The sequence below is a fragment of the Chenopodium album genome, chromosome 20 (assembly GCF_948465745.1).
Source record: "Chenopodium album chromosome 20, dcCheAlbu1.1, whole genome shotgun sequence".
Taxonomy (NCBI): Eukaryota; Viridiplantae; Streptophyta; class Magnoliopsida; order Caryophyllales; family Amaranthaceae; genus Chenopodium; species Chenopodium album.
In genome coordinates this window covers 10110916-10171863 of record NC_137853.1, presented here as the reverse complement: position 1 = coordinate 10171863, position 60948 = coordinate 10110916, and the positions used below count along the sequence as shown (strand labels likewise).

The 60948-nt window shown below is 35.6% G+C and overlaps 3 protein-coding genes, 1 non-coding gene and 2 pseudogenes across 4 annotated transcripts; 3 read left to right on the top strand and 3 right to left on the bottom strand.

Moving 5' to 3' along the window:
• The first annotated feature begins 1085 nt into the window (after window positions 1-1085).
• On the top strand, window positions 1086-5177 carry LOC145599283 (echinocystic acid 23-monooxygenase-like). The gene is made up of 5 exons (XM_081655680.1): window positions 1086-1383; window positions 2035-2255; window positions 2960-3204; window positions 3538-3955; window positions 4749-5177. Exons 1-5 carry the CDS (start codon window positions 1086-1088, stop codon window positions 5175-5177), a joined length of 1611 nt encoding a protein of 536 aa, XP_081511806.1.
• A 4751-nt stretch (window positions 5178-9928) lies between these two features.
• LOC145596773 (cyanidin 3-O-galactoside 2''-O-xylosyltransferase FGGT1 pseudogene) lies at window positions 9929-10502 on the bottom strand (annotated as a pseudogene).
• Window positions 10503-22695: 12193 nt separating this feature from the next.
• On the top strand, window positions 22696-36434 carry LOC145599275 (echinocystic acid 23-monooxygenase-like; annotated as a pseudogene).
• LOC145598785 (uncharacterized) lies at window positions 24274-27471 on the bottom strand. Its single transcript, XM_081655175.1, has 2 exons — window positions 27037-27471; window positions 24274-26443 (listed from the first exon to the last, which is right to left on the bottom strand). Exons 1-2 carry the CDS (start codon window positions 27065-27067, stop codon window positions 25965-25967), a joined length of 510 nt encoding a protein of 169 aa, XP_081511301.1. The 5' UTR covers window positions 27068-27471; the 3' UTR covers window positions 24274-25964.
• An 8322-nt stretch (window positions 36435-44756) lies between the features above and the next one.
• On the bottom strand, window positions 44757-44862 carry LOC145599909 (small nucleolar RNA R71). The gene has a single exon (XR_014104156.1). It is a non-coding gene; the product is annotated as a small nucleolar RNA R71 (small nucleolar RNA).
• Window positions 44863-45553: 691 nt separating this feature from the next.
• Window positions 45554-49980, top strand: LOC145596772 (uncharacterized). The gene is made up of 2 exons (XM_081652972.1): window positions 45554-46009; window positions 48994-49980. The coding sequence occupies exons 1-2, from the start codon at window positions 45554-45556 to the stop codon at window positions 49978-49980; spliced, it is 1443 nt and encodes a 480-aa protein (XP_081509098.1).
• The last annotated feature ends 10968 nt before the right edge of the window (window positions 49981-60948 follow it).

Below are 60948 nucleotides of genomic sequence, written 5' to 3'. Positions count from 1 at the left end.
CCTTATGGACATTTTTTACGGGAATTAATAAACACAAATAAGAATAGTTAAAGTATATTGAAAAAGTAAATTGACATTGGGCATGCAAAAAAAGTAGAGAGAGAAAGTAATAAAAGTACATGGAAAACCAAAATTTACATGGGAAATATAAATTTGCACAAGTATTGTTGCAAATTAGAGGGAATTTTGGTAAAAAATTAATATTTATGATTGTGAAAAAAGCAAATGGGGTGAAAATTTTGAGACTAAAATTTGCCCATAAGAGACTATCAAAAGGGGACGGAGGGAGTATAATTGATCCTTCAACGACTGATAGTAATCCAGATGCTATTCGTCAGCATTGGAATTTGAAAAGTCAAAACATTTTACAGTAATTCATATTTATTGTCCACCGAGTTGTTTGTATGTAGTGTGGACAGCCATGCATGGCTCATCTGCATGACATTAAACATGCTAAAATTTGATCATCTTGTCCAAAAAAAGCAAAATGACCATATATTTTATCAATTTTATACTAGTAGATACCTTATAATGGAAAATAATTTTTGTTTATAAACTAATTATATATTAAAAAAAAGGGTACATTACACAGAATTTATATATTAAAATGATTTTTAAGTCGATCGGTGAAACAACCTTATTATAAGATTCCATCTTAAATATTCCACACCCGTTGATGACTTTAATACATTAACAATCGACAAGAAATCAGCATCATGTCAGATAGAATAAATAAAAAAAATATAAAAAAAAAAAAAAAAAAAACAAAAAACAGAAATCTTTGCTTGACATTAAACACGAACTCTATTATAACCGATTTCATGGTAGCAATAATGTCAGCCATTTGCTTGACATTAAACACGAACTCTATTATAATAAGCTCCCGTGCATCTCGAGGGGTTGGCATCACAATGATTATATATGTAATACTACATCAGTTTTATATTATTTGCAACAATTAAACATTAAAAAAGGATAAATGTCATATCGTTGCAAATAATATAAAATGGAGGTAATATGTACATTATATAAGGCATGCATGCGCACAAATTCCATAGTCGAGACATGAAAATTAATAATCTAAGATGATGATTATTATTCCTGAGAGTCTAAGTGTAGTCGCGAATGCACTTAGTGTTTTGTTGTTCATGTTGATTTTGAAATGGTTATGGAAAATACTAAATATTGTTTGGTTTAAACCCAAGGGCTTAGAGAAATCGTTTCGAAAGCAAGGTCTAGTTGGAAACTCGTATCGATTTTTGATTGGAGACATGAAGGAGAGTTCACAATTGCGTGGTGAAGCGATGAAGAAACCTATGCCTTTTGTTCATGATTACTTCCATCGTCTCCAACCCTTACTCCATCGGCTTCTTAGCAATTCTGGTAATTTTAATTAATTTTAGTAGTAATATATATTAAACGTACACATTTCAAATCACTTGAGTTTGAGTAAGGTGAATTTTTCCATTTAAATTAAGGGACTAATCAAAATAGTATAACGAACGAAGGGATTACATTTTTATTGTTGTAATCCGTAACATCTATGATCAATTACAAGCATAAAAATTCCTTAGTTATCAAAGCTCCATGTAATACTACTAACCTTCACATTGTATATAGATGTCAATTTGGGTGTCCGGCGGATCAAGTTGAGTCTAATTTCAAACTTGATTCATGCTAAATTATCATTTTGATATGAGTCGAAATCTAAATCGGATATTACAAATTACAACTTAAACCAATTTTGATGATATATCTTTTGCTAATATTAAAAGTAAATGCTTTTAAGTTGATTGTTATAATATAAATAATATTAACATATTATAACTTGTTTAAGCTTAAGTCAAAAAAAAAAAAAAAAGAAAGACATATTACACCATAAGTTGTTTATTAAAATTACTTATACATGGTTACAGATAGTGATAATTGTAAATTTATATTGACAAACATATCTAGTTAAAATGATCAATATAACACATATTTGAAGTATAATAAATACTTGCTTATACGTACATGCAATTGTGTAAATGACAGCAGGATCAAATTGTTACACATGGATGGGTCCAGTGCCAACAATACTTATTACAAAGAGTGAGCAAATAAAAGAAGGGTTTAATAGGATGAACGAATTCCGTAAACCAAAATTGAACCCACTTACTCAAAAGTTTTCAACTGGTCTAGTAAACTATGAAGGACACAAATGGGCGAAACATAGGAAGATTCTTAATCCTGCTTTTCATCTCGACAAGCTCAAGGTATTACCATATATATGCATGCTCTAAACATAGTCTTATACTCTTATTGATTAAATGTTGTTTCTGAGTCGTTGTAGTTCGTTACATAAAAGCAATCGAGTTATTCAAGTCAACTTCGGGTCAGCTAACATTCTTGGCGGGTTGGGTCAAATCGGGCTATGGGTATGATTTGGGTTAGGTATTGGGTAGGGTTGATTTCGGGTCGGGTCAATTTAGGTTGGGTCAATTTCGGGTCGAGTATGTTCAGGTTGGGTCAAATTGGGTCAGGTCATGTTCGGGTTATATATTTATTAGTGTCGATATTATTAATCAAGCTTAATCAATGATTTTAATCAATTTGTGAGGTAAGTTACAGTTCAGGATGAAACACTTAGAGTCATTTATGGCAGACATTTTTTAATTCGGGTATTAGGTAATTTAAGTTTGGGACATTTCATTTTTCAAGTTTGTTTAAGTAAGTTATACGGATCAAGTTTGAGTCGGGTCATTTTGGGTGTAGGATCAACTTCGGTCAAATACAATCACATCCGGTCATTTCGAGTATCGGGTTCGGATCAATCTGGTCAGGTGGATTTTGGGGTTTTAGGTTAATTTTTGATCACAAGTCAGGTCAGAATTGCTAGGTCTAGTCCAAACCATACGAAGTATACATACATTAAAATTATTTTGATTTAAGTTCAATCTAATTCACACTACTTGTGCAGCTTATGATCCGATCATTTGAAATTAGTGTCATTGAAACACTAAGCAAGTGGGAGAGGATTATTTCTAAAACAGGTTCTTCAGAAATAGATGTGTGGCCACATTTTACTAAATTCAGTGCAGACGCTATTTCTCGAGCTGCGTTTGGTAGTAGCTTTGAGGACGGAAGAAAGATATTTGAACTCCTCACAGAAGAGAAGGAACTTATTTTTCGTCTTATAAAATATTCTTATATTCCAGGATGGAAGTAAGTTGCCAACACTCTTGATTTCGAAGCAAAAGCATTAGCTTTTTGTTAGAGCATTCTAACTACTTCCTCCACTAACTAGTAGTTTCAACAAAGGGGTATTATTTATGAGACATAAAATATTCTTTAGTTACAATTAACATATAACAAAGAAAGTAGTAAAACTTTAATTAAAATAATGATCTTGTCTACAACACTTTGATTGAAATAATTAACCTACTTAATAATAAACATAACTTGAAAATAAGTAGCATAGAAATCCATTTGGCATAGTTTTCATCATATACTATACATATTGGTTGATAATAATATTTGATTATATTAACTTATTAGGTATTTTCCAACAAAGGGCAAGAAAAGGATGGACGAAACAGATGTTGAAATAAAAACCGTATTGAAGACAATAATCAATAATAGAAAGAAGACAATGGAAGTCGGAGAGCTAGCCAAAGATGATTTGTTGGGGATACTCTTGGATTCGAATTCCAAAGAGGCTAGCGCTCTATTAACTTGTGAGAGTAAGAGTGGTGGTAAGAAGCGGCTTGATCTCACAATGAGTTTCTTAGAGGTGATCGACGAGTGCAAGTTGTTCTACATAGCTGGCCAAGAAACCACCTCAGTGTTGCTAACATGGACAATGGCTTTGTTAGGCAAGCACCAAGATTGGCAAACACGAGCTCGTGAAGAAGTTCTTGCAACCTTTGGCACGAACACCCCAGACTTTGATGGCTTAAACAACCGTTTAAAGACAGTAAGATCTATTAATATTAGTCAACTTGTTACAACTAAAATTAACATGCTGAAGAATATGATTTAATTTACTTATTTATTATGTTTTTTTTGAAAAATTTGTCAGAAAGGTCTTTTTAAATAAGTGGTCGACTTTGTGATGATAAAGGTCCTTATATAAAAAAAATAAAAAATAAATAAAAAAAAAGTGGAAAAAGGGTCCTTATATCTCATTTAGGTTGTAAGGAGGGATATTTGACCAAATTCGGCAATTGACTTTATTTTCCGGCCATTGACCATCATATGACTTTGAAAAAAACCCTTGTATGTTTTGTCTTTTTCTCCCTTTTCCCTCCAATTCTAACTTACCCCTTCATTCTTTCCCCCTTATTTCTCCGTCAACTTTCTAATTTGTTGATGTGAACAAGCTAATCCATGAAAACTAGGGTTTGCAAATTAGAGAGAGGAAGCAGAAATAAGGGAAAGAATTAGGGTCAGTTGGAATTGGAGGGAAAAAGGGAGAAAAAGTCAAAAAGGCTAGAAAATAAAAGTCAATCCCTAGGTCCGGTCAAACATCCCTCCTAACAACCTAAATGAGATATAAGGACCTTTTTGGCCATTATTTTTTACATATATATTAGAACCTTTCTTACAAAATTGATCATTTAAAAAGATCATTCAGACAGATTTTTCCTATATATTTCTTTCATACTAACAATAAATTTTCTACTCTTCCTTACTAATCAAATGAACACGTACTTGTATTAATTATAATATATAGTTTACTTAATTTATTTCAAAATTACTTATATTAGGTGACAATGATACTATATGAGGTGCTAAGGTTGTATCCGCCAATCGTGGCAACCTCGCGAAGGGTATACGACGGTGAAACAAAACTAGGAGATTTGGTGATTCCTCCCGGGGTGGCAGTTTCTTTTTCAATACTCCATGCACATTTGGATCCCGAAGTTTGGGGTGATGATGCTGAAGAATTTAAACCTGATAGATTTGTAGAAGGGATTGCGAAGGCGACTAAAGGGAGCAATTCATACTTCCCCTTTGGTTGGGGACCTCGAATTTGCATTGGCAAAAATTTTGCGTTGATTGAGGCTAAAATGGCTTTGTCTATGATTTTGCAACGCTTCACTTTTGAGATCGCACCATCATACACACATGCTCCGTCTTCTTTTATATCCCTTCAACCCCAACACGGTGTCCCTATCATCTTAGGTAAACTTTAATTAAGCATGTTTGACAATATGTTGTGCTTTTGCCGTTAAGTTGTTTAAATCTTTGTATTTTACCTTAAAGTTTGGTTAGATTTGGGTTTTTTTTAAAACCCTAATCATCATGAAATTTCACTTTCAAAATAAACTTGGATCTATTTTTACTATAGAATAGTTATTTCCTCGAGCAACGCTCAGTTATTCACAAAAAAAAAAAAAAAAAAGTGTCATAAATTTCAATAAGTTTGTACAAGTATTTGTTTATAAGTTTGTATATACATTTTAATATCTATTTATGCTATCAAATTATTATATATGAGACACATTAATATATAAAGAGTATATGTGTTTTTATAGTTTGTTGAGAAATTCTAATTATTACATTAGCTACCTAAAGTTTGGCCTATAGTTATTACATTAACTACCTCACCCTATATGTAGGTTCATAAACTTTCAAATTTAATTTTATTAATATCAACTCATTAGCTAGAGGTCCCCTAAAATTTTCTTTTATAAAATTTATTGCCACATGTGCACTAAGGTCCTTAAACTATTGTAACACCGTAGAAATTCCTTTCCTGTAAAAAACCTGTTTTGCCCATTTTAAAATACGAATTATGAAGATCTAAGACATTACCGCCACCGTGAAAACGGCTAAGGCAATTATCAAAGACCATTAGCGGAAGACTATCTTTAAAACCATTTAAAACAAGTCAACTTAAAAGTCAAACTAAACGAAAGTAAAGTCAAACAAAGTCAACCTACAACTTGGAACCATTGTAGGCCCTAATTAAAACTGAACAAATACTTGAAAACCTTCGCGTTAGTCTCATCACAAGAATAATCTAATATAATGAATAAAGCAATAATTAAATCACATCATAATCATATGGAATCTAAGCATGATTCGCTCTTCACTCATGCCCATCATGAATATGCTTCATCACTTGAAAAACTCATTTTTACTTGTCCCCACTACTCGCCATTATAAGTAGGTCGTCGTAGGGCTAAGATATAGACAAGGCCAACTGACACACAAACACACAATTAGCAATACTAAGTACATAAGGGTAAATAAAACACACTAACATGCTTTCATCTAATCATCACACAACTTGCCTTGTTGCACCTGTTTACAAACATACAACATACTCGATGACCAACTATCAAATAGCTAAGTTTTTTATTTAGCTTGATTATGCATCGAACGGGCTTCCCCCTAACCTGCCCTAATAAAGGGGTACTAACACGGGAGCTAACCGTGCCAGTATAAAAGAACCACTCGTAAGTGGCAGAATTCCTGCGCATAATAAAAAGGAATATACAGCGTTTTGTACACCTAGTAGAAGTTAAAGTCAAATATAAAGTCGCAAAAATACACCATATATATGGTCATATTGGAGGTATGTACGCTCCAAGAGTTTTGGTGCATAATTTCTTTCACTTTACGTTGTTTAAATATTTTTAGACTTGGTGATGACTCACAAACCATAATATAATCAATCATTATAATAATTCAAGCAATCAAACATACCAATTGTTTTGGGTAATTTTACCCATGCCACGTGGGCTAATCAGGAGGTGACACGTGTCACCCATGGATTACTCCAAAAACGGACCAATCCTAGCTTGACACGTGGCGTTCCAAAAAGAATGGGAGAAAAGGCGGCCTTTAGAGCCCAAATCCCGAGATAGCCGCAATGCGGCGCAACCCACCAGAGTTAGGTCAGATTGACCTAATTAAGGGCATGCTTTCCAATGACCCTATAAATAGGGAGATATTCCCCCATTTTGGGGACACATTCAATCATTTACTACAACCTTACCTTCTCTCACATAAGAGAGGACTTGATCTCGGAATCCGAGAAGAGCTTACCTAATTTTCTGCACCTTTTCATATTCTCCTAAGAGTACTAACTTGATCTTCGGAGGCGGAGCTCCATCCACCCAGAGTCTCCGTTGTTTTGCAGGTACAAGCGCCGGCGGACCAATCTTCGAGCTGTAACTCTCCCGAGGGACAAAAACACCCAAAACACCAATCAATTTAATTTTTGAATAATTAATGATGACCACATAATCTTAAAATATTGAACCCTTTTTAATCTACCCCAGTGTCAAGGACTCCTTAAATGTATAATGCGCCACAAATTCTATCCGTCGGTATTGGAAACACCTTAAGTGCACTTAGGCACCAAAATATAATATAATCCTCGTGTACATAGACACTTAAATAGCTACTTCCTAATGTTTATAACATCAATAAAAATTATATGAACCATAATAAAATTCTTTTTCAATATTATAAACCAAATTTAAACATTTAGTTTAATTAAACATATATGCTCTCAATCATGCCAATAATAAAAGTGTGGTTCATATTCAACATACCAACATAATTAATTACAATCATCAGTTGACCACAAATAATCCATATTTCACAAATCATTCACCAACATCAATCCATACAACCATTCCAATCAATACCTATCATGATGCTAATTTGTAATTAATTCATCAAAGTCTAGCATGCTTCTACATCCTCAAATAATTACCAAGTACGCGAACGTACCTTGAATATGATCTCAAAATCGTCACAACTAAATAAAGTCACTCACTTGGAAATCTCCTACAACCCAAAATTACAAAGAGACATTAATACCTATTCCATATATATACACTCTTTAAATCACTCATAAATCCTTTAAAACAAGCTGAAAATTAATTAAAAATCCTTAGTTTTATTCCCAATTAATGGGTAATTAAAATCCTTTCAAAAAATATAATTATAACTTATATACAAAAATTCCAACTTTCTTAAATCATTTAAAATTGTTTTAATTGAGTTTCAAAACACTTATTTCAATAATTTCAATCATCCATAAACAATTTCCATCAATATACACAAAATTAGAAACCCATGGTTCATAATTTAGGGCTTTTTAATTCAAAACCAAATCTTATATATATGATGCTTATAATCAAACATCATAAAAATCATCACAAAACCCAAAATCAACAATTAATTAAAGGCTAGATTAGGATTTAAAACAAAAGAGTAATTTTTTTTTTGAACACCGCATAGCACCACCACGATAAGGCTGCTGCCGCGCGCCTACCGGTCGGTACTGCTGCCAGCGCTCGCTCGTGGCTGCAGTGGTCGGCCAGTGGTGGCCGACCACCATGCGTGTGTGTGTAAAAAAAAAGAAGGCGAGGGGGAAAATTAAGGGTAGAGAAAATAAGAGGAGAGAGAGAGAGAGAGAGAGAGAGTTACCTTTGGGTATTCGCCACCTTGGGCAAAGTTCAATTTGCCCATGTGATGGGTATTTATAATCCCTCTCTGAAAACCCTCTTAAGCTCAAATTCCCTTCTTACCCTTAATGACCCCTCTCCTAGTATTTTGACTATATTTAAATACTATTGACTTTAAATTTCCTTTTTATAAAATTATTGCCCCAAGTTTTTAAACTATAAAATAAAGTATTCCAAAAATTATTAAATAAATAAATAGGGCCTTTAATAAAAACAGAACATCTTTAAATTAATAAAACACCATAAATAATTCATTTCAACTTATTTAAATACGTTTAAGAAATACTTATTTAAATTAAAATACGTATAAAAATAAGGGGTATTACAACTATGCTTAGTCAGTTAATGTATACCTAAAAAATGAGTCATTAGTGGTTGAGGGACCATTTTGCCTCATTTAAAAATCGAGGGACAAAAATGCTACAAATATCAAAGTATAAGGATTGTATTTTACCTCATTGATGTTACTTTTCATGATAAAAAGGAGACTTTTTAATAACAAGGTGAACGCAGTTGTATAAAATAAGAGGTAGCTCTATTATGAATCACAATTGGAGATAAGTTGATCAAATTTAGAATCCTGAATACATTTCAATTCCCTCATGCATGTAACGTGCTACATTAATCTTGAAAATGAGATCTTTAAGGTCTTAGTTGTGGACATTGAAGGCGTCAAAAACTGATCCAATCGACCGGATCTAATGACCTGAATATAATCCGACAATTTCTACTCGTATGGATACATTTATGAAATATGATTGAAATTTGAAATAAATCCGACCCCATGGATCTCCCCAAGCCCGACCCAAGTAACTAAATGGATACCTCTAAGCTAGTTGTGGTATTGTGCACCTATTTTATGCATTTATTAGCCCATTGTAGTCCAAATCGAACAAAAAATAAAATTAAGTAATTAATTTTTGGTTATTCAATATTTAGCTCGTCTTGTGTGCGACTGGCCATATTATGTGACCACCTTTTAAAATGAAAGTAATCCATCGATTAACCACTATATATAATACTGATCGAGTAACTCCTTTAACATCGATCGAGTAACCCAAAGTAGCCCCCTGTAACACTGACCAAGTAACCGCCATAACACTGATGAAGTAACCTTCATGGTGGTTGGCCACACCGTATGGCCAGCCACGCATAAAAATTTGTGTTCAATATTTTTTGTAACAAAAATTTCATTGAATTTGAAGCCTTTTCTTTACCACTAAACAACTTTTGGAAACAATTTTTTTTATTAATCATCATCCGCGAATAATGTCATGAATACATATACTAGCAAATGAGAAGTACTTAATAAAAACATGTAAACAAACTCCAAAAATCGCAACTACTATGAATGCGTCTTACATCAATATTTCTTGATACAACCGAACCTTTTCCAATGGGATCTAATGATAAAATCAAGCATTGTTTTATCAAGCAAAGGCTTGAAAATGTTGAACTCATTCATTTAGTTTTCGTAAGCTCTTAATGAAATTGTTGATGTAACAATCGTCGACGTCTTTTTGTAACAAGAATTCTCTCCATTTCGCATGATTAGCCCTTACCTCTTTCCCAACTTCACTATCTTCATCCATAACTATAGAAACCGCCTTTTGAATGGCTTCCTTAGTGAACAAGCGATCATTCTCTCGTATCTCAACCTCCACTCCTGCCTTCAAACTCGAACTCATCATCTTTGCTTTGATGAATTGATCATAGTCGTGAGGCATGAAAACCATTCGACATGTTCTTACCAAACCTTCCCATAGAGACCCTATGCCGCAATGAGTTATGAAACATCCAACTGAAGGATGTTGTAAGATTAGTTGTTGTTGCACCCAACCTTCATGAACGATTCCTCTTCCTTTGGTTCTATCAGCGAACCCTTTTGGCAAAGCTAACTCCATTGTTTTGCATGTCTTTGGCTTCTTTAAGGCAACAAAGAATGGCCTACCTACATATAAAGTTATGGTTAAGGCCTAAGATCGAATATGTGCTATACTCTAGAGATATGGATTAATACATACATTTCATTATCATAAGTTGGCAAAAACTTGATACATATATTTAAGAGAATCTCAGTCATTTAAAGTAAAATTTGATTATAAACCATTTATCTAATTTTTAAATTTTATTTATAAACCAATTAATAGCATATATATATAAAATTTGGGTTCGGTTCGGTTTGAAATCAGTTCGGTATTAAATCGGGTCGGTTTGAAATCGGTTTAAATGTTTCGCGCGTCGGTTTCAGTTCGGTTTAAATAGTTATCGGTTCGGTTTCAGTTTATTCTTGAACGGTTTTAATTATATTCGGTTCGGGTTGTAAACAGTTTGGGTAGTAGACGGTTCAGTGTAGACGGGTTGCGGTTTGTTAACGGTTCGGTGTAAACGGTTCTTATCCCGGTTCAAACAGTTTTGGGTTGGGAACGGTTTCGGGTTAGAAACAATTCGGTTCTTTTTCTGTTCATTTTATAACTAGTTCGATTCTTTTTCGGTTCAGTTTATAACTGGCTCGATTCTTTTTTGATTTAGTTTATAACTAGTAGGTTCTTTTTCGATTCACTTTATAACTAGTTCGGTTCTTTAATGCTTGATCGGTAGTAAACATGTTTGCATAATTAAATTTCATTTAAAATACCTTTTTACTTGATTTTAATATTCTCTTTATAGTAAGCACTTTGTAGCCGATTTGTTTATAAGCGATTTAGTTCATAAATGATTCCGTTTGCAAGTGGTTTGGTTTATAAACGGTTTGATTTATATACAGTTCGGTGCAAATGGGTTGCGGGCTGTTAATGGTTCGATGTAAACGGTTTTTATCTCGATTCAAACGATTTCGGGTTGGAAACAGTTCGGCTCTTTTTCGGTTCGGTTTGATTTCAGTTCGGTTTAGAACTGGTTCGGATCATCAACGGGTTCGGTTCTTATACGGTGTAACGTTATTCGGATTGGTTCGGTTTCGGGTTCATTCACATACGGTTCGGGTTGGTTTTCGGTTACAAAAAAAAAAGGTTTTTAATCGGTTCGGTTCTCATTTGGGTCAGTTCGTTTCGGGCAGTTAAACGATTTCGGTTTGAAATTTGACAGCACTAGGTCCAAGGCATATACTCGTATATATAGATCTTCAATTCCCTACGTTAGGTTGAACCTCCCGTTCAAAAAAGTGAACTCTCGTGAACCTCGAGGGTTTACTAGTTACACTTAAACATAACTTTGACGATCAAAGTTTATGATATTGACTAATATGACAATGATCATTTCATTACCATATAGTGTCCCAACTCCCAAGCTAACTAGCTAGAGACAACAATTTTCCTTCTCCTTATGCTTTTCAACCAATAAGCTGAACCCTTGATCGGAACCATTCATTTTCGTTGAAATGTCTAGTCTTTTCATTCTACTAAACGTCTAGTTCTTCCATTTTAAACTAGTGAAAACAAGGGCCCTTGTACTGGAGGATTTAATGTTTGATTCATCAATAATTTATATGGGCGGATGCTATCTTTTTTTGGATGTGGAATACGGGTTTAGCAGTAAAAATTGAATTGAAGTTGAGGATGTGTGCTCGTTGGTGATATTGTTAAGAGAAGTACTCTTAGAGGGTTGGTACTCGATAGGGGTCAATATGATGAGATTCCTATCTTGAGTCGTGTTAGGATAATTGTCTAATAATTAATTGTGCACTCAATATACGAGATGATGATGTGGAAGTTTATCACATCTTACTTTCTTTCCTCTAGTAGTTAACTCTCGTTTTGTTTATTATTAAGGGTGTATAGGCCAGGTGTGTTTCCTTTGTTTTGATTGCCTAATTTGTTATTAGGCTCATCTATGCACAGCTCTAGTTGATACAATTTAAGAGAATTGTGTAAGATATATCATATTTTGCACCCATAGTGATCAAACACTCAATCATATTTTGCACCTATAGTGATTAAAAACACTCAATGAACGTGGAAACTTATAAATATAATAGTAACAAGTGACACCAATTTCTTAGACGAATAAGAAATCTGGTTGAATTGGATATCTTCTCTCAACGGTTATTATGACATTTTTGATGAGCATACACCCTCTCAAATGATTAATGTTTGACTATCTCTATTACGTTATATACATTTTAGTACCCATAATGATACCAAAAGGGATTCATCATCATCAAACGACATACTATTCCCCACACTTAAAAGCGAGAAATTCATATTATTTGATTAAGAGTAGAACTCAAAGCAAGGGGAAAAAAATACCAATAATCACACCCATAAGCAAAAATACCAAACATGCATGATACAACAATATACACCTCTATTTCTATCTTAAGACTAGTAAAAGTTGATGATGAGGGGCAGGGTAAGGGAAAAGGGACAGCCGGGCAGGGACAGAAGCAGTAAAAAAGAAGGGATAAAAATGGGTGATGGGAAAGAGGGGTTGGGGTTAGAGTTGATGGTTAGGGGTCCCGATTTTGACATTACTTTCCACTAACTTATCACATACCCTTTTCATTTTACAATTTCATACCTACATAGGCTACATTCAATGTTGGAAAATTATCTAATTCCCAAATTACAGCTACTCTTTTTTTAATTCCCACCATACCGTCCACGTCACTGGTTCAGTGGGAATTTATTTAAAAACGGGTTGTTGACTCGAATGAACAATACAAGAGGGGGGGTGAATTGTATTGTGGAGGAACTGGGGTAATTTTTGCGGAATTCAAAAAGAAACTTAAACAAAAACTTTAAAGTGCAAGAGAGATTTTACGTGGAAAACTTCTTGGCCCTAATCAAGGAGAAAAACCACGACCACAAGAGATTTTAAACTCAATTCTTAATAATAATAGGGCAAACAACCTATTACAAATTAAGACTCTAAACTCAAGTTCCTCTACGAACTTAAGTTCCCCCTCAACTGATCCCTCAATCAGTTGAGCTCTCAAATCTCTCTCTTTCTCCTTGCTTCACTCAAAGCAATCTACACACTCTAGAGTTTACCCAAACTCTTCCCCAATACAACTCGAATTAAAACTCTAAGATGCTAAGTACAAAGACACTCAAGGACTTAAGTGGATTTTGACTCTTTTCGAAAAGCTTAGAAGATTGTAATGCTCAAGTGTGCTTTTCAAAATGGAAAACTAATTCTATTTATACTAGAGGAAATCGGTTGAAAACTCCCACGTCTGCCTTAACTCCCACTTCACCACAACTCCCATGAAACTAGGAAGTGCAGTTCGTGGAGGCTTGGGCAACAAGCTGAAGTATACTTAAGGAAGTAGTTTACTGCTTCCTTAAATTTCTCAACCTCCTTGACCAAGTAAAAGATCCGTTTAAAAAGAGTTTTCAAAGGAGATTTTACCAAGTCAGATTTTCCAAAATATTAGGATAGAATTAAAACAGAAAATCTTTAAGAAAATAGAATAGTTTAAAAGATAATTTTCCGAAAATAAAATAGAATCTTTTTAAACAAGGAAAATAAAATCTTTATAAACTGAAATTAAATCCACTTAAAATCCTATCAAAAATCAAAGTACTTAACATATATACAAGAAGCCTAAAATAAATAATAAAGTTACAATAGACTTCTTGGAACTCAGTGAAGCTTCAACTCTGGAGCTTTAGTTCCTCACTCAAGGAACTTGGCTTCTGATTGTCTTCTATGCTCATCCAAAGCTCTTCCTTTGACCTTGTTCCATGCTCCATTCTAACTCCAGAATATCGTTGCATATAAAACCTGTCAACACATCAAAGCTAATAGACAAATGTTAAAGCCCTTATGGGTTTGCTTAGGTTCCTTGAGTCATCATCAAAACTTAAGATCAACACGGGTTTATTAGAAAACCGCTACTTGAAGTAGCGGTGTGCTACTAAAAACCGCTACTTCAAGTAGCGGTTTACTTATTAGAAACCGCTACTTGAAGTAGCGGTTTATATTTAAACAAATTTTCATCAAAGTGGGGTTGTTGGTGTTTTAAGGAAAACCGCTACTTGAAGTAGCGGTTTATTCTCATAACACCGCTACTTGAAGTAGCGCTTTGTTGCTGGACCGAGAAAAAAAACGGTTTGTTTTCCTTAACTGACGTGGACGGTATGATGGGAATTAAAAAAAGAGTAGCTGTAATATGGGATTTAGATAATTTCCCAACATTATTTAGAGAAAGGGCTTGTATATTACCCAAAATAGAATTAATATAGAGCAATGTTATCATTTAATTTGTGCTATTTGTAGGAAAATTTATACAATGGGTTCCTCGCTCTCATTTGCTTTCTCTTTTGAACAATGACAAATTATGAAATTAACAACTCGTGAACCTCACGGGCTTAAGTGCAACAGTGACAGTACAACAGTGCAACAAATAAAGGCTTGCACCATTTCCATATTAAGTAAGACAAATTAATGCTTTCTCCAAACCTGATTATTGGGTAGGGTAGCCCAATGATAATAGATTGAGTATCGAGTTTAAAAGGCTCTTAACGAGTAGGATGTTGGTGTATTATTGCTTCAAAATAGTAGTAGTTATTATTTCCTATTCCTTAGCTTTTTTTTTGACACACTATTCCTTAGCTGGGATGCTGTCATTAGTGACTTAAGATTAGGAGCCAAGGGAGTTTGTTATTTAATTGATAATATTTGTCAGTAGTAGTGGTGGTTATGCAGATAGTGATGTTGTTAGTGGAAAGATTATTTAGACAATTAGTTAATCATGTGATCATTATTCCAAAATTATTGCTTTAGTTGTTTATATTACATTAGTTATTTAAGTAGTGGTATGTACATTTATTTTGTAAGTGCAATCTAATGAAAATAGTTGTTTTGTTTCCTTAATATTATTGTTATTACTCTTTATTAGAATTAGCTTCAACATGGTATTAGAGCTGATGGTTCAATCCTAGGCCTAATTAAAAAATATAAATAAAATAAAAAAAGGTCGTGAGTCGTGAGAAAAAGCAAAAAATTGTTGAGAGTAACTTGAGTACTAAACACAGTGAGTGTAACTATGTTAGTTAATGGAATGAATTCGTCGTCGCAACCCTTGATTCCAATATTCAAGGTTGAAAATTATCATTTGTGGAGTTTGAATATGAAAACAATGTTTAAGTACCAAGAGCTTTGGGATATGGTGGAGCAAGGCTACAAGGATCCGGCAGAGGAACCGGCTGAACCAAGTCAAGCACTCCGAGAAAGTCGAAAGAAGTCAAGCTTAGGTTGTATTGACATTCACAATCGATATATATATATATATATATATAGTATAATTATAATTAGGGATGGCAGTGGATCTGGACTCGACCCGGATCCGTGGATCCAGATCCGTTTTTCAAGGATTTGGGTCTTCAAATTTTGAACCCGACGGATTCGGGTCGGATCCGGGTCCCGCTGAAAAAAACGGATCTGGATCCGGGTCTGGCCCCTAGACCCGGATCCATATCCGTTTACCCGTTTTTTTTTATTTTTCTTATTAAAAAAAATTGTGTGTTTCTTTTTTTAAATTTGTTGATAATGTTAGTAGTGATAAAGATTAGCCCTTTCAAGAGATGAATTTTGGATGCTCATATCGAATACATCATCGTTGTTTTTTCACTAGCTCATTTGTAACATCATATTTTTTTCGCTGTTTATAATTTTGAACTTTGTTTGGAGGCCAAAACACAAAGAAAAAGGCAGGTTTTTTTTATTTGCCTGCTGACCTTTTCTAGGCCTCCTTCCCGCGGAACTGGATTGTCGATATCGACCGAATTTGTACTAACTGAAGAAGAAAAAAGATCTTTTTTCTGCAACACTGCCTCTGTTTGAGGCGCCCTATCATTGCGTTTCCTGCTGATCTTATTCAGACTCCGAGTGATTCCCTATTCCATTTTTTTCTTTTTTTTATATGAAAATGGCAGCTTACTAGACAACGCAGAAGGTTTATTCTTAGGAAAAATTAGAAAAAATAATCCCAACTTTCATCGATTTGGTAGAATAATCCCAACTTTGGATTATACTGGAATAATCCAAACTTTAGGGGGTCTTATTTTTCTTCAATCCCAATTACCGTTTACCTGTTAAAAAGGTTAATTTCTTTTTATTTTTTTAAATGCCATGTGTCAAGAGCTAATTAGCCAAAAAATAGTAATAAATAATACATAAAAACAAAAACACAAAATTAAAAAAAAAAACAAAAAAAAATAAAATCAGAAGCCCAGCTCCATTACCACCCGAAACCCCAACCACCACAATCCCACAACCCTCCTCTCGCCGTCCACAACCCACAACCCTCCTCCCGCCGTCCAGCCGCCTCTACTCTCGGGAAACCAGCCGTCCTTCTCCCTTGAACCACCACCCTCAAATTTCCCCTCAAACCTCGTAATCTCCTTTACCGTCAACCCACCATCACCATTCGAAAAAAAACCACCTCTTTAACTCTCGAAAACCCTTAAACCACCTCCCTCACCCCGAAAATCCCCAAAAATTCGTCCACCGTCATCGAAAACCTTAGCCGCTAGGGTTTCGAGGTGGAGGAGGAGATTTTGGGTTTTTTTGGGAGTGGGAAAGGGGTTATTTGTGGCGGACTGGTGGTTGGGAGGGGGGGTTGGAGGGTATTTCGGGGATGGGGAAAATGGCGTGGGAAATTGGTAGTCAACATGGGAATAACGGCGGTGGCGGTTGGCGGCGAACTGGGTTGTGGTGGTGGAGGGGAGGGGAGGTTGGGTGGGTGGGTTTTCTGATTTTTTTTTTTTTTTTTTTTTTTTTGTTTTTTGGTTTTTGTTTTTTTTAAAAATTTTTTTGGACCAATCAGGGCTTGACACGTGTCAAGTGACCTGATATAGTAGGTCATTGACTTTTGTTGACCGGTTAGGGATTGAAGAAAAAGAAGATTTCCCAAAGTTCGGATTATTCTAGAATAATCCAAAGTTGGGATTATTCTACCAAAATTGATGAAAGTTGGGATTATTATTTCTAATTTTTCCTAATTTTTATTTCAAAATATAAGTTTATAAATTGGTTACTTTGTGTTTTTAGATTAGTTGTATAACTTTAATATAGGTTGAACTTAATAACCCCCGACAAAAGTTTGTAATGCATTTTTTGACCAAAACATTACATTTATTGCAAAAATTAGCCAAAATATATTGGACCTGTTTTGGATCCGGATCCGTTGGACCCGTCAGATCTAGATCCAGATCGACGGATCCGGTCGGATCTGAATCCTAGATACGATGGACCCGAATCCAGATCCGACCCGTTTCCATCCCTAAGTATAATACAAGAAATCTAACATGCTTAAAACTCATATAAGATATACATATCAAATATAACAAATTACTCCGTACAATAATATTAACATAACCAACCGACTTCTAACATAATCTCTTTTTTTTAATTTTTTTTTTGATAAAAACCGGAAAAGGCATGCATGGTCATTGGCTTGTTGCAGATCATATAGTCCACCAAATTAAGTACACTTTGAGATAACGAATCTATATAATTATATAAATTAAGGGCCTGTTCTCATTGACTGAACTCAGCTGAACTGAACTGAACTAAACTGAATTGAAGTGTACTTAACTGAGCTAAGCTGAATTGAACTGAACTAAAATGAAATGAATATTTTATAAGAGAAGGAAACTAGGAGCTGAACTGAACTGAATTTCAACGTAAGAGAACATGCCCTAATTTATCATTACCCTTCGTATCCCACCTAGCAATAAATTGGACTATGGTATTCCCAATTTCCCACCCCGTTTTACATGAGAATAAATAAAAGTATCAAAACAACAAGACAAACGACATGTATCATCAATTCATCATATAAAAGAAAATTGGAGCACAGCCCTCCTGTGGTGAATCAGTGGCTGTCATGAAATTTAGGTGGCTGCCAGTGCCATGGGATAACCTTCCCTCCCTATATGTTACTTTTTCTATTTTTTTTTACTTGACCGATTTCTTTTATCACGCTTACCAATGCAAAATTTTACGGACCTATTTAATTCTCCATAAATAAAAATTATATATTTTGATAGTACTTATTAAAAGATCCCACATGAATATATATATATATATATTTTTCATTACATATTATTCACAAAATATTAGTTAAAGAAGGGGTAATGATAGTGTAAAAGTCAAAGCGGGTCAAGTAAAAAAGAAGGAAAAATTGAAAAGAATAATCCCACCTTTCGCCCATCTGCTCAAAATAATCCCACCTTTTCGAATTCCAGAAATAATCCCACCTTGTATCCCCATCTTCCCAAAATGAGCCTTGTACCTTTTAGTTAAATTGTTAACCGGTTTTGAAGGTATTTTGCCATGTGTTGTCTTCTAATCGGTTATGTTTATTTTTCGTTTTTAAAAATTAAAGGAATTTAAAAAAAATAAAAAAAAACCTTCTTCTTCCTTGCTTTGCTGCCCTGCCAGAGCCACCCCTCCCTCCTAAGATCAGCTGCCTGCCGGAACAGCCAAAAGCCGGCCAATCAGACCCTACCGCAACCGCCTTCCTTGATTCCATCCCACCTAATTCACCACCACCACCACATCCAGCCACCCACACACCGCAAAAAAAAAAACCAATAATTAACTTCCCTTCCCCGTCAATCACTCACTCCCCACCTGAACCATTCACCCAAATCAACAACAACAAAAGCGCAGCCAGCTAGCTACACTGCCATTGCCGCAACCAACACCTCCAGAAGCACTGCTTCCGCCGCGTATAACATCAAAAATCCGGTCAACAACAGCCGCAGTATACTTTTGGTTAGCCAATTTATCCCAATTTCAGATTAATTAAAGCCCCAATTCAGCCCAATTTCAGATTCATTGAAGCCCCAATTCTGCCATTGAAGGAGTGACGAAGATAGGAGGTTTGATGAGCTTCAAAGGAGGAAGAGAAAGAAAAAGAGGATTATGAGCGGTGGCTAAGCTCGTAGGATTGGGGGTCAGCGTTTAGTGGTGGTTGAGATCACAATTGATGTGCATTGGTAAGAGAAGGCAGCAGCAGAGACATTTTCTTCTGTATACTTTTCACTGAACTATTTACCCTATTATTAGCACTGTCAAAATGGTTTGAATGTTCGGGTTCGGTTCGGTATTAAATCGGGTCGGTTTGAAATTGGTTTAAGTGTTTTGCGGGTCGGTTTCAGTTCGGTTTAAATAGTTATCGGTTCGATTCGGTTTTGGTTTATTCTTAAACGGTTTTAATTCGGTTCGGGTTGTAAACAGTTTGGGTAGTAAACGGTTCGGTGCAGACGGTTTGCAGTTTGTTAACGGTTCGGTGTAAACGGTTTTTATCCCGGTTCAAAAAGTTTCGGGTTGGGAACGGTTTCGGGTTAGAAACAGTTCAGTTTATAACTAGTTCGGTTCTTTTTCGGTTCAGTTTATAACTGGTTCGGTTCTTTTTCGGTTTAGCTTATAACTAGTTTGTTTTTTTTCGGTTTACTTTATAATTAGTTCGGTTCTTTAATGCTCGATCGGTAGTAAACATGTGTGCATGATTAAATTTCATTTAAAACACCTTTTTACTTGATTTTAATATTCTCTTTATAGTAAGCCATATGTAGCCGATTCTTTTATAAGCGATCCGGTTCATAACGATTGGGTTTGCAAGCGGTTCGGTTTATAAACGGTTCGGTTTATATACAGTTTGGTGCCAACGAGTTGCGGGTTGTTAACGGTTCGGTTTAAACGGTTTTTATCCCGGTTCAAACGGTTTCAGGTTAGAAACAATTCGGTTCTTTTTCGGTTCGGTTTGATTTCAGTTTGGTTTAGAACTGGTTCGGTTCATTAACGGGTTCGGTTCTTATATGGTGTAACGTTATTCGGATCGGTTCGGTTTCGGGATTATTCACATACGGCTCGGGTTAGTTTTTCGTTTCAAAAAAACGGTTTTTAAACGATTCGGTTCTTATTTGGGTCGGTTCGTTTCGGGCAGTTAAACGGTTTCGGTTTGAAATTTGACAGCACTACCTATTATATTTGACGAGCTGAACTAGCTGGGGAGTCGGAGTTCTGTGTTGAGGTTGAGTATGGGGCTGGAGAAGCCAGAAGGTGGGGATTAGCTGTGGCTTGTGAGCTGTGGTTGTTACTATGGAAGGTGGAGCAGGGGTGGTGCTTGCGTGGGAGTTGGTGTGTGGTGGTGGTGTGGAGGTGGTTCACAGGTATGGAGGGGGTAGGGGTGGCAATTCGGGTCAGTAGGTCGGGTTCGGGTCAGATTTCGGGTCGATTTCGGGTTATGCTTAGAAACAATAAAAAATAGTGTAAAAACTTAATATTATTACGAAATATGATATTTTGGTCAAATCGGGTCAAATTCGGGTTATTCGGGTTCGGATCGGGTCGGGTTCGGGTTTCTCTCAGTAACTTCGGGTCGGGTTCGTTCGGGTTATCGGGTCGGGTCAGGGATTGCCAGATCTAGGAGGGGGTGAGGTGAGAGAAGAGAGATTAAAGGAAAACAATATTTAAAACTTTTAAAAAAAAAAAAATCTAACCTGTTTTACAGGTTAAAGGTAAAAAGGATCATTTTGAGAATATGGGGAACAAAGGTGGGATTATTTCTGAGATACGCAAAGCTGCTGGGATAATTTTGAGAAAATGCGTCTAAGGTGGGATTATTCTTTTTAACTTTTTCAAAAAATAATGGATGAAGTATGTTAGTAAGTTAGAGATTGCTAATGTAACAAAAAAAATTATTAAAATGACAAAACTAAGAAAGTATTACGGTATGATATCATAAGTTGCATAATACTCCACAAGTCCACATCGTAGTATTTTGTAAATAATCATAGAAAAATTTGTAAATTACCACCCAAATAACATACCTATTTTAAAATTACCACCCGTTATTTTTTTTTATTTATTTATTATTTTTTTTACCACCCTTAAATTAACCTCATGAAATTTGATTTTAATGCGTTGCTCGCTTTTCATTTGCTGACTCACTTCCTCTCAGTTATCTTCCTCTTGTTTCTTTCTCATCTACTTGTATCTATCTTAGTTCCTGTCCTTTACAAATATTGCACAGTACAAAATATTCAAGAGCACAATGACAAATCGTGAACCTCGCGGGCTTAAGCGCAACAATGACTATAGCACACAACAATGCAACATATAAAGGCTTGTAAGTACATACCATATCATTTTTAGCGCAACAATGACTATAGCACACAACAATGCAACATATAAAGGCTTGTAAGTACATACCATATCATTTTTAGCGCAACAATGACTATAGCACACAACAATGCAACATATAAAGGCTTGTAAGTACATACCATATCATTTTTATAGTTGAGAGTATTAATAAAAATTTGTCAAAAATAACACCACATTTAAGCGGTCTTCCCTAAATAACGCCACCTTTTGATTATTCCACAATAATACCACCTTTGATACACATCTGCCAAAAATAGAACAAAAACCTGTAACCTGTTTTACAGGTTGCAACTGACACATGTCACATGTGTGATTGGTTAAAATTTTTTTTTTTTAAAAAAAACTTAAATTAAATAATCTAACATTAAAAAAAAAAAACAAAAAAAAACTGAAGAAAAAAAAAAAGAAAACTCCTCCCCTTACGGCAGCAACCCCACAACCACCTGCCAGGCTGCCACCACCGCCGACGACCAGAGATCATTACCGACGGTACCAGCGTGCCCGACCACCCAGCCTCTCCTCTTCTCCTGAACCACCTTCCTCCACCCTAAAACCCTTCTCCTTCCCCTCGAAAACCCCCTTCCCCTCACCGACCACCAGCCAAACCCCCTCCCCCGTGCCGGCGAAACCACTTCGCCCCCCCACCGACCGTCTCCACCTCCTTTCCCCTTTGAACCACCATCCAAAAACCCCAAACTCGAGTGGTTTTAGGGTTATAGGGTTTTCGACCTTTTGGTGGTGGGTTTAGGGGGGGAAGGGGTGCAGACAACTGGCGAAAGGTTAAGCCGGCACGGGGGAGGGGTTTCAGGCGCTGGCGATGGTGGCAGCCTGGCAGGTGGCGGTGGTGGGAGGGATTTTTTTTTTTTAGTTTTTAGTTTTTTTTTTTTTTTTTTTTTTTTTTTTTTTTTTTTTTTTTTAAAATTTTAAGGTTTTTTTTTATAAAAAATTTAAGGTTTTTTTTTTTGAAAAAAAAATTGTTAAAATAATTGACCATTGATAGTGTGACACGTGTCACAGGTAACCTTTTAAATAGGTTACCAACCAGTCATGTTTTATTTTTGGCAGATATGTATTAAAGGTGGTGTTATTGTGGAATAATCAAAAGGTGGTGTTATTTAGGGAAGACCGCTTAAAGGTGGTGTTATTTTTGACAAATTTTCCGAATTCAAAGATGATGAGAATTAATCCCGAGAGTCTAAGTGTAGTTACGATTACGAATGCAATTGATGATTTGTTGTGCATTGTTGTATTAAGATGGTTATGGAAAATACTAAATACTGTTTGGTTTACACCCAAAAGGTTAGAGAAGTTGCTTCGACTACAAGGTCTAGTCGGAATCCCGTATCGATTTTTGATCGGAGATATGAAGGAAACCGCTGAATTGTGTGGTGAAGCCATAAAAAAACCCATGCCTTTTGTTCATGACTACTACCATCGTCTCCAACCCTTACTCCATCAGCTTCTCACTGGTAACACAGGTATTTTCATTTGTTTCTACTAGTAATTTTATTTGTACCTACTCTTTTCGTTTATTAATTGTATGTTACTCCTTCTGTCTTTAAATAAATTATTACCATCTTTAAGTTTGGGCACGTATATAAAAAGTTGACCATCGGGCAGATAGTGTACCATGGCCACATCATATAAAATAGTTGCTCTTGGGAGTAAAACGACACTCATAGATGGCAAAATAGCTTAAATAGTAATTGATTGATAAGAATATGATACAATATCACATTGACCATTTTTTTGTTAATTGGAATTAAGTAAATCAAGATCACATCAAAGTGATCCCTTTTCCCCAAATTTCTTGAGTTTTCTTATATAAATTAGTTAATTATGCTAGCAATTTCAGATAACTTGGTTGCTTTTTTGTTCGCTAAAATATTTAATTGTTTTATAATTACTACGAACAGTTAGGGCCTAGTAGCACTCAAATTAAACGCGATGAATTACTAGTAACCCGGACAACTAATTCTTTATCCATGGTTTTTTTTTTTTTTTTTTTTTTTTTTTTTTTTTTTTTTTTTTTTGAGGACTATCCATGCTAATTTTGGTTGATACAAATTTGTTAAAAGGAATTGACAAATGACAAATACTGTAATGCAAAAGTGCAGGTTCAGATTGTTATACATGTATGGATGGGCCCAGTGCCAACGATACTGTTCAATAGGATGAACGAGTTTCGTAAACCACAATTGAATCCACTTACTCGAATGTTTTCAACTGGTATTGTAAACTATGTAGGTGACAAATGGGCCAAACATAGGAAGATTCTTAACCCTGCTTTTCTTCTTGACAAGCTAAAGGTATGAATTAACTTATCTGCTCTATATGTACATCTTAGTTTTCTTTTTTTTTTTTTTTTTTTTTTTTTTTTTATTGATGTCGTGTTCAAATCGAGTCACTTTGAATTCTCGGGTCATATTTGTTAGTTTAGATGAACTACTACGAGAGAGGGGGTGAATAGTAGTAGGTTCCAATCGTGGAACTTAAGCGGAAATAAGCAATTAAAACGTAAAGAAAACTTAAAGCACACAACAAGTTTTATGAGGAAACCATCCAGTGCCTAACTGGAAGTAAAACCTTGGCCCTATTGGGACTTATAAACAAATTCCACTATAATAGGCAACTCTCCTAGTACAACCTATTACACAGACCTTTGCTTTGCAAGTTCCACCACGGACACTTGTCTCTATGATAGAACACCTCCTACCAGACCTAAGACACCTCTCAGGACCCTTTTTCTCCCTTTACCCAGGACACTTCCTAGGTGACCCAAGACACCTCTCAGGTTCCTTTCACTCACTGTGCACTCACAGCTACCACTCGAATTTTAGAGAATTCAAACTCATACACTTGTGTGAATTTAAGAGAATTCACAATCTCACCCCAAAACCAATTACAACTCAAAGACACACTCTAACACATAAATGGAAAGCTACACATGAAACCTGAAATCAAAATGATAAAGCTTAAACCTTTGGCAAACTTACTCTTAAGCACTAAGTGGTTTTCACGCTTAAAACTCTCATTTTGCTAAGCTGAAACACTTCTATATTTATAGGAGTTCCTCAGCTTCTCAAACTAGGGTTTTCGCAAATAAGATAGATCAAACAAAAATCTGATCTTATCTTCTTTAAAACCGAAACCAAACAGATTTAATTTCGCTTTTCTGAAAACCAAATTTTATCAAATTCGTTTTTGTTAAAAGATAGAATTTTATGAAAAAGATAAAACCAAGTTAAACCAGATTTTATAAGATAAAATCAATTAAGTACTTTTTCATAAAACTTATAATTATTTTTTACGAATTAATTAGTTTGCTAAGCTTTATCTGATTTCTAATAAGTTCCATGCATATCTATCATTTATATGTTTACATCATCCTACGAAAACAAACTTATCTTTTACAGAACTATAAGTTATGAAGTCCATTTTCTTCGGTTGATATCTTGATCTTTGCATTGATCCTTGGTTATTGAGGCTTGCCCCAGCATTACACCAGAACCAGGTCGTTACAACCCGTTTGAAGTTCCTGTTGAGAAACTTCGGGAAGTTCCATTGCTGGAACTCTTCTTCTGTCCTTTACTTGTCCTCATGGATCTTCTAAAGTTCCTTTGTCCCAGTTCCTACTTCAGCCCTCTACGCTTACTGAACCTGCCAACATCACAACACTAGAAAACCCTTATTAAAAGGAAGTTTGCTCAATTCTTAGCATCATCATCAAAACCTCATAAGGGTCAACAATTTCTCCCTTTTTGATGATGACAAACTGAGCAAAATTCTGAGGATGATAAGTAAAGAAACAGAAGGTTAATTTTTCTTTTTTCAATTTTTTTTCATATAAGCTAAGTAAAGAAACAAAACAGAAGTAAACAGAAGTAAATAACAGAATGAAAAGAAAATGAAAAACAAACAGAAAGCAAGGAAAAATTTAGAGAAGAGAAACCTTTGTTACTTACTCAACTGGAACTAGAACAACTTTAGCTTTCAAGTTTGCTCCTGCTTTTCCCCCTTTTGGTATTATCAAAAACGTCACTTTTCAAAGTTTTATTCATCTACTCACAGCCCCACAGGCAATTCATCGAATGTGGGAAGCTGGAAGCAGCGCTGGCTAGCTCTCTTAAGCTAGTACTTTCACACAAATTTTCCTGTTTATTCTCAACAATGCATGCATATATAGACAAAGTTCCATAATATTTAACAAAACCAACCATCCAGAGTACTTAGAAATATTACAGACCAAGTTCTAAAATATTCAAAAGCAAATAAAGTTCAAAAACATCCAAAGAAAAACAGAACATTGTTCCTAAAACCAACATGAAATATATTAAGCTAGGAAATGGCTGGGGTAGGCTGCAGAGGTGGTCAGGCATCAAGCGCTTTCAAGATTTGCTCAAGATCTGCTTTGTTGTCCTTTTGAGCTTTCTTCAGTTTTGCTTCAAGGCTTGAGATGGCTTTATGGAACTCCTTGGCCTGAGCAACGTCAGTCCTCTCCATTGCCTTCATCTTCCCTGCCAAGTCAAGGAGCTGTCCTTCAACCTGCATAAGTCTATTAGACACGTCAGCTACTAGCTCATCAGCTCCTCCATCACCTTCGCTCAACTCTAGGGGATCAGCAGCACTTGTCTTAGCCTGAGTTCCAACAGAGAGCCTTCTGCTCTTCCTGACAGGAACTCTCACCTGTGAGTCCTCTTCCTTCTCTTTCTTTTTCTGAGCAGCCTCATATTTCACACACTTCCCCCTCACTACAGCAAGACTCAATCCTCTCAGAGTGGTTTCATTTATCACATTCTCTCCTTTCTCCCTCATATGCCCATAGAAATTTCTCAATTGCACACCTAAATCTTCAAACACAGAAGCAAGAATCGCATCATATCCAACCTTTATTTCCTTTTCTATGCAATGCTCTAAGTTTTGGATCATAATTGCTGGGAAATTGATTTTAATTCTCTTAGACATGCAAAAGATTAAGGCCATATCTAAGTAGCACAATTCATTTTTCTTTTGTGTCCTTGGAACCAAGGACTTCTTTACCAAATTAAACAGCAATTTGTGCAGCGGAGAGAGATCATTGTGATTCATCACACTAACACCCTTTTTACCACCTAAGTAGTTTATAATTTCAGTTTTAGTGTGCCCTGCCACTTTTACAGTCACAACCCCTTTCATGTAAGTATCAAACCCCTCACATGGAACTTGCAGAATAGACCCTAGTCTAGCAGCATCAAACTCAACATCAACACCATTAACTTTGCTATAACACACACCATCTTCAAATTCACATTCCTTACAGAATTCATCCATAGCCAACGGATACAAATAATTTTTTGCTTTAACAGTAAACATGAAATCCTAACCCTGAAACTTAAGCAGATCTAGAAATTCGAAATTCACCTTACTACACCATGCATCATCAATTCTATAGCCTACGACATACCTGTCAGCTTGTTTTCCCAATGCTTTCTCATCTTCTTCCCCCTCAGAATTTTCTTTCTCTTCTTCAGGTTCCTCGTCCCTCGCCATCATGTCAATTTCAAGAATTTGATCTTCCAGCGATTTATCCGTCTTTTCGGCTTTCCTCTTCTTTCATAAGCCAATTCGATCAAGAACGGTGGGTAAACTTCCAGTAGAGGAAGTTGCAGTGTCCTCAATGGCTTTCGGCTTGGTATTTTTCGGTTCTGAGGTGGTTTGAAGTAGCACTACAGGAATTTCTTGATTAATTGGTTGTGGGCTAGGTGATCTGGGAGGTGATCGCTCTTCTTGGTTCTTAGGGTTTTCTTCGGCCATGGTTGATTGTGGTTTAGCTGTAGAAATTTTGTGGTTGAGAGAGTTCAAGGGATTTAATTTCATGTGACTGTGAGTTAGTGGAGTTGGTTGGGTAATATTTATAAGGGGGTAAATGTTTGAAGCGGTGTATTGAAGTTGAAGAGATAAGTTTAGGAACAATGAATTTTATCTTATTTTTGAAAATTAATCTGGATGGAATTTTTTACAAATCAAGAATTTATCTTTTCACACTTCATTTAATAAACGATAATTCCAGAAGATAAATCTTCTCGAAAAGAAAAATAAAATTTTCAAGAAAATAAAATTCATGGAACAAGTCACATACATGTCTACATTGCTTTGAATAATATGTACAGTTTTAAATAAGTTTTAATTGTACTAACCTCCAAGAATTTACCAACGGTGACATTCCCGTTATGTTTATCACACCAAATTTGTGATAGATCTTTTATTCTTCTAATTGATCTTGTTAATTGACAATGCCATATCTAGGAACTTCAGTTGCAATCAATTCAGCTTGATCATCCCAAGTTCCAGTCTCATGTTCTCAAAGCGTTCTTTGCTCAAAGGCTTAGTTAGAATATCAGCAATTTGATTATCAGTAGGACAAAATTCCAACTTAATATAGCCTTTTTCCACATTATCTTTTAAGAAGTGGTGTCTAATGTGGATATGCTTAACCTTAGAATGTTGCACTGGATCTTTAGATATACAGATAGCACTAGTATTATCACAATAAATTGGAACACATTCAAATTTTAAACCAAAATCACATATTTGTTGTTTTATCCACAGCATTTGTGAACAACAAGCTGCAACAGCTACATATAGTTTGATCTTCTGATCTATGCAAGTTCCAGCCGTGTCTTCATCCAGTCTGATGTTAGTTCCCATAGGTGTCCTTATAGTTTTGGAACATTCCATCTTATATTTCTTTATGAGTTCCTTCACATACTTTTGTTGGTGAATCATTATTCCTTTCTCAGTTTGCTTAATTTGCAATCCAAGAAAGAAGTTTAGCTCACCCATCATGCTCATCTCGAACTCACCACTCATAAGGTCAGCAAAATACTTCACCAAAGTTTCGTTAGTTGCACCAAAAATAATATCATCTACATATATTTGCACAACTAAAATGTCAGTTCCTTTAGATTTCAAAAACAAATTTTTGTCTATTTTACCTCTTTTAAAATCATTATCTAACAGGAACTTGGACAACCTCTCATACCATGCCCTTGGTGCTTGTTTCAGCCCATAAAGGGCTTTATCAAGTTTATAGACATGATTTGAGAATTCTGGATCTTCAAATCCAGGAGGTTGTTCCACATAGACGTCCTCTTTTAATAGACCATTTAGAAATGCACATTTGACGTCCATCTGAAACAACTTAATTTCCATAAAAGCTGCAAAAGCAATAAGAATGCGTATAGCTTCTAACCTGGCAACTGGAGAAAATGTCTCATCAAAGTCTATGCCTTCTTGTTGATTGTACCCCTTGACAACCAGTCTAGCCTTGTTTCTTACTATGATTCCATGTTCATCAAGCTTGTTTCTGAACACCCACTTTAGACCTATGACTTTCTGATGTTCCGGTCTAGGAACTAGGTGCCAAACTTTGTTTCTCTCGAATTCTCCTAGTTCAGCTTGCATAGCTATGATCCAATCTGCATCTTGTAAGGCTTCATCACAGTTCTTTGGTTCCAAAGTAGATAGGAACGAGAAAAATGCACAGAAGTTCCTTAGCTGTGACCTAGTCTGAGTTCCTTTGGTTATGTCACTCATAATCATGTCCACTGGATGAGACTTTTGATGTTTCCAACGTTTAGGGGTAAAGTCTTTGATTGGATACAACTTTTCAGGTTCAGCAACATTGTTTCCTGTCTCTTGATTCAGTGGTTCCTGATTCTCAGGTTCTGGATTCTCAGGCTCAGGGTGTTCCTCTTGTGGAACTTCTGTTTCAGTTGCGGTCTTGTTTTCAGCTACTGGATTCTTGTTTTGTTGCTTCATGGATATTGTTGATTCCTCATCAGGGTCATGTCTTCTTACTAACCCTATTTCAAAATCATCATCATCCTGTACATCAATCACATAATCAGTTTCATCAAAAATTATATGTACAGACTCTTCAACACACATTGTTCTTTTGTTATAAACTCTGTAAGCTTTACTATTTGAGGCGTATCCTAAGAATACAGCCTCATCACTTCTTTCATCAAACTTTCCCAAGTTTCTCTTTCCATTATTGTGTACAAAGCACTTGCAACCAAAAGATCTAAGATAAGAAATATTTGGTTTTCTTCCTTTAATTAGTTCATAAGGTGTTTTGTTGGTTATTTCTCTAATAGAAACTCTATTCAATATGTAACATGCTGTGTTTACTGCTTCTGCCCAGAAGTTCCTAGGCAGTCCACTGGAAATCAACATAGTTCTTGCCATGTCTTCCAAGCTTCTGTTTTTCCGTTCAACAACTCCATTTTGTTGTGGAGTCCTGGGAGCAGAGAAGTTGTGGTCCATCCCATGTTCATCACAAAACTCATCAAATTTTGAGTTTTCGAACTCAGTTCCATGATCTGACCTCAGGTGAATCAATTGATGACCTGTTCTTCTTTGTTCTTTCTTCACAAAGGCAACAAAGTGATCAAACGTATCATCCTTGCTTACAAGAAAGAAAACCCAGGTATATCTGGAAAAATCATCTACAATAACCATCACATACCTTTTTCCACTCCTGCTTTGTATCTTCATAGGACCACACAAATCCATATGGATAAGTTCCAATGGTTTTGTGGTGCTTACCATGTTCTTAGATTTGAAAGATATTCGCGTCTGCTTACCTTTAACACATGCACTACAGACTTTATCTTTTAGGAACTTGATGGATGTAAGTCCTTCCACAGGTTCTTTTGATCTAAGTTTATCAAGCAAATAAAAACTAGCATGGCCAAATTGTTTGTGCCATAATAAGGGATCATTCTCAATGACACTAAGACAAGTCAAACTACTACTTGGAACTTCATTGAGATCCACAATATATGTGTTCCCCTTTCTGGTTCCTTCAAGAATAATATTGTTAGTGTCATTGTTAATGATTCTACAAAGATTAGAAGTAAAGCTAACTGAGTTACCTTTATCACAAAATTGAGAAATACTTAACAAGTTGTGTTTAAGACCCTCGACTAAAAAGACATTTTCAATAGCATGGGAACTTGACCTTCCTACCTTACCTATAGCAATGATTTCACCTTTCTTATTATCACCAAAGGTCACAGTTCCACCATAGTAGGCATCCAGTGAGAGAAATTTAGATTTGTCTCCAGTCATGTGCTTAGAACAACCACTGTCGAGGTACCAAGTGTTGTTCCCCCTCACTGGAACCTGCATGAAAACTAAGCGTTAGTTTCTGGAACCCAGGTTTCCTTAGGTTCCATTGTTTTGGAAGAAGATTCAGATTTCTTCAACCATACCTGTTCAACATGCTCAGTATTCTTAAGAGTATCTTTATTTCTTTTAGGACATGCAGCTCGAAGATGTCCTGTACTACCACAATAGTAACATATCTTTTGACTAGGTAGATCCACATATTTCTTGATTCTCCTAGACTTCTTCTTATAACCTAGTCCTTCTTTATTCTTGTTATGAGTATTAGCTATCCAAGATGGAATTCCATTATTAATCACTTCTTTGCCTTTCCTGGCTCTAGCAAGTTCCTCCTCCAAGGTTTGATTTTTTATTTTAACTTCTTCCAAATCAGATTTTAATTTCTCAAAATTTGGAAGTTGGCTTGCAATAGGAACTTCAGAGTCAGGAGAGTTAATTCCAAGTTTCAGTTGAGCTAACTCTACATTCAACAGAATATTATCATGTTTCAGTTTTTCAACTTGTTCTTTTAGAAACACATTTATATCATATAAGTCAAAGAATCTAGTTTGTATGTCAGTTTTCATATTATCTACCCATTCACTATGTTCTTTGTGAATTTTTAAAGCTTTATCAGTTTGGAACTTCGACCTGTTTAGTTCTTTATAGTCATCTTGAAGTTCCAGAATAATGTCCATAAGATTTCCTTTATTTAAATGTTTGAGTTGTCTATAGTCATACCATACCTCAGATTCAAGTTCCTTCAGACGAGCTTCATCATCAGTTTTGGCCATCAAACATAAGTTGGCTGTTTCTTCTAAGGATTCTCTTTCTGCTTCCTCTTCAGAATCAGAATTTCCCCATGCAGCCATCATGGCTTTTCTGACATCCTCCTTGGAGAACGATGACTTGTAATACTTGTTCGGCTCTTTCCCTTTGTACTTCGATTTCTCATCCTCCTTAGGTTGAGGACAGTCTCTGATGAGATGGTCCTTGGAACCACAACCGAAGCATTTGACCTCCCTGGAACTTGGCTGTCCTCTCCTGTTCTTCTCTCCTCTCTTTCCCAGCATCCTCCTGAACCTTCGTACTAGCATGGCTGTCTCTATGTCATCATCTTCAGACTCACTTGATTCATAAGCCTTTAGAGCAAGGCTTTTGTTCTTGGAACTTTCAGTGTTTGCTCCAAGATGAAGTTCATGAGTGAGCAGGGATCCATTGAGTTGTTCAAGGTTGAACTTGGTGAAATCCTTGGATTCCTGCAGAGCAGTGACCTTGGATCTCCACCTCTCATCTTGAGGAAGACTTCTAAGGACTTTCCTTACCTGTTCATCAATGGGTATGGACCTGCCTAAAGATTCTAACTCATTGACAATGTTAGTAAATCTAGTGAACATATCCTGAATGGATTCTTTGTGTAGCATTTCAAATCTTTCATATTTTGACATTAATAAATCAATTTTGGAACGTTTAACTTCATTCGTTCCTTCATGTGTTACTTGTAGTAAATCCCAAATCTGCTTTGCGGACTTACAACCCATGATTCTATTGTGCTCATGAGGTCCTAGTCCACAATGCAAGATTTTCACTACTTGAGCATTCAACTCATATTTTTCATAATCTTCTTTATCAAATTCAGCTAGTGGTTTAGGAATTACCTCTTTGTTTGCATTGGTTTTCGTTACCTCGAAGTCACCACTTTCAATGACTCTCCATACTTGGTAATTTTCAACTTTAATGAATATCTCCATTCTATTCTTCCAGTATGAATAAAACTTGCCATTGAACATCGGTGGTCTTTGGGTGGAATACCCTTTTTCAGGTTCCACCACAGACACTTGCCTCTATGATAGGACACCTCCTACCAGACCTAAGACACTTCTCAGGACCCTTTTTCTCCCTTTACCCAGGACACTTCCTAGGTGACCCAAGACACCTCTCAGGTTCCTTTCACTCACTGTGCACTCACAGCTACCACTCGAATTTTAGAGAATTCAAACTCATACATTTGTGTGAATTTAAGAGAATTCACAATCTCACCCCAAAACCAATTACAACTCAAAGACACACTCTAACACATAAATGGAAAGCTACACATGAAACCCGAAATCAAAATGATAAAGCTTAAACCTTTGGCAAACTTACTCTTAAGCACTAAGTGGTTTTCACGCTTAAAACTCTCATTTTGCTAAGCTGAAACACTTCTATATTTATAGGAGTTCCTCAGCTTCTCAAACTAGGGTTTTCGCAAATAAGATAGATCAAACAGAAATCTGATCTTATCTTCTTTAAAACCGAAACCAAACAGATTTAATTTCGCTTTTCTGAAAACCAAATTTTATCAAATTCGTTTTTGTTAAAAGATAGAATTTTATGAAAAAGATAAAACCAAGTTAAACCAGATTTTATAAGATAAAATCAATTAAGTACTTTTTCATAAAACTTATAATTATTTTTTATGAATTAATTAGTTTTCCAAGCTTTATCTGATTTCTAATAAGTTCCATGCATATCTATCATTTATATGTTTACATCATCCTACGAAAACAAACTTATCTTTTACAGAACTATAAGTTATGAAGTCCATTTTCTTCGGTTGATATCTTGATCTTTGCATTGATCCTTGGTTATTGAGGCTTGCCCCAGCATTACACCAGAACCAGGTCGTTACAACCCGTTTGAAGTTCCTGTTGAGAAACTTCGGGAAGTTCCATTGCTGGAACTCTTCTTCTGTCCTTTACTTGTCCTCATGGATCTTCTAAAGTTCCTTTGTCCCAATTCCTACTTCAGCCCTCTACGCTTACTGAACCTGCCAATATCACAACACTAGAAAACCCTTATTAAAAGGAAGTTTGCTCAATTCTTAGCATCATCATCAAAACCTCATAAGGGTCAACAATATTCAAATCTATTGTCACAACTTGATAATATACTCAAATTTTAGTCAATGTTAGTATAACACATTCAGAAAAGACAAATTAGTCAAGGTTTACTACGGCCTTAAAACGGTTTACTATAATCAAAATAACCTATTCTAAATAATCAATTTAAGACTTGAGAATGCAAGATTTATGAAATTTTTGGGTTTTTAGCAAACCTTAGTATTTAAACACATTTAGAAAAGACAAATTAGTCAAGGTTTACTACGGCCTTAAAACGGTAAACTATAATCAAAATAATCTATTCTAAGAAATGTTCACTATTCATTATTAATGTATTAGTTATAGAAGGGGAAGGAAGTTCTGATTTTGCTTACTAGCTCTGATTTAGATTTTTTGTCTTGGTCTCATGCAAGAAGAGATGGGAATTATGTTGCTTATCACTTCGCTAGTTTTAGCACCTTTTGAGGTAGAACAGATTTGGAAAAACTCTTGTCCTTTTGTAATTACTCTGTATGTTCTCATAGACAATATGTCCATTGATTAATAGAATTGATACTAAACGTCTTTTAAAAATTTTAAGAAAAAAAAAAAAAAAAAAAAAAGGAAGGGGAAGTTCTAGTGGTCTGGAAGGATATTAATTAAATTAGACTATGTTATGAATGGTACGAGGGATTTAAATAGTAACTCTCTAGTATAAAATAAAAAAAAAAAACGAAATTTTTGGCCACTTTGATTTAGATCAGGTCATATACTCAAATTTTAGTCAATTTTTCCAAGTCAAGTCATAGTTATCACATAACTACAAGACAGAGTTCAAGTGATCGTAAGTCTAAACTATCATACATAGTACTTGACATGCAGCTCAATACATAAAATCTTCGATTTAATTTGATCTACTGTACATTACTAATTGTGCAGCTTATGCTCCCATCATTTGGAACTAGCATCGTTGAAACACTAAACACGTGGGAGAAGATAGTATCTAAAACAGGATCTTCAGAAATTGATGTGTGGCCACATTTTGTAAAATCAACCGCAGACGCTATATCTCGAGCTGCGTTTGGCAATAGCTTTGAGGATGGAAGAAGGATATTTGAGCTTCTCACGGAGCAGAAAGAACTTATTATTCGTCTTTTAAAATATTCTTATATCACAGGATGGAAGTAAGTTACATATATACATTCTAGATTTCTATTTACTTATTTAGTTGTAACGGACATATGCTTTTTAAGGGATCAAAGTAACAAAACTTCAATTTGAATAACTATCTTGATTCAAATAACCTACTTAATAAAAGAAGCATGAAAATAAGCAATGTAGAAATCCATTTGATATAGGATTTATCATATACTATATACATTAGGGTTGCTAATAATATTTGATTATTAATTTGTACTTACTAGATATTTGCCAACCAAGGGCAAAAAAAGAATGGATGAAACAGATGTTGAAATAAAAACTCTATTGAAGACTATAATCAATAGTAGAAAGAAGAAAATGGAAGTCGGAGAGCTAGCCAAAGATGATCTGTTAGGGATACTCTTGGATTCGAATTCCAAAGAGGGTCTACTAACTAGTGATAGTAAAAGTCGAAGTAATAAGCATGTTGATCTCACATTGAGCTTCTTAGAGGTGATCGACGAGTGCAAGTTGTTCTACATAGCTGGCCAAGAAACCACCTCTGTGTTGATAACATGGACAATGGCTTTGTTAGGCAAGCACCAAGAATGGCAAGCGCGAGCTCGTGAAGAAGTGCTAGCAACGTTCGGCAAGAACCTCCCTGACTTTGATGGCTTAAACAATCGTCTCAAGATAGCAAGTCTATTTATATATGTCCTTTAATTGCTCTCTATTAGTTGCAATATTTAGACTTTTGCATTATTCATACATCAACAATGTTAACAATTACTGTATTATTGTTTAACAATATTTAAAATACCATGCTATTAAGTGAAATATTATTGGATTGTCTTAATGCACATTTTTTAAATATAATATACTTTTATAATGAATTTCAAATACTTGATTATTAATAATAATTTAATTGTCCAACGAACTTGTGCATTGACAAACAAGAAATTCTAGTTGTTGTGCCTAAAAGAAAATGAACGGATGTTTGGTATACTTGGCAAACGAAGCAATTAATTCAGCATATTTTATTGTCCACGACTTAAATATTATGCGCTTTTTTCTTTCATACTAATAGTAAATCTTCTACTCTTTCTAACAAATTGATTGAAATTGTGCTAGTGATTTTTAATACATTATAGATTATTTACATAATTTATTTGGGATTGCTCTTATTAGGTGACAATGATACTATATGAGGTGCTAAGGTTGTATCCATCAATCGTTGCAACCCCGCGAATGGTGTACGATGGTGAAACAAAACTAGGAGATTTGGTGATTCCTCCGGGGGTGGTAGTTTCTTTTTCAATGCTCCATGCTCATTTGGATCCCGAAGTTTGGGGTAACGACGCCAAAGAATTCAAACCAGATTGATTTGCAGAAGGCATTGCAAAGGTAACTAAAGGGAGTAATTCATATTTCCCCTTTGGTTGGGGACCTCGAATTTGCATTGGCCCAAATTTTGCATTGATTGAGGCCAAAATGGCTTTGGCTATGATTTTGCAACGCTTCTGATAGAGTATAAAACATATTCCTAGGCCTCAACCTTGAGGCCCAGGAATATGTTTTATACTCTATCAGCTTCACTTTTGAGATCTCACCATCATACACTCATGCTCCGTCTTCTTTGATAGCCCTTCAACCGCAACATGGTGTTCCTGTTATTTTACATAAACTTTAAAGTTGTTTGACTATTTGTTGTGCCTTTTGCACTTTGATTGTTTAAGTCTATGTACTTCACTTTCAAACTTGGTTAGATCTGGGGGTTTTAACCCCTACACATGAAATTTCACCTTTCATGATAACTTGGATGTCCTTTACTATAGATGTTACTTTTTATAAAGAAAAAAAGGTTTGTTATTGGCAGGGTGAATTCACGGCTGCTTGGTATTCTATTTTAGCTGACGGCTATAATTTTATTTTTAGACAAAAAGATAATCATCAATAATCAAATTTCGATGTCTTTGTATCTTTCATTCCAATTAGATACCTTTATTACAATCCTCGTTCAGATTAATGAGTTGATGATAAGACTTAAAACCATATGACTCTTGACTACCTTCTCTATTATTAAAATCCTAAGAATGTACAAAAAACTCATCTATGGATGAGAAACAACTAACATAGAAAATTGTAAAAACTTGGATGATTGAATAAAAGAGTCTCGCAAATGGAGATAACAAAACAAATAAAGACTGTAAACTTGAATTGAATTAAAAATAAATTAAAAAAAAAAGAAAAAGAAAAAGAAAAAGAAAAAGAAAAAGAAAAAGAAAAAAAGGGAGAGAAGCAGAAGAGCTCATGATATCATAATAAGCTAATGTCTTAATTTACAATATCTTTAACTAGATTTAGTATATGGTGTTTCAAGAATTCACCGGTAATGATGGTAGACCTACAAGGGTATAACAAGTGAACTGGCCTTGGGGAAGGTTTGATTAACCCCCCTTCAATCTAACGGTCAATTTTACAACTTAAGAGAGGGGTTCAACATAAATTCTTTTTTTTTTTTTTTGACAAGAAGAGAAAGGATTTCATTAATGAAAGATAGCCAAACGGCACTTACAAACAATTCCGAGGAAATCTAAAATTTCAATACAAATACAATTCACCTTAGAACTAGTTACATCGCAGATTTGATCAACGATCGCCTTTATAAAAATCTTCATCTGAAGCAATACAATCTGTGAGTTAGCACTAATTCGGCTTGAGATCCACATGTGAATAGTTGTTTGGGTGAAAAAACTCATATGACCTTCTAGACACTTTTGGAGATTGTGAAACCCTAAATCTTCAAACTTTGACAAACGAACAAACAAATAAATTAAACCTAATAGTAGATCAAACTTCATCATAAAGATGTGATCTTTTATTGAAAGCAATTAGAAAGTTTTTTGGGGGCTTACCACCGGTAAAAATACCGATGGAAGCCCCCTACAAAAATTTACAATTGAGATCAGAAGAAAAGAGATGGAAGAGAAAGAGAGAGAAGGAGAAGATTGAAGGAAAACCTTCAAAAAAAAGAAGAAAAATCTAGCAATGGAGGCTAGAAAAACCCTCCCAAGGGAAAAACCCTAGAGGGAACAAAAAAACCCTCCCAAGGAGAAAACTTAGAGGGAACTTGTTATTATGTTTTTGTTTTTTCCTAAACATAAATTCTTAAATGAACATGGTACACACTAATTTATTGTGGACCACTAATATTAGAGAAACTATAGTTGTTTTATTAATATAAAAAAAAAGTCACTATAATAAAAATAAGGTCATTATGTTGAAATAAAAGTCATTTTGGTAATATATAGGCTTTAAGAGGTTAATTTTTTTAATGAAATATTTTATATACTGGTCAATATAAAAAATAAAGGTCACTACATTAAAATTAGGGTAATAACGTTGTATTCGAGTTCACAATAATATTAAACGTTATACAAGTTTTAATAAAGGCTACTATGTTAAAAATAAGGCTACTATATAAAAAATAAGGGTCATTATGTTCAATATAATGCCAGTTGCATGTGTATAAATCTCGGGTTCACAATAATATTATTGTAGACCAGGTCCACGCAAGTCTTTCTGGGGATTCGATGTAGAAAGGTCTAATGTAACACCCTTAGAATTTCCTTATTAAAATTCCCTTTCAATTTCCAAATAAATATTTAAGGAAAACTATTAAAGTATTACCGTCATTGTGTTAACAGTTAAGGCATTTATCAAACAAAAACATATCAAAAGACTAATTTTCTAACAAATTTGAAAATTCAATAATCATGTTAAATAACTTCAAAACCTAATAAATTGTAAAACCAAAACTTAACCCAACAAATACAGATTGGAACCATCAAGCCCAAAACCAAAACCAAAACCAACATTAATAAAACCAATAAATATTAGATCAATAAAGCAGAGCATATAAGTTGTGTTAGCAACTAAGGTAGTTATCAAAGAAAACGCATTATAAGACTAGGGTTTGTTTGGCAACGCTGTAATTTTCTTTTTATGTTTGTTTGTTTTTCAAAATTATATGATATATGTCATATAATGAAGAAAAATTAGTTTAAAATAATCTCAACTATCAATAGTGCATGCAAAATAATAAAAACTCAACTATTTGCTATTGACGATATCACTTTTTTACTCTATGTGCAAATAATACAAAATAAATAATGTCATAGTCGCACGGACAAGTGTACGATTACAACAAACATAGAACTAGCAATTTCCAAGAAGCCCTCAATTAGTGCGTGTGGCAACTAGCAACTAAAACAGCTAACAAGATTGATGTGCTTATATTCCACTTATAGTAAATCATATAATTGGCGTATAAAATTTGACGATGATATGCTTTGTTTTCTTGAGCCGTATAAATTTCAGAAATTGTGTCACCTTGCAAATTACTATATAATATGTTTCAAAAGATGAAGTTTCTAAATATACGGAAAATATATATAGATTTGCAGTTATATGTTGATATGACAACAATGAAGTTTCAAAGAAGCTTCCATGCATGAGAAGGCAATTCAATTTTATGAACATGATCTTTTATGTTGGTTTTTGGAGCTAGTCCAATAATAGAAGATAAATCATATCATATTATATTACTAAATAAATAAAATTGGATCTTGCAAAGACAACGACAGTTGGTATTTCAGACTTCCAGTCATGGGCGAAGCCACGGGAGGCTGGTGGAGATCCGGTCTCCCATGGCCCAACTTATGATATACTTTTTTTTTTTTTTTTTTTTTTTTAAACACTTCTCTAAAATGAAAATGTCACAATAGTTACAACACACTATAATTGAAAAGTATTTTATGTCAAAAGTTGTACAATGACCCCTCATTATAATATCATGGCCCATTAAATTATACTCTTAATAATCTCTCCCCTCCGTTTTAGGTGTTTTAAATCACATGAGACCCACTTTTTTAAAATACCGTAAAAAAGGGTGTGTTGCAAGTATTAAGAAACGGAGGAAGTATGTATTATCTAATCTAGCCCCCAAGAGAAACTATAAATAGCAGATGTTTACATTATACGACATATATAATATTGTCAATGATAGGTCAGTTGGTAGTATGAGCTTTGTATGGTGAGAGAGGTCTCAAGTTCGACTCCCACTTTGAGCATATTTTTTCTCCCCTTATTACATATGATGCTAAGGGTTTGTTCTCTTTAGCTTATTTTCATTTCAGTTCTTATCCTAATTTCCTTCTCTCATAAAATGTTCAGTTTAGTTCAGCTACAATAAGTTCAGTTCAGTTCACCTCAGTCAATCAGAACAGACCCTAAGTGAATGAATTTTGAATAGATTTTTTTTTAAAAAAAAAGTAATATAGAGTTATATAATCAATATTTATTTAATATTTCATATCTACACAAAATTAATGATAAATTTTAATAATTATCCTATAACTCGATTATTTTTCCATCGTAATAATCGTTTTAGAAAATTCTTCAAAATACAATCCATTTATAATATATTTAATATTAAAAATAACAAAAAAATCAGTAAAAATAAATTTTAATCAGAAAAAAAAATTTTAGGTTGGTAAACATACTTTCAGTAGTTTAGTAAAAAATATTTAAGTTTTATATAAAAAAAATCAAGTTAATAATAATATAGATATCCATTTACAATAAACAAAACTACAAAAAGTACACTACTCCACATAAGCAATAAGATATAATATTTCTAAATATTCTGCATTTATTATCAAAAGGGATTATATAGTACCGTATTTAACATTCAAGCTAAAAAGTTTACCCTAAAATTTTATCAACAAATTGGGCATCACTCGAACACAAATTGTCTAATTAAATATTATATAAATAAAAGAGGCATTTTTAAGAGTTTTTAGGGAGTCACATAATAAATGTATTATTTCAAATTATAAAAAAAATAGATTTATATTTTATTTTAGATTTAAAAAATTCACCCACCACCTAAACAAAAGTGACGAATAATGAGACTTAAAAATATTAACAGTGAATACTAATTTATTAGGATTAAATTATATAAAAAAATTAAAAAATTATCTTATTTTTACAGAACTAAAAATAATCTTCAGATATTAGGATTTAAATTATTTAATATATTAAATGTTATTATATAATTTATATTTCATTATATTAGACACAACGTATATTTTCATAGTTTAATATTGTTACAATATTTACTAATAGACAATCAAAGTTAATTATGGTCAAACGTCTCGGCATGTGTGTTGGTCAAATGATGCATTTATGTTGTGCTTTTAGGCTTTAGCCTGGGTCTTTTGCTATTATGGTAAATTTAGCTAATTGATTATTCGTAAGCGAAGGTTAACATATACAGCGGCCCTATTCTTTAGAGCTTCTCTGCTCTACTCTGCTCTGCTATAATCTGCTCTGCCCTGTTGTAATATGCTCTGCTTTGCTTCAATATGCTCTACCATGCTCTGTTCTACTCTACTTAAAAATAATACTTAATATTGAATTATAATAATAATAATAATAAATAATTAATAATAATAATAAATAATAAATATTTAATAATAATAATATTAAAATTAATATTTAATTATAATAATATTTAATATTTAATAATAATAATAATCAATAATTATAACATTAATAATAATAATTAATAATTAATAATAATAGTAATAATAATAATAACAGTAATAATAATAATTGATTTTATACAATAAAAATTAATATTTAAAATAATAACTAATAATTAAAGATAATAAAAATTATTAATTTTTAATAATAATAATAATAATAATAATTAAAATATTTAATAACAATAATAATTATAATAATAATAATTGATATTTAATAATAATATTTAATGATTATAATAATAATGAGATAGTAATAATGAGCCGACCCCAGTCAATTCCCCAAAATTAACGAATTTCGTTTATCTAAGGGTATTTAGGTCTTTTTAAGTAGCAGTGGAGGGTATATGCGTCTTTTCATGTACTAGTTGAGGGGTACATGTGTAATTTCCTCACCAAACAGTAAGCAAAAAAGCAAACAGTAATTCAACAGTACGTGTACAGTACTTAATAAATTACCCTGCTTTTTCAATATATTTACAAAAATGCCATCAGATTAACAAAAATTCGTTTATCTGGCAGATTAACTTGTATTTTCCCAATAATAATAATAGTAATAATAATAATAATAATAGTAATAATAATAAGACCCTCGAAGTAGGCTTGTGGGTGTTTTTCCACCTAATATTGCTCGACCTTTGCGTGGTGTTAAGTTGCTTGGTGGTCCCGTTAGTTCTGATTCTGGTTTTAGTGGTGAGCTTGTGATGCAGAGGGTTACCAAGACCATTGCGCTTATGGATAAGGTTGCTATGTTGGATGATCCTTAGTGTGAGCTGTTGTTACTTAGGGCATGTACTGGAGTTTCTAAACTCTACTTTGCCTTGCGTACTTGTCCTCCAGGTGCTTTCGCGGCGGCTCAGCGCATTTTTGACGAGGCTCTTCGATCTTCCTTGGAGCGTATTGTTACTGCTTCGGGGCCCGGGTTTGGTGATTGGCAGTGGCGGCTTGCCACCTTACCATTTGCGTTTGGAGGGCTTGGTTTCCGCATGTGATGTTCGTCATTATGCTTTTCTTGCTTCTCGGTTGCAGTCTGCTGGGTTGCAGACACAACTTCTGCGTCGTACTGGTATCGTTGGTCTTGGTCGAGCCTTTGAGGATGTGTTGGGTCTGTTTTATGGAACGGTGGAGTCTAACATTTTAAGTAATCCTAGTGAGGTCGCTGCCCCTAAACTCATGAAGAAATTGGCAGATATATATTTCACAAAAGTTACCGCTTCTACAGAATCCACCTTTTCTTTGTTTCCTTGATAAATCATATTTGTATAGGATTGTTGGGCACATTTTTCATTGTTTTTTAGTTACTTCTTAGTCTCTTAGTCGTTGGTTTAGAGTCATTTATGCATAGGTTATCACTATCGTGTTGTATTATGCTTCGTTTGTGTTTTCTTAATGTTTCAGGTAGTTCTCATAGCTATTTGGACGCTCTCGGAAGAATTCGGCATTTGTCATTGGATGGAGGGATGTTGATTTGAGGCCGATGATTCATTGACCTTGTGCTTATATATGTATGTAGATTCCTTGAAGCAAATCGGAGTTGTTTCGTAGCTCTTGTTGCAAGTATGAGATCGTTGTAGGCCTTTGGTGCATTGACAATTTGAGTTGCTAAGCATTCTTGCATCGAGCTATAGCTCGAGTACTAGCTCAGTAAGACAGCAAGCCAAAGAAGCTCCAAGCTATCGTTCGCAAGCTAGCTCGCCTATTAGCTCATCAATGCCATACGCAAAGTCTTATGCGAGCTATAGCTCGCCAGCTAGCTCTCCAAGGCAGTAGCTACATTCGACGAAGAGCGATAGCTCGCTCGTCAGAGAGCTATAGCTCGTTGCTGCTCCAACTTTTCTTGGTCGTTTGACGTAATCAGGTCGAGTGTCGTGCCACGTCATCAATTATCATCCAATAGCATTATAGCTTATTTATTTATTTATTTATTTTGTTTAGGATGAGGCAATAATATAAATACTTGAGAGGATTTTATTTTGCCCCTTATGCTTTATTTTCTAGATTAAACGTTTCTTTGTTTTCTCTCCATTGTTAAACCCTAGTTTATTATTCTCCATTAATTCAATCATTGAGGTATTTCATTCAATCTTTCGTTCTTTATTTTATTAATTATGAATTCTAGTTTATTTATCTATTTTGTTTTGTTTATTTCAATTATGAGTGAGTAGTCGTTTTCTAGGGCTAAGTGAGGGAAGCCATGTTTATACCTTGATTAATTATGCCTAATTATTTATAAATTTATGAATTAGGGTTTGAATAATTCCGATTGATTTGTGCTTTATTGTTTGATTCATGTAATTGGCCAATATCATGAGTTGATTATCTAGCTAATAAAAATTAGAATTGAAAGATCATATTTTTAGAGGCTTAATTACAATTGGCGAATTTGATTATGTTAGCGGCCGAACTACATATGTTAATTCGTAAGCGTTAATTCCCGACCGTAGGATTAACAAGTGCTTTAATTATTCGACCTAGTTTGTTTATTAATGGATTGTTTGCATTTCTTGGATTGGTATAAGCATGGTGGACCGAACGTATGCCCTAGACTTTAATTTATCTGAGAACAACCTTATTTCCATTATTGTCATTCTTTAGTTAATTTAATCATCGAATCATTATTCGTTTATAGAAATAGTTCATATAATTGGGCAAACTAATAGAACCTGTCTCCCTGTGGGATTCGACCCGTATTTGCTAAATCTCTGCTAACAACAGACACCGTGCACTTGCGGTATAACTTTTTATTTATCAAGTTTTTGGCGCAGTTGCCGGGGAGACGGCTAGATTCTATTAGTTTTAGTTTGATTGTTTGAACTGTTTCCATTGTCCCATTGGAACTTTCAGTTCCAATCTGGGCATTCTCATTGTTTTATTTTCTTTTTGTTTTATGCCCAGGTCAAAAAGAACAGGTGAAGTGATCCCTACGGATCCGGACTTGGAAAAGACCCTTAGGCAAATCAAGAAGAAAGGGAAAGGAAAGCAGAAAAAGACCCAATCACAGAAGAGCTCTACTACACAGCCTGACATACAAAAGGAGATGACTGATAATAGGTTTCTTAATTCTTTCGGGGTACCATCCCAAGATGGCATTCCAACGGGTCTTAAAATGCCAGAAATCACTGCAGAGAACTTCGAAATCAAACCCGCATTGCTCCGTATGGTTCAACAAAATCAGTTTAGTGGCCATCCTACTGACGAGCCAATTAATCACTTGCAGCGATTTCAACAGTTATGTTCCACTGTTCATCACAAAGGAGTCACTCAAGATCAATTGAAGGTGATGTTGTTCGGATTTTCCCTTCGCGATAGAGCTCAGAAGTGGTTGAACACTGTCAAAGAGACGGAATGGAGCAAGATTTCTCAAGCATTCCTCAAAGAATATTTTCCCCCTGAAAAAACTGAAAAGATTCGACACCAAATTTCAACATTTTCTCAAGATTCAGGGGAATCTCTTAGGGAAGCATGGGATAGATTCCTAGATCTTCAAATATCATGCCCGCATCACAATTTTGAGAAGTGGAATCTTGTTCGTATTTTCTATAACGGACTAGAACCCGAGACTAAATGTATTGTTGACTCTGCTGCAGGTGGTGTGTTCCTTGACAAGACGATTGAGGAAGGGTATGATTTTCTTGCAAATCTTGCAGCCAACCACTTCTCATCTCCAAGGACGCGACCAAAGAAAGGGAAGATGGAAGTTGAAGCCTATTCACTCTTGACATCTCAAATGGCTCAATTAACTGCAAAGATTAAAGCATTGCAGGCCACTCAAGAATCTTCTCTTTTATCTGTTAATGCTATGTCTTCTCAACCTTCGCAAACTCATTTTTTTTGTGAATTGTGTGGTATACAGGGTCACTTTGGATATCAATGTGCTCAGAATTCTCAAGACACCAATCAGATGGAGCAGGTGAATGCCTTTCAACAAAGGCAACCAAATGATCCATATTCTAACACATTTAATCCAGGTTGGAGGAATCATCCTTACCTTTCATACAAAAGCAATAATGTTCAAAATCCTCAACCTCAGCAACAATGGGCACAACCTCAGCAATAGTGGTCACAGCCTCACAACCCTTAACCTCAGCAATTTATTGCAAGGCCTCCACTACATCAACAAGGGGCCTCTCATCATCCTCCTCCGGGTTTCAATAGGCCACCTCAACAACAACAACCTCCTCATGGCACTCAAGAGCCTACCATGTCTGACCTTATGAGAATGATGACAACCATGAAGCAAAATACTGAAGATAACATCAAGGAGTTGAAAAACACGACAAAGCATTTGGAGAACCAAATTGCACAAGTCGCAGGTACCAATATCCAAAGGCAACCTGGCCACTTACCAGGACAACCGGTCCCTAAGGAGACCACCAATGCTATCACTACTCGTAGTGGTGTCAGTTATGAAGGTCCACAAATGCCTACTGATGATGCAAATCTTGAGAAGGAGAATAGTGAGGTTGCAGAGAAGCCCTTGGATGATGTTCCCACCTCGAAGGATGGGAAAGCTAAAGCAAGTGATGCTGAGAAAGAGAAAAGGAAAGGTTATGTGCCTCCATCTGTCGAGCCAAAGCTACCATTCACACATCGGATGCAAAAGAACAAGGTAGATCAACAATTTGGTAAGTTCTTGACTATGGTCAAGAACCTTGAGGTAACTGTTCCTTTTACTGATTTGGTCTACACAACAAGAAAAGGGCCGTTTTGCGACGGAAATAATTCGTCGCAAACTGGCAAAATTCCGTCGCAAAGTGACTTTGCGACGGATTTCCGTCACAGGCATGGCGTCGCTCGAACTTTCGTAGCAAACAGTCCTTTTGTGACGGAATATCCGTCGCAAAACGAATTGCGACGGATTTTGCGACGGAAAGGTAGTTGTAGCTGAAAACAACATTTGCGACGAAAATTCCGTAGCAAGAGGAACCATTTTGCGACGGAATATTCCGTCACAAATTTTGCGACGGAATGTATTTCCGTCGCAAAATGGATTCTTTTGCGACGGAATAGTCCGTCACAAATTTTGCGACGGAATGTAATTCCGTCGCAAAATGAAGTTTTTTGCGACGGATTATTTTCCGTCGCATGTGTGCGACGGAAAATAATCCGTCGCAAAATACTCCATTTTGCGACGGAATTACATTCCGTCGCAAAGTTATTGTAATTTTAATTTTTTTTTTTTTGTATTTTGTTTTTTTTTCCTGGAACCTGTATTCCTGCAATCCTGTTTAATTTTTTTGTATTTTGTTTTGTTTTCCTGGAACCTGTATTCATGCAATCCTGTTTAATAAAATACGTGCATTTAAAATAATTTCAGTCAAAAAGTCCACGCCCTAACATAATTCAAATATATACAACACGTAGCCGTAACTACCAAGTACGGTACATGATATAATTTTTTAAACTACAATGTCATCCATATACAAAAATCGAAAAATGACACCTAACTAAACACAAGCTGGCTGTCCTTGGCCTGCACCACCACCACCACCACCACCCGGGTCGTTCCTGGGGTCTCGAATCTGAGGCTGAATCGTAGAACAAGTGAAAGGAGTGGTCAATCCTGTAAATCTACTGGCTAACTCCTCTAAGAACTCCTTGTTCTTCCTCTCGATTTCAGCCATCCGTTCTGCCACTCGAGCCTCCACTCGAGCATCGAGCTGTTCCGCCACACGGCTATCGATCTGGCTCTCAATTGCTTCCACCCTCTCATTCAACTCCTTGTGGAAGTTTTCCTGCATTTGAGTTATGACCGACGGTACGTATTGGCTGGAAGAACCCGATCCTCGTCCCCTAGATGTGCCGTAGTACAAGTCAGCACCAACACCAAGACCTCTAACACGACCCTTCTTATTACGACCACCAGCCGCCTCAAAGAAAATTTCATTTTCAGACAGTTGGGAACCCTGGGTTCTTGATTCCTCCTGTCTGTGTTGGTACGCCTCCTGTAACAAACAAAGGATATACAATGCAGAAATAAAAATAAAGAATGAGAACCAATAGTTTGAGGCTTGATATAGTTCATAAGTGGCAATATAGGTTCACTAGGTCCTAAAACTAGGAAAATTGGGTGAAAATGGGGCGTTTTTGGTTCTAACTTGTCTATTTCTCACATTTGTTATCTAATGAACCTATTTTTGACCTTAATACACCTAACTAACATAGTTACTTGAGTTTGAGGCTTGAAATTGTTTATAAGTGGCAATATAGGTTCACTAGGTCCTAAAACTAGAAAAAATGGGCGAAAATGGGGCGTTTTTGGTTCTAACTTGCCTATTTCTCACATTTGTTATCAAATGAGCTTATTTTTGACCATAATACACCTAAATAACATAGTTACTTGAGTTCGAGGCTTGAAATAGTTCATAAGTGGCAATATAGGTTCACTAGGTCCTAAAACTAGGAAAATTGGGTGAAAATGGGGCGTTTTTGGTTCTAACTTGCCTATTTCTCACATTTGTTATCTAATGAACCTATTTTTGACCTTAATACACCTAACTAACATAGTTACTTGAGTTTGAGGCTTGAAATTGTTTATAAGTGGCAATATAGGTTCACTAGGTCCTAAAGCAAGTGATGAAACACATATAATTAACACACAATTACCCACATTCAAATAAACATACATACACTAACATGTATTTTTAAATTAACATATATTTTAAACTAATCTAACATATATTTTAAACTAATCTAACATATATTTTAAACTAAACTAACATACATTATAAACTAACTAACATATATTTTAAACTAAAATAACATACATTATAAACTAATCTAACATATATTTTAAACTAAACTAACATACATTAAACTAATTCTAACATTGCAATATATCTTAAAAATTAAACTAATTCTAACATTGCAATATAAATTAAACTACACTACACTAAACACAAGTAATTAAATAATAAAATTTAGTTACAAATTAAATTAAAAAACATAATTAGAAAAAGTTAGGGTTTACATTAAAATTAAATTGAAAACAAAAACAAAGGGGGATAGTGGAATACTCACCGGGATTTGAGGGTGTTGTGGCGGAAATCCGGCTGCCGGAAGGAGGGTGGTGTGGTGGCTGCACACCGCCGGCGAACGGAGGGGCGTGAGTGGGCTTGAACGGAGGGGGTGGCGTGGGTGGGCGTGAGTGCGCGTGAGTGGGAGTGAACGGAGGGGGTGGGCGTTAGTAGGTGTGAGTGGCCGGATTCCGGTCGTTCCGGTGGCGACAGCGGCGGTGAAGTGGCCGGATTTTCTTTCTCTCTCTACGCTTTCCTCTATCTCTCTCTACGCTTTCCTCTTTCTGTTCTTCGTTTTCTTTTTCTCTCTCCTTCAGCGAAACTTCAGTTTTTTTTAAAAAAATTTAAAAACTTTTTGCGACGGAATTTCCGTCGCAGAATCCGTCGCAAAATGTTTTTTTTATTTTTTTTTTTAATATTGTTTTGCGACGATTATTTCCGTCGCAAACAAACTTTTGCGAGGGAATAAATTCCGTCGCAAACTTTGCGACGGAATTTCCGTCGCAAAAGTTTGTTTCCGTCGCAAAGTTGCGACGGAATTTATTCCCTCGCAAATTAACCCTTTTTGCGACGGAATTGTAGTCCGTTGCAAGGTTTCCGTCGCAAAATGACCTATTTCTTGTAGTGCTATCAAGTTCCAATGTATGCAAAGTTTTTAAAGGAAATGATTACTAAGAAGAAAGACTTTGGTGGTGTAGAAACAGTCGCTCTAACTGCAGAGTGTAGTGCTATATTGCAAAATAAATCCCCACCTAAGCTTAAGGACCCTGGTAGTTTTTCCATCCCATGTCATGTAGGTGCATTATTCATTGATAAAGCTTTATGTGACTTAGGTGCTAGTGTGTCTGTTATGCCTCTTTCTGTTTGTAACAGGTTGAATATGGGAGCTTTAAAATGCACACAAATCACCTTGCAAATGGCGGATCGTTCAATAAAATACCCTTTAGGTATTTTGGAGGATGTCCCCGTTCGGGTTGGGAAATTTTTCATTCCTGTTGACTTTGTAGTTCTAGATATGGAGGAGGATAGAAATATCCCGATCATTTTAGGTAGACCTTTCTTGTGTACTGCAGGTGCTGTTATTGATGTCAAGTCTGGGTCCCTTACTTTGTCTGTTGGTGATGATACAGTGACTTTTAACCTAACCAATGCAATGAAGTCGCCTATGCTTAAGAATACTTGTTGCAGGATTGATGTGCTTGATGAGATTGTGAGAGATGATACGCCTCGTGAGTTAGCTAATGATCCATTAGAAGTTGTTCTCACCTTGGAGGTTTCTGAAGGAGAAGGAGATACAGAGATTGACTCTTTGATTTGTGACTTGGATGCCCCTAACACTGAGGGGTTTGAGGTAATGGAAACAATTTGTTCTACTTCTGAGTCACAGGTAAAAAAAAAGGTAGAGTTAAAACCTTTGCCTTCTCATCTTAAATATGAATTTCTTGATGATAATGAGGAATGCCCTGTAATTGTTAGTGCTAAACTCGATGATAGCCAACTTTCTAAGCTTTTGACTGTGCTTCACATGCATAAAAAGGCAATCGGGTATAGCATTGATGATCTTACAGGGATAAGTCCTAATTTTTGTATGCATAGAATTAATTTGGAATAGAATCATCGCCCTTGCATCCAACCACAACGTCGATTGAATCCTAATATGCAAGAGGTGGTGAAGAAAGAGGTAATGAAACTTCTTAACGCGGGCATCATCTACCCCATCTCAGATTCTAAGTGGGTGAGCCCGGTACAAGTCGTTCCCAAGAAAGGGGGGACAACAGTTGTTAAAAATGATAAGAATGAACTCATTCCTACTCGTGTTGTCACAGGTTGGCGTATGTGTATCGATTATCGCAGGTTGAATACGGCCACCTTGAAAGATCACTTCCCTTTACCTTTTATAGATCAAATGCTAGAAAGATTAGCAAAACATAGTTTTTTCTGTTATTTGGATGGATATTCAGGTTTCTTTCAGATTCCCATTCATCCGGAAGATCAAGAGAAGACAACGTTTACATGCCCCTATGGTACATTTGCTTATCGCAGAATGCCATTTGGGTTGTGTAACGCCCCTGCGACGTTTCAAAGGTGTATGATGGCCATTTTTTCTGTTATTTATGGATGATTTCAGTGTTTATGGTTCTGACTTTGATATGTGCTTGCATAATCTTTCTAAGGTGCTTAAACGTTGTACTGATGTAAATTTGGTCTTGAATTGGGAAAAGTGTCACTTCATGGTCAATGAAGGAGTGGTACTTGGTCATCTTATTTCTGATCGTGGCATCCAAGTTGACAAAGCAAAAATTGAGGTGATTGAGAAACTTCCTCCTCCCGTGAATGTCAAGGGAGTGAAAAGTTTTCTTGGTCATGCGGGGTTTTATCGCCGACTTATAAAAGATTTTTCAAAAATAGCGAAACCCCTCACTCAATTGTTGCTTAAGGATGCCACATTTGAGTTTACTGATGCTTGTATGGAGTCTTTCAACGGGATCAAAGAAGCATTGATAACTGCTCCAATCATATAACCTCCGGATTGGGATTTACCATTCGAGATCATGTGTGATGCGAGTGATTATGCTGTGGGAGCCGTGCTAGGGCAACGAAAGAATAAGGTTTTGCATGCCATCTACTATGCTAGCAAAACCTTGGATGAGGCTCAGATGAATTATTCCACCACTGAGAAAGAGCTCCTAGCTATTGTGTATGCTCTTGACAAGTTTCGAACTTACCTCATTGGTTCGAAAGTGATTGTCCACACTGACCATGCTGCTCTAAAGTATCTCCTAGCGAAAAAAGAAGCTAAACCGAGGCTCATTCGATGGATTTTGCTCCTCCAAGAGTTTGATTTAGAGATTCGAGATAAAAAGGGCGTAGAGAATGTTGTTGCAGACCATCTCTCTCGATTGAGATTTCAGTCTACTTTGGATAGCCCTATAAATGACTCTTTCCCTGATGATCATTTATTCTCTGTTTCTTCTACATCTCCATGGTATGCTGACTATGCTAATTTTTGTGTAGGTGGTTCACATCCCCCGGATTTGACTTACCAACAATGCAAGAAGTTTTACCATGATGCTAAGCGGTACTTTTGGGATGATCCATTTTTGTATCGTAAGTGTGCCGATGGGATGTTTTGGAGATGTGTAGCAGATTGGGATATTCATGGTATCCTTTATCATTGTCATAATCTGCCTTCCAGTGGACATCTGGGTTCTACAGCGACTGCTTATCGAGTACTTCAATGTGGTTTCTATTGGCCATCATTATTCAAGGATGCCCGTATCTTTTGCAATGCATGTGATGAGTGTCAAAGAACAGGCAATATATCGAAGAGGCAAGAGATGCCGCAAAATGGGATTCTTGAGGTCGAGCCTTTTGATGTATAGGGCATTGATTTTATGGGACCATTCCCTTCCTCTTGTGGGAATTGGTACATTTTGGTTGCTGTCGACTATGTCACTAAGTGGGTTGAAGCTATTGCGTCATCAACTAATGACTCTAAGGTCGTTATGAAGTTATTCAAGAAGATCATCTTTCCGCGTTTCGGAGTCCCAAGAGTTGTTATTAGTGATGGTGATTCTCATTTCCATCAACGAACTTTTAAGGCTCTTCTCAAGAAACATGGAGTTACCCACAAGGTTGGCTTGGCCTATCATCCTCAAACAAGCGGCCAAGTTGAGGTATCTAATCGACAAATCAAAAGAATCCTTGAAAAGGTTGTCAACAATTCCCGGAAAGATTGGTCATTAAAGTTGGATGATACATTGTGGGCATTGCGAACGGCTTACAAGACTCCGTTAGGTACAACTCCGTATCGGTTGGTGTATGGCAAAGCTTGTCATTTACCGGTTGAAATGGAATATCTTTCACAATGGGTCGTTAAGGAAATTAATTTAGATCTAGAAAAGGCCGGTGAAGCGAGACTTCTTCAATTGAACGAGCTAGACGAGATTCGGCTTGATGCTTACGGGAACCATAGGCTCTACAAAGAGCAAACGAAGAAGTTTCATGATAAGATGATCCAAAAACGAGAGTTCAAGATTGGTGACAAGGTGTTGCTTTATAACTCAAGACTTCGGCTCTTTCCTGGAAAGCTTAAGTCTAGGTGGTCCGGACCTTTCACCATTACTGAGGTCAAAGATTATGGAGCTATTGAAGTTTCTAGTGAAAATGGTTCCAAATTTAAGGTAAACGGACAACGTTTGAAGTTATATACCGAGGGTGCTTTTATTGGTGGATTGGAGATGATTTATCTCTCCGACCCACATAATGATGCTTGAAGTTGAGGTAAGAAGTCGAGCTCACAACTCTAAATGAGCGCTTATCGGGAGGTAACCCGATTTTTAGCTTAGTTTAGTTGTTTTCGTAGTTCCTTTTTCTATTTTTGAATTCACTTGAATTCGTTTTTTTTTTTAACAATTTCACTGATTTCGTGCACTAATGATGCTAATGATTTTTAGAGTGGTGTTCAAGATTTTATTGAGTGATTTCAGATGGTTTATGGATGTTAAGTACAGGGGTTTAGTGACAAAGTTCATAAGGTGATTTTTCGTGCAAGAGCAAATCAGAATGCAAATAAATAAATTGTCACAATAGACCTTTGTCCACTCTTTCAGCCATAACTTCAGTTATAGAGGTCGGATTGATATGATTCAAGTTGGGTTGGAAACTTCACTTGAAGAGCTTTCCAAAGTTAGGTCACAAGCCTATATACGACTTACGAATCAGAAGTTACAAGCCTGTGAAGTTGACGTTGTACCTGCAGCGCGAAGCAGCGGCAGCTCGTGAATCAGCTCGCATAGATCGAGAGGAATCAGCAGAATGAGCGATAGCTCACTTGAAGAACGAGCTATAGCTCCGTGCTACTACACCCCACTGTATTCCCGAGCGAGAGCTCCTTGACGAGTGAGCTATAGCTCCCCTTTTACAACCCATTAGCAGCCCACATGTTTTAAGCCTAATAATTTCACTCCCCTGCTTCTCAAAAACCCACAACTCCTTCCTACTGCTCCATCATTCTCCTAGCAGCCCGCACCTCCGAACCTCACAACCACCGCCGGCGAGTCACCTTTGGCCGCCGCGCGACCACTTTCAGCCACCCTTTAACCACCAATTCACCTATTTTTCCCAAATCACACCTCTTGAGCAAACCCTAACTTTTTCAATTGAAATAGGGGTTTTTGATTTCATTCACATTGGAGCAAATTGGAGTCTTGGACTTGTTATTTAGCATTTATATAGGGGATTGACATCAGATTTGGGCCTAATCGACAAATTCATAAAGGTTTTGTGATCAAATTTCTTCTCCATCTTTGAACTTATTTGTGAATTGTGATTTGTTTGGACATATACCTTAGCTTGGGTTGTTACTCTGGATTATGGATTCTTGATTGATTTTTGGACGATTCTTGTTGTGCATTGCTGAACTTGATTTGAATATTATTCTTGTGATTTTCTGGTTTGTGTTTCTAATTGGTGAATTGTTGAAGACTTTGCAGCAGAAACTGTGATTATTCTTTAGTCATGACTGCAGCTAGGAGGACAAATCCCAAACGAAACGCCACTAAACCAATACCACAAAGCAAGCCAATCTCCAAGAACAAACCCCTGCCCAAAACCCTCAACCATCAGCCTCCCCAACTCCTATTCCCCCCACCTCTATCTGAAAGCCAACCCTCTTTCCTTGACCCCGCACATAAGCGCCGATTTGACAATATCCTTACCCGTCCCGTAAAGCCTACACTATTTTATTCAAAGAAAGATGCTGAAAAGTTAGGTTTACATGGGAGCATTCTATGGGCCTTATCCTCTTCTTCATGGGAGAAATTCCTAAGCTTTGAGGAGTACACCTATAAAGACTGGACATATGAATTTTTGGCTTCTCTTGAAGTCCATGGGTGTTTGAAAACTTATCCTAAATTGCATATAAAATTTCAACTTGATGGAGAGAAACACAAAATGTCAGTTAATAGGTTAAATGAGGTCTTTGGTTGGAAACAAAACGGAGTGATTCATCCGGACAATTTCAACACTTTTCTTGATGGTCTCGTCAAGGAGGAGGATCTATTTTATGCTGATGAATTTTGGTCTGAAATTACTGATAGGGAAGATTGGCGAGCTAGTCATAGCAAGTCATCGTCAATTATTAATCCTAAGAAAGACATGAGTCAAGTATGCACTAGTGACCTCCGGCACCTATGGTTCTTAATGAGTGATGATCTGGAACAACACGGTCATATAGATTATGGGAGTTTCTTGATTCGCTCTTTTCTCAATGTTCGTGACGAGTCTAGTGAAATCCACTGTGGGGGGTTTATTACTTGCATTGCCAAGTCCTTGGGACTATCGACTAAGGGTAAGACTCCAGTTTCAAAACATAAGTCATTGGATATTGATGCGATGAAACGTTTTGAATGGATTGAGTTGGAGAGAAGGGGGAGTGACACTCGTTATGTTTGGTGCTTAAAGGGAAATTTGAAAGGACAACGGAAAACACGCTACTCTTACCTCCCACGTGCCGAGGCTCATTTAACCAGTGATGATTCATGGTTATTCGCTCCAAACCATGCGGATGCTATTCAGTCAGGTTCCCAACCTCTACCACAGATGACTGGCACCCAAGCACCACCACATGTCACTAATGTCGAGCTTAAAGAGGCAGGAACTTCCTCCCAAGCCAATACTGATGTTTCATTGACTATAGAGGAGGCATTGCAAGCTATTCTGAATTCTTTCACCTCTTTTCGAGAGGAGACATCTAAGAAATTCGACATCATCAAGGATCATGTAGTCAAGCTTCTCAAGGAGGTCAAGAGCCTACGCCGCTCAGTTCGAGGAGATGAACCGGCTACAGTTTCCACCACTACTGCACGAAAGGAAACCCTTCCTACTACCGGTGATGCTGCTCCCGGCCCAGTTTCTGATCAGTGAGCAATTTTTCTCCTCTTCCCTTTTGTCTTTATGCATTTTTCACAGTGAGGACACTGTGTTTCATTTAGCTTGGGGGAGGGATGTCTATCTTTAATTGCTTTCATAGTGTAGTTTTATTTGCTTTAGTAGGATTGTTGTACAGTTTGTACCATTCACTAGGAGTGGGAGTTTACGTATAACGAAAAAAAGTGTATTGCTTTCCTAGTTTAGTGTTTTGGCTAAGTCTTTCTCTTTTGCATTTTTGTGTCCTCTTTCTATGCTTGTGATTTCGAACCGTGTGCGGACTTAAACTTGATTCTTTTGAGTTTCTTTTGACCTTATTTATGAGTTTAAAATTCAGTCGGTTTGTGCTATACAATGCTACCTACTTTACATCATGTGAATCAATTGAATGGTTAGCGGTAAGATTGGTTAACCCGTATCAAGTATAGCTAGCCAATTCTCTTGCTATATCACCTTACTTTGTGTTTGTGTGACTGATGCAATCCGTTATTTGAGTAACCTCGGTTTGAGATCTATTAGTAATTTGGTTATCACTTATGCATGTTGCGTATGATAAAGGCCCTTTTCTCTAGGTAGCCTTCAGATGATATTTAGATACATTTGTTCCCATTTTGCTCACTTCCATTAGTATTTTGGAGGATGTTTGTGAAGTTAGGTGGAATAGCAAAGGCTATTTCAATCGGTTGCATTTGGTCATGTTCATTTTCATATTTATGCTCCCCAAGTTAGCTTTTCGCTCACTTCTTCCTAAATTTTATCCTACCTTTTCACCTTAGCCCCATTACAAGCTTTAAAAAAAGTCCTTTTGATCAGCATGTGTATTGAATGATTGAGTGAACGTAATCTCTTATTGTTGTTACATTACCCTTTTATGCATCAAAATGTTCGTAATCTGCAAGGTGTGCGGCGACGACTAGCTTGATTGGGAAATGGGTTGTGGCCAAGTTTGGTTTCAATTGTGAATCATGATGTAAGGTAGTTTTATTCGCCGAGCTAAATTTTGATCTTAATAACTCTGGTTTGATTGCTTGCTCGAGAGTTGGGTTGGTCTTATTCTGGTTCCCTGGAAATCATATTTATTGTACGTCTGTTTTGAGTCTAAGGTGTTGCTTGAGGACAAGCAACGGTTTAGCTTGGGGGAATTTGATAAATCATATTTGTATAGGATTGTTGGGCACATTTTTCATTGTTTTTTAGTTACTTCTTAGTCTCTTAGTCGTTGGTTTAGAGTCATTTATGCATAGGTTATCACTATCGTGTTGTATTATGCTCCGTTTGTGTTTTCTTAATGTTTCAGGTAGTTCTCATAGCTATTTGGACGCTCTCGGAAGAATTCGGCATTTGTCATTGGATGGAGGGATGTTGATTTGAGGCCGATGATTCATTGACCTTGTGCTTATATATGTATGTAGATTCCTTGAAGCAAATCGGAGTTGTTTCGTAGCTCTTGTTGCAAGTATGAGATCGTTTTAGGCCTTTGGTGCATTGACAATTTGAGTTGCTAAGCATTCTTGCATCGAGCTATAGCTCGAGTACTAGCTTAGTAAGGTAGCAAGCCAAGGAAGCTCCGAGCTATCGTTCGCAAGCTAGCTCGCCTATTAGCTCATCATTGCCATATGCAAAGTCTTATGCGAGCTATAGCTCGCCAGCTAGCTCGCCAAGGCAGTAGCTACATTCGACGAAGAGCGATAGCTCGCTCGTCAGAGAGCTATAGCTCGTTGCTGCTCCAACTTTTCTTGGTCGTTTGACGTAATCAAGTCGAGTGTCGTGCCACGTCATCAATTATCATCCAATAGCATTATAGCTTATGTATTTATTTATTTATTTTGTTTAGGATGAGGCAATAATATAAATACTTGAGAGGATTTTATTTTGCCCCTTATGCTTTATTTTCTAGATTAAATGTTTCTTTGTTTTCTCTCCATTGTTGAACCCTAGTTTATTATTCTCCATTAATTCAATCATTTAGGTATTTCATTCAATCTTTCGTTCTTTATTTTATTAATTATGAATTCTAGTTTATTTATCTCTTTTGTTTTGTTTATTTCAATTATGAGTGAGTAGTCGTTTTCTAGGGCTAAGTGAGGGAAGCCATGTTTATACCTTGATTAATTATGCCTAATTATTTATAAATTTATGAATTAGGTTTTGAATAATTCCGATTGATTTGTGCTTTATTGTTTGATTCATGTAATTGGCCAATATCATGAGTTAATTATTTAGCTAATAAAAATTAGAATTGAAAGATCATATTTTTAGAGGCTTAATTACAATTGGCGAATTTGATTATGTTAGCGGCCGAACTACATATGTTAATTCGTAAGCGTTAATTCCCGACCGTAGGATTAACAAGTGCTTTAATTATTCGACCTAGTTTGTTTATTAATGGATTGTTTGCATTTCTTGGATTGGTATAAGCATGGTGGACCGAACGTATGCCCTAGACTTTAATTTATCTGAGAACAACCTTATTTCCATTATTGTCATTCTTTGATTAATTTAATCATCGAATCATTATTCGTTTATAGAAATAGTTCATATAATTGGGCAAAAACTAATAGAACCTGTCTCCCTGTGGGATTCGACGTGTATTTGCTAAATCTCTGCTAACAACAGACACCGTGCACTTGGGTATAACTTTTTATTCGTCACTCCTCGGCAGTCGGCATTGTGGAAGTCGCAGCAGGATGATCACACCTCTGCTTGGCTTCGGGCAGTCCCTATTTCTGGATTAGGGGATCAGACGATGAACGCTAAGACATACCGATGTGTGTTGTGTTATCGGATGGGTGTTCCATTGTTCTCTATCTTGACACTGCTCTGCTTGTTCGAGAGTTTTTGCTAGGGTTTTTTTTGGTGATCATGCGGTGTCTTTTGTATTAAACATCGGCATAATGTTGTTCGGGATACACTTGTTGATGTTTGCTGTCGATCGGGGATTTTAGCAAGAAAGGAGGTGGACATAGGGTTGTCTGGAGGGAATGACGGGGCCCTCAGACCTGCCGATGTGTTACTTTATTCATGGGATCGTGGTTGCGATGTGTGTGTTGACTTGACAGGGTCTTATCCATTGACACAAACAGGGCTTTCTGACTTTGTTCCGGGACGGGTTGTGGCTGATGCGGCTCATCGGAATCATCTCTGCCCAGAAGCTCAAAAGAACAGGGCCTTCCTCTGTTTTTATTTACTATCAGCTCCGCCCAGAAGCTCAAAAGAACAGGGCCTTCCTCTGTTTTTATTTACTTGCAACACACCTTTTGACACGCATTTTAAGGGAGATATTAGACTAGGTAAACAGATAAATAAAATCACAAAATTTTACCACCGATAAAATGAGCTTAATTATTATGTTAACCTAGTCTAATCACCTCCTCAAAAAGTGTGATAAAAAGTGTGTTGCAACTATTAAAAAACAGAGGAAGTATAGGACAACAACCAATAATAAATCAAATTAACAACTTGGCTTTGATATTGACTTTTTTTAAGTAATAAGAAATGTATAAAAATGATAAAAATAATGAGCATATTTAAGTTGAAATAAGCAAATGAGCAAATTGTACACTTTTATAATAGTGTATGTTCTCTTCAGCTTAATTTCAGTTCAGTTCCTAATTTCCTTCTCTCATAAACAATTCAGTTCAGTTCAGTTTAGTTTAGCTCAACTCAGCTCATCAGTTCAGTAAATCAGAACATGTCCTTAGATACATCTTGATGTACGCAAAATCTTTTGAAAGGGATACTAATTTTTTCAGAATGGCTTTCAAAATCTTTGCTGAGATTATTTGTATGTGTCAATTTCACATATTTCACTAAAAGTTGTGTATTCTTTAGTTATGCTCTACAGGAAGCTCGTATTTGATGCATTCAATCAATATATTAGGGTTTGACATTGTTTTTTATTTCACTTTTTCTGTTTTTTTTTTTTAAACAGAAAACCAAAAATAGGAAACAAGAAAAAGGTATTTCCACTTTTTTTGTTATTAGTTTTCAAAATTATCATGATTTTAATAAGTTTGACTAAATTTTAATTCATTGAATGACATATATCATATAATTTTATAAAACAAAAATCCAAAAAACTGAAAACCACAGTGATGCCAAATATACCCTTAGTTAATTTGTTAGTATCTTCTTTTTATTAATTAAACTTTGTTTGGTGTAATAAAAACCTCTGTAGTTTAAAACTTAATAAAATTTCCAAATTTTATTTGATTTGACCCTTCATTAGACTCGAAGTATTAATATTATATAAGTAAAAATGAGCAGAAGAATTGAAAATAAACTCTAAAATAACACGCACACTTTAATTTCCTTGACAATACAAAAATTATCCTTGCTTTATGATCAAGTTATTCTAACTTGTTAATTATTTCACTAAGATACACTTTGTTTTGGCTAGTTTAATTGAAAATTTAGCCATCGCTGCTAAAATATGAAAAGATAAATCGAGAAAGAAGTAGTTGAAGAGAGAGCCCGTGAAGGGGTTTAATTAGAGGTATTTCGGAAAAAAAATATGGACTCTAATTAAATAACAACACCCTGAAAAATGCATTTCTAAGATAACATATACAAAGTACTAGCTTAGTTAATTCTAACTTAAATTAGCTATACAATAATTATCATGATATGACTTATAACTTACGAGTACATCATATTAAATTAAAATACACATGCATTAATAACACATACGGAATATTAGTTAATTCTAACTTAAATTAGCTTTACAAATTTGAATTTTTTTGTAAGAGATTTATACAATAATTATTATGAAGAAAAAAAAAATAAGGGGGTTAAATAGATAAAAGAACAAATCCATAATATCCACCTGGAGTAACCAAATCCAAACACCAATAACTGTAAGTGGAAAGAAGATCAAGTGAATATCTTACCAACCAATACAAAAATCTAAATCTTGTTACAACCATTATTATTATCCACGAAGTATACAAACATAGGGTAGTAGTAGTTGATTAAAAGTTATGATAGCTTTTAGAAAGATTATGCAAAAGTGAACAACAATAACTAACATATATATATGTATCTACAAAGCTCAAAACCAAAACATTATATAAGCAATCCTAATATGGTAGGTTTAGTAGGCTAGATAATGAAAGAAGTTTCCTTCCAAATTTCGTATGTTGGCCTATCCTCTTCTAATAATTGAAATAATGATTTAATGTTTGAAGTTTGGCTTAGGTCTAGCAATGGTGGATCTTGAACCAAAAAAGTGAAGAGGACAAAGGTTAAAGGCATCAATGTAACTTATTATAACCATCTTCACTCTATTTTCACGAATTTTATCTCCTGTTTCCAATTCATTTTGCAAAAATTCAAAATCGATCGATTCAAATATCTTACTGGCTTGTGTCATGTAAAATCTCAAAATAGGAATTAAACAATTCAATTTTAAATGCAATTAGAGGGATGGTGATTTCTACATCTCCCTTCATCCAAAAGTCATATTCACTACAAAATAGTGAAATATTGTCTTCTCTATTTAAACGTTAAAAATTGATATACAGAGCCCTTAGGGCTAAACATATAAATATTAAAAATATATATTTATTAAACCAATCGACGTGTGTGTTTTTTTTTTCATGTGTTTCGAAATCAAATTGTCAACTTAGAAAATATATTGAATAATTATGTT

Excerpts from the sequence above, each read along its gene's own strand:
- LOC145599283 (XM_081655680.1), top strand. The coding sequence starts at position 1,086 with ATGATGATTATTATTCCTGAGAGTCTAAGTGTAGTCGCGAATGCACTT. Across the intron at positions 1,384-2,034 it reads TCGGCTTCTTAGCAATTCTG|CAGGATCAAATTGTTACACA; the intron begins GTAATTTTAATT and ends TGTAAATGACAG. Across the intron at positions 2,256-2,959 it reads TTCATCTCGACAAGCTCAAG|CTTATGATCCGATCATTTGA; the intron begins GTATTACCATAT and ends CTACTTGTGCAG.
- LOC145598785 (XM_081655175.1), bottom strand. The coding sequence starts at position 27,067 with ATGAGAAAGCATTGGGAAAACAAGCTGACAG. Across the intron at positions 26,444-27,036 it reads TTGGGAAAACAAGCTGACAG|ATTTAGGTGTGCAATTGAGA; the intron begins GTATGTCGTAGG and ends CTGTGTTTGAAG.
- LOC145596772 (XM_081652972.1), top strand. The coding sequence starts at position 45,554 with ATGTCTGACCTTATGAGAATGATGACAACCATGAAGCAAAATACTGAA. Across the intron at positions 46,010-48,993 it reads CTATGGTCAAGAACCTTGAG|TGCTATCAAGTTCCAATGTA; the intron begins GTAACTGTTCCT and ends TATTTCTTGTAG.